General features: G+C 43.6%; 2 protein-coding genes across 2 annotated transcripts; one reads left to right on the top strand and one right to left on the bottom strand.

The window, feature by feature from the left end:
- Window positions 1-15,270: 15,270 nt before the first annotated feature.
- TFAM (transcription factor A, mitochondrial) lies at window positions 15,271-29,708 on the bottom strand. Its single transcript, XM_069753549.1, has 7 exons — window positions 29,569-29,708; window positions 26,209-26,366; window positions 24,941-25,011; window positions 23,446-23,595; window positions 22,173-22,268; window positions 17,017-17,073; window positions 15,271-15,872 (listed from the first exon to the last, which is right to left on the bottom strand). The coding sequence occupies exons 1-7, from the start codon at window positions 29,643-29,645 to the stop codon at window positions 15,624-15,626; spliced, it is 858 nt and encodes a 285-aa protein (XP_069609650.1). The 5' UTR covers window positions 29,646-29,708; the 3' UTR covers window positions 15,271-15,623.
- Window positions 29,709-29,949: 241 nt separating this feature from the next.
- DNTTIP2 (deoxynucleotidyltransferase terminal interacting protein 2) lies at window positions 29,950-46,921 on the top strand. Its single transcript, XM_069753548.1, has 7 exons — window positions 29,950-30,059; window positions 33,552-35,302; window positions 36,924-37,059; window positions 37,287-37,382; window positions 41,460-41,624; window positions 43,388-43,497; window positions 44,853-46,921. Exons 1-7 carry the CDS (start codon window positions 29,997-29,999, stop codon window positions 44,944-44,946), a joined length of 2,415 nt encoding a protein of 804 aa, XP_069609649.1. The 5' UTR covers window positions 29,950-29,996; the 3' UTR covers window positions 44,947-46,921.
- Window positions 46,922-72,089: the final 25,168 nt, after the last annotated feature.

Genomic DNA, 72,089 nt, shown 5'->3' with positions numbered 1-72,089 from the left:
AATTTGGTGAAGAAGAACCCGTTCACAACATCAACTGAAGTCCAGAACACTCTCAGTGAAGTAGGTGTATCTGTCTCTAAGTCAACAGTAAAGAGAAGACTCCATGACAGTAAATACAAAGGGTTCACATCTAGATGCAAACCATTCATCAATACCAAAAATAGACAGGCCAGAGTTAAATTTGCAGAAAAACACCTCAAGAAGCCAGCTCAGTTCTGGAAAAGTATTCTATGGACAGATGAGACAAAGATCAACCTGTACCAGAATGATGGGAAAAAAAAAGTTTGGAGAAGAAAGGGAACGGCACATGATCCAAGGCACACCACATCCTCTGTAAAACATGGTGGAGGCAACGTGATGGCATGGGCATGCATGGCTTTCAATGGCACTGGGTCACTTGTGTTTATTGATGACATAAGAGCAGACAAGAGTAGCCGGATGAATTCTGAAGTGTACCCGGATATACTTTCAGCCCAGATTCAGCCAAATGCTGCAAAGTTGATTGGACGGCGCTTCATAGTACAGATGGACAATGACCCCAAGCATACAGCCAAAGCTACCCAGGAGTTCATGAGTGCCAAAAAGTGGAACATTCTGCAATGGCCAAGTCAATCTCCAGATCTAAACCCAATTGAGCATGCATTTCACTTGCTCAAATCCAGACTTAAGACGGAAAGACCCACAAACAAGCAAGACCTGAAGGCTGCGGCTGTAAAGGCCTGGCAAAGCATTAAGAAGGAGGAAACCCAGTGTTTGGTGATGTCCATGGGTTCCAGGCTTAAGGCAGTGATTGCCTCCAAAGGATTTGCAACAAAATATTGAAAATAAAAATATTTTGTTTGGGTTATGTTTATTTGTCCAATTACTTTTGACCTCCTAAAATGTGGAGTCTTTGTAAAGAAATGTGTACAATTCCTACATTTTCTATCAGATATTTTTGTTCAACCCTTCAAATTAAACATTACAATCTGCACTTGAATTCTGTTGTAGAGGTTTCATTTCAAATCCAATGTGGTGGCATGCAGAGCCCAACTCGCGAAAATTGTGTCACTGTCCAAATATTTCTGGCCCTAACTGTATATAATGACTAGATGGATGGATCAATTTGCAGAACTTCGGTCCATCAGCCAGGTCAGCGCTCTGTGTCTGCTTTGCGAATCTCTTACCTTCTGGGATTCCAGTTTTTGATTATTAGTGCTGATGTGACATCATGTGTGTGTTACACCGCAATGATGACATGGTGGGATCCCAGAAAGTAAGAGAGATTTGTGTGCTTCCCACCCAGCGACTACTCACCTGGCCGATGGACTGGAGTCCCATGAATCGATCCACTCAACTATAATGACCACGGACAACATAAAGATGTCTAACTCAGATCTATGATTAAGAGTCATCCAAACTTGAAATGCGTCACATATTTTTTATGCCTATGCTACTATTTGAATGAAGTCTCAATAAAAGTATTTTTGCTCTAAAATTCGCTTTGCTGGATTGAAAAACCTTTTCTCATCACTGTAATTATATGTACCAAATCTATGACTGGTGGTCTATATGTAGGGAAACAGAAGAAAAGATTAGAATATGGATAGATTCTCTTCGCAACACAATAAATGATCAATTAATAGATCTGTCTGTGGCAAAACATTGCTCTAACCTTGACCACAGCATCGTGGACATGAAAATATTAAATCCAAGAGAGTGTTACAATAATTGAGCATGAGCAGGGACAGAAAGTGATAACAGATGTTCTTGGAGATAACAAAGGGTTGTAGGAAACAATCCGGAGATAATTGAGAACAGTCTGGATAAGAAAGTTCAGGAGCCGGAGACTGGAACAAGACTAACGTCACGAATCGTGCCGTCATAGCGATCAAAATTGCACTGTGTGACGGTACCCTAACAGCTAGACACAAATCTCAAGCAAGGAGTGAGGGATCCGTGTGGCTTCAAGTAGGTCCAAACAGGAAACAAGATGGATTCCACAGGTTCAGAATCTGCCATCTTAATAAAGGGCAACTGAAGAACACAACACCGGCCTCCAGTGGTAAGAAATGGAATTGCAGCACAGTAATTAAGGTGAACAATAGCAGCCACTAGTGGTCAAACTTGGGAAGGACAACAGGAATCCTGACAAACTGAAGAGTTTAGACTCAAGCTCATGACACCAACCTGTGACACATACAGAGCAGGAATGAATGTGTAGCATGGAATTATGTCATTCTACATAAGGAATGTGTCCTCCTGTCCAAGTGGGGGCATCACAAGCCTGGATCAGGCTTTGATCACTGGACAATAAGACTTTCACCATCCTTATGTATGAACTGCTCCAATATTTACAGCCACAAGTGTTTCTCCCATTCCCACATTGATAGTTCTGCTTCACGTCACTTGCCTCATTACTGCATTATTCTATGTCCTGTTGTGTATAAATATGTGATTCCTCAGATTTTGTGGTACACTGAGACTGATGAAGAGACCAGAGTAGTCCCGAAAGCTGCTACAGTATGTGTTATTGTCTTTTTAGTTACCCAATGAAACCACGGAGAACTCTCAGTTTGGAATCTTTTTCTAATTAATCCATGATCCTAGCATATTTTCCTGTCAGTAATCTCACCTGCCTATAGGATGGTCAAACTTTCTTCATGGTACATGACATCAGATCTCATGATTTTGATATTTCTACCAGTGTCCCAAAGAATGTCATCTGAGTCACTGTCCTTCACAATCACAGGCTTATGCTTCTTGCGTGTTAGTGGCAAAATCGCCTGGATTTTTTTTAAATTATTACATGCAGCTCTCACAATTTTCATGCAGCTCTCACAATAGAGCTGCAGAGAGAGAGGATCTGCCAGTGGATGATACCATGGCTCTGATTCTCCGTGATTCTCTCCCAGAGAGTGTACTTTGACTTAAGTAAGCATGATGCTAGACAGTACCCTAAACTAATGGGAGAAGCTCTTGGTCAGCTTAGGGTTACACTTATCATTTGTGCTCAGCAGGTGCACAAATGAAAATCCCAGCAGGATAAACCAGAAAGATCCCAGGTGTACAGTATTTTCCATCTAGCTAAAAAATGATGCAACTAGAGGTTTCGACTGCAGGCCAAGTGATGGAAGGAGTGGTCCTTGAATGATTTTTTCAAGCTCTATCCATTCATACACCACGCTGTGTGGAATAAGTGGACCCCAGGGACGTGGATAGGCTAGTTGCCCTGGCTGAGCAATATCTGAACACAGATGATGATTCTACAGGCTGGATAACTCTCCTACTGAGCTGAACCCAGGGAGCCAGAAGAACTGGTCTGTGTAAGACCCCCATTTTCATACAGCATGCTGGGGTGTGAAGCACGAGTATCTTGGCCATGGCTACCGCCCCACGCCATGCTACACTTGGCGTAGTCAGTAGGACCGAGTCAAGCAACGGGGAGAATGGAATAAGGGGAAGACTCGAGTTACATGAAAGATGGCAACCATGATGTGGTCTAAGATGGCACCGTGCACAAACTGTAAGATGACTGCTAGTGACAGTACAAGAAGGATCTGCCCATCGTGGGCATTGAAAACACGAAAGGGCGCAAAGAACCATCCCACCTTCCAGAGGTTTCACCTACGAATGGGAGTCGCTTACCATGAAATGCTAGCCCGCAATAGAAGGTGCCCGCCCAAAGACGGTGTAGTGGAAGAAGACCTGCCCATTGAAGTATGACAAAGGAAAATGTGGGAGATGTTAGAATAATAGGATGGTGTGCTGAAGGAAACCCCACCCAGTGTAAGGTGGAGCAGTGACGTAGAATGTACAGCGACACGAAGGTTGGCTCCATTAGTCTGAAGGAAGTCAAGGAGTAAGCAGTACTGCGTAGTGAAGGCAAGAGAAGAGAAATCCAGAGAGGTGAATTCTTGGGGAGGTCAGTTCCTTTGTGTCTAGCGCTATCTAGGCACAGCTTGGAAACACCATGCTTGCAGAAGAAGAGGAACGCTCCAGGGTAGAGACTGAGGCAGGCCTCTCGCTGGGTCAACTGTCGAATGGTGGAAGAGGATACGGTCGGCTGCAGTAGTCGATGGAGCTGGTGTAGCAGGAACTGGAGGACGACACGACGGAGGGGTGATCACTTACTTGACAGGCAGAATGTTGATGTTGAGATAGAAAACATCACCGTGGGTAGTATCAGCTTTAATCCCAGACTGTGGTGGGGGCAGAAGAGCCCGAGACTTGTACAATGAAGGAGAGGTAAGACCGGGTGGTCTAGCACAGAAAACCACCAGGTCTCTTGGAGGGCTACTTGCAGGACTGGAGTTGGAGGTCAACCTCTCACCCCGCCTTGGTTTGCTGCCCAAGGAAAGGCCAACCAGCTCATAGTCTTGCATGTCCAAGAACCAGTAGGTCCCCCAACCCTAACATGCCTACCCCTTCTCCTGCAAAGATGAGGAGTGGGTGAAAACCCATTCAGACAGTCCAGAGGGAGTATGCCTGGTCCAGCAGATGACGAGGGAATGGTATTTTTCTTTGACAGAGAGCGGGGATTTGGTTTTCTGGAGTAGGAACATACAAGATGCATTGTGTACATGAATTCTCTCTGTCCAGCGTGGTCCCTTTCTCTTTTGCCTGCAGAGCTTATAGTCAGGGGAGTGGGCAAGCACGGTCCTGGCTACTGCGAGGGGCAGCAGGAACACTAGTCCTACTAGCTCCTACTTCTGGCTCCATTTTATCACCTTGTTAATTTAATAAATAATATAAAACACCATGCAGATACTTGGCTCACTTTAAAAGGCTTCTACAAATGTGGTCACTCCAGGTGCATTTCATGTGAATGCAAGAAGCAATGGAACCCCTGAAGAGCCCCTGCGTGATGTGACAACAGTAAGGAAAGACTGCCATTCACTGGCTGGACGAAACCAGGTGTAACCAGCTGGTAGCAGAAAAATTGCAGGGGGAGCCAGTTCTTGCTTGAGACCTGGTCAGGTGCCTTGTAAGACAGAGTTACTGGAGATAAAAGCCGTGTGCCAAACCACAAAGGGTTTTGGCACCAAGAAAAGGAGCGGTGCAGATGTGGACCAGAGACGGCGCTGAAGCAAGTTTTACCAAGTTTATTAATTACTTATATGTCTCTTGCTATTGGCTGGTGATTAGCATGTTATTTGTAACCTACAATACTTAATGGTGGCTCATTAGCGTTTTTCTAGACTATGAGTAAAGGTACCTTCACACATAACGATATCGTTAACGATATCGTTGCTTTTTGTGACATAGCAACGATATCGTTAATGAAATCGTTGTGTGTGACAGCGACCAACGATCACACCCCTGCTGGGAGATCGTTGGTCGCTGAGGAAAGTCCAGAACTTTATTTCGTCGCTGGACTCCCTGCAGACATCGCTGGATCGGCGTGTGTGACACCGATCCAGCGATGTCTTCACTGGTAACCAGGGTAAATATCGGGTTACTAAGCGCAGGGCCGCGCTTAGTAACCCGATGTTTACCCTGGTTACCAGCGTAAAAGTAAAAAAAAAAAACAGTACATACTTACCTACCGCTGTCTGTCCCCGGCGCTCTGCTTCTCTGCACTCCTCCTGCACTGACCGAGCGTCGGTCAGCCGGAAAGCAGAGCGGTGACGTCAGCGCTTTCCGGCCGCTGTGCTCAGTCAGTGCAGGAGGAGTGCAGAGAAGCAGAGCGCCGGGGACAGACAGCGGTAGGTAAGTATGTAGTGTTTGTGTTTTTTTTTTACTTTTACGCTGGTAACCAGGGTAAACATCGGGTTACTAAGCGCGGCCCTGCGCTTAGTAACCCGATGTTTACCCTGGTTACCGGGGACCTCAGGATCGTTGGTCGCTGGAGAGCGGTCTGTGTGACAGCTCTCCAGCGACCAAACAGCGACGCTGCAGCGATCCGGGTCATTGTCGGTATCGCTGCAGCGTCGCTTAATGTGAAGGTACCTTAAGGCTTTATGCTGAAATGCGTTGGTTTAGTGAGTTACATAAGGTTTCCATGATCATTATTTTTAAATGTGCAAATAAAGTTGTATTACTTACAGTGCTTCATAGCTGGAAGATCCTTCTATTTCTTATTTAGTCTATTGAGCCTTCAGTAGTCTATCATTTTAGGGTGACCTATCAAAGAATGCCAACTCAGCTCTGATGACGTAATCCTAATTAAAGTTGCACCACCTACTTTTATAAATGCTCTCTGTGTAAGGTATATTGTTTTATGATTTCTCAGCTTAGTTTCTTAGCATATTAACATATTTTGTAAGTTTTTTTTCAGATATGTCTCGTTCTTGCATTAACAAAGCGGATAGTTTTTGCTACATATGTAAAAAAGTAACTTTTGCATCACAAAGGTGAAACTTGACTACCATGATAAGGAAAGCCTACAACCTGTATTTTGGCTGCAGAATAGGAGATCAGGACAGAAGTTGGGCTCCACACACATGCTGTAATAGATGTGAATCACATCTTACCCAATAATTACATGGTAACAAACAGATAAACACACACAGCTAAGGAAGTACCTCATAATGGATATGAATTATATATATATATATATATATATATATATGTATATATATATATATATATATATATATATATATGTATACACAAATATAGAGGCAATCCATAATCGAAATCTTAGGACCATCAGGACCCACTGAAATCGACAAGAAACACCACAGAAGGAACAGTGGAAAAATGTCCACACTAATTTACAAATATCCAAAATATTTTATTAATAATATGCAAAGGCAAAAGACAGGGATAGAACTAGGACAAGTGGTGAACCATATCACAGCATGAACGGTGGGAGACCGCACAAAGTACCCAGTTGTCACAGCAGTGAATGCTTAACACATGTTGTTAATATCAGTAAATGTAGAAACATCACGCTTACATAACATACCTAGTGGTGTGTGACAGGGACGCATGCAATCTACCGCCCTCCCCGACGCGCGTTTCGGAAGTAAAAACTTCCTTCCTCAGGGAGCGTTACATGGGAAGAGGCAAACTATGCCTTTTGCAGTCCCAATGATCAGGAGAGCGCCAACTGATCACACTAGCAAATTACATTTCTGCATGGTGCCCATTAGGAAAGGAATTTCAAAGACGTATAAGTGGACTTTACAGTATCCAAACATTCCCTCTGCAATATTCCCAGTACCTCATACACAAGAATTGACGGTCCAAAAGCACCAGAAACATTTTCAGTGGAGTCAAGTGAGAAAGAAGGCGGCGCTTGGTGTCATGAAGCATCTTCCTCTGAAGACCTCTCTTTCTGTCAGAAACCACAACTGAACCACATCTTATAACACAAAGTGAACTCAAAGATCTGGTTAGATATTTGGATCGGCCCAAGAGTAAGACTGAGCTCTTAGGTTCCAGGCCACAACCGTGGAACCTCCTAGCGGGCGATGTTCAGATTTCTTTGTTCTGCAACCATTATAAAGATCTTTGTCCAATAATTCTTCATGGAGGGCGATTTGGTGGCATGAAACAACATCAACAATTTATTCTCTGAAGTCATAATATACAGTAGAGGAATAGAGGTTCTTCATCGATTCGTCCAAAACAAGCATAAAAGCCGTCTTGCTGCATTAATGGCAATGTGCTACCTTCAATTGTGATACACCTGAATGGAGGTGCGAGGGGAATGCGTAAAGTCAGGTTTCAGGTCACCAGTATCCGCCAGTCAGTTTACCTGCCCTTATGGGGTGAGGGGTTCTCCTGTTCTGGCACATCAGTTTCTCCCAGTGGGTCATGGCACATGCAAACCTTAACAGTAAAATCTGCACTATACTATGGCGCTCTTTCCCGTCTGGACTTTGCCCTATGCCTGAAAAGTATTTCCCAATTACATGTAGGGTACTGGAGCACTCAGGAGAAACTGCACAACAAACTGTGAGGTCCATTTTTCCCTATTATTCCTTATAAAAATTTGGGGGTAAAACAACATTTCAATGGTAAAAATGTCATTTATTATTTCTTCACCGCCCAATGGTATACATTTTTGTGAGGCACATGTGGTGTTGACATGCTCACTGCACCCCCACCAAACCTCAGGGGCTCTGCCAATGTGACATGACACCAGCCAACCATTCCAGCAAAATCTGAACTCCAATATGGCGCTCCTTCCATTCTGAACTTTGCACTGTGCCTCATAGTAAAATGAGGGCTTGTTTTTTTCGAAACGAGTTGTACTTTTTAAGACAATTTATTTTATCATATGATGCACTGGAAAGAAGGAACAAAATTTGCAAGTATGCTAAAATTGCAAATAAGTGAAATTTCACAATTTTTGAGTTGGGGGTTTATTTACCATTTCAAGGGGGCATTCTTTGCGTCTGGAGGAGAGAAGGTTTTTCCACCAACATAGAAGAGGATTCTTTAATGTTAGGGCAGTGAGAATCTGGAATTGCTTGCCTGAGGTGGTGATGGCGAACTCAGTCGAGGGGTTCAAGAGAGGCCTGGATGTCTTCCTGGAGCAGAACAATATTGTATCATACAATTATTAGGTTCTGTAGAAGGACGTAGATCTGGGTATTTATTATGATGGAATATAGGCTGAACTGGATGGACAAATGTCTTTTTTCGGCCTTACTAACTATGTTACTATGTTACTATTATATGGTAACACTCACCTGGCAATGATTCTCCAGGTTTGTATGATTACACAGATACCAAACACATAGTTTAGCTTTTTTTTTTATTTAAGTGGTGAAAAAAATTCTCAAATTTGCAAACCAAAAAAAGAAAAAAAACATGGCTTGTGTCACCATTTTCCAAGACCCATAATGCTTTCAATTTTCTGGATATGGGACTTTATGAGGGCTTATTTTTTTCGACGACTTTTTACTGATGACATTTTAGGGTAGATATGATGTTTTGATTGCCTGGTACTGTATTTTATTTCAATGTTGCAGCGTTTTGTTTTTCTTTCTTGTTATGCCTTTTGCAGATCAGATTAATCTTTTTTATATTTTGATAGATTGGACTTTTACAAACACAGCGATACCAAATACCGTATTTTTCAGATTATAAGAACAACTTTTTTCCTCCAAATTGTGGAGGAAAATGGGGGGGGGGTCTTATAATCTGAATCGAGCTTACCGGGGGCCGGTGAAAGTGGAGCAGGGTCACTGCTTCAGGAGGCCGTCGGCAGAAGTGGGGTGATGCTGCAGTGCCTGGGATCAAATAAGGTGTCAGTGCTGGTGAGCGGAGTCCATTTTATCCATGATATCCTTGCGGTGGGCTTTGGGAAAATGGCTGCAGGAGGCAAGATCTCAGGAGACGAGATCGGCAAAACTCCTATAGCTGTCCGCTTTCTTTCCCTTAGAGCACTAAATTGCAGAATTCCAACTTTAAGCAAAAACAATTATATATATGTATATATATATATATATACATACACACACTGTAGCGTTTCATCCACTACGTGTTTTGGGGGACACTCGCTTGGCAGCAGAATAATCAGTCAGCCACGTTTTTCCAGATAAACAGTCCATGTGGTTTATTATATTCTCAGCATAAACCTCCACAGGTTGACTCCATGTCAGTCCAAGGTCCACAACAGGACCGTCCAGGTCGATGGTCTCACAGTGCTTCCAGGACGACTCCACTCCCAGGAGCCTCCAACACGGACTGTCCAGGACCTACAGCACACAGGGTACTCAGTGGCAAAGCCCAACCATGTGCTATTCAGGAATTCCCAGGATTTCCAACACAGGCTTCCAGGGCCTTGCACTTGGACCATTCAGATCCAAACACAAAAACCTTGTGACCCACACCCTGGTCACATTACATACCTGTAACCCAGGGGTCCCCAACTCCAGGCCTCGAGGGCCGCCAACAGTGCAGGTTTTCAGGATTTCTTTAGTATTGCATCGGTGGTAATGGGATCATCTGCACAGGTGATGATTCCAACCCCTGTGCAATACTAAGGAAATCCTGAAAACCTGCACTGTTGGCGGCCCTCGAGGCCTGGAGTTGGGGATCACTGCTGTAACCACTCCCTTGGGTGGGAGTGTGTGGCTAGTTTGTCCCGCCCAACTCACACAACTAGCCCTGCCAATCTCCCATTAGAACTTACACATTTACATGTGGGACTACAGGTCCCAGACCACAACATAACTTTAGATTGACAGCGCAAAGTGTCCTCCTCTGCGACACACATACCGGCCATCTACAATTCTGCCAGTCACTGTTTCATCACATTTATGCCTCCAAGCGCATCTTGAAGCACACACACAGCGCCCCCTGGCTGTAACACTGGTCACTGCACCAAAACACACATATATACATACAGTTAGGTCCATATATATTTGGACAAACATTTTTCTAATTTTGGTTATAGACATTACCACAATGAATTCTAAACAAAACAATTCAGATGCAGTTGAAGTTCAGACTTTCAGCTTTTATTTGAGGTTATCCACATTAAAATTAGAAGAAGGGTTTAGGAGTTTCAGCTCAACATGTGCCACCCTGTTTTTAAAGGGATCAAAAGTTATTGGACAATTGACTCCAAGGTTATTTCATGGACAGGTGTGGGCAATCCCTTCGTTATGTCATTCTCAATTAAGCAGATAAAAGGCCTGGAGTTGATTTGAGGTGTGGTGCTTGAAAAATCCCCAACAGTGTCACCAGCAAAACACCCCCACACCATCACACCTCCTCCTCCATGCTTCACGGTGGGAACCAGGCATGTAGAGTCCATCCATTCACCTTTTCTGCGTCCCACAAAGACACAGTGGTTGGAACCAAAGATCTCAAATTTGGACTCATCAGACTGAAGCACAGATTTCCACTGGTCTAATGTCCATTCCTTGTGTTCTTTAGCCCAAACAAGTCTCTTCTGCTTGTTGCCTGTCCTTAGCAGTGGTTTCCTAGCAGCTATTTTACCATGCAGGCCTGCTGCACAAAGTCTCCTCTTAACAGTTGCTGTAGAGATGTGTCTGCTGCTAGAACTCTGTGTGGCATTGACCTGGTCTCTAATCTGAGCTACTGTTAACCTGTGATTTCCGAGGCTGGTGACTCGGATAAACTTATCCTCAGAAGCAGAGGTGACTCTTGGTCTTCCTTTCCTGGGGCGGTCCTCATGTGAGCCAGTTTCTTTGTAGCGCTTGATGGTTTTTGCCACTGCACTTGGGGACACTTTAAAAGTTTTCCCAATTTTTCAGACTGACTGACCTTCATTTCTTAAAGTAATGATGGCCACTCGGTTTTCTTTACTTAGAATTTGTATTATGGCAAGAAAAAAGCAGCTAACAGTCTATTCAGTAGGACTATCAGCTGTGTATCCACCAGACTTCTGCACAACACAACTGATGGTCCCAACCCCATTTATAAGGCAAGAAATCCCACTTATTAAACCAGACAGGGCACACCTGTGAAGTGAAAACCAGTCCCGGTGACTACCTCTTGAAGCTCATCAAGAGAATGCCAAGAGTGTGCAAAGCAGTCATCAAAGCAAAAGGTGGCTACTTTGAAGAACCTAGAATATATGACATATTTTCAGTTGTTTCACACTTTTTGGTTAAGTATATAATTCCACATGTGTTAATTCATAGTTTTGATGCCTTCAGTGTGAATATATGTATATATTTGTGTGTGTATATATATATATATATATATATATATATATATACACACACACACAGCTCTGATTAGATGATCACCTGAACCAAATCTTATTTAACAAAGGAAAGTATAAAAAAAAACACTGCTATGGTGTTCACAATCCTCTTGCAATAGGACAAGCTCGATGGCAAAACAAGGGCTAGTAATATCCCAAAACTAATAGGAATGAAAAAATAACTTAAAGCCAAAAGAGTTGAAAAGAAAAGTCTTGAGTGAGGAAAAGAGCTTAATTCTGGCTTTACTAGCAGAGGGACACAGTGAGCGTCATTTTGCCTCCATTCATAAAATTGCTAAGATGGAAGTCCATTACAACAAGGTCAAGCTGCAGACATTGGGGACAACAACGCTACAGACTGGCAGAGGGCGAAAACGACTCTCCACTGACCGGGAAGACCGTCATCTTATTCGAATGTCACTCAGCAACCGCGGGATCAAGTGACCTACAAAAGTTATGGCAAATCGCAGCTGGGGTGAGGTGCACTGTGAGAACAGTTCATAACAGGCTCCTAGAGGCAGGACTCAAGTCATGTAAAGGTAGAAAGTCTTCCGTCAATGAAAAGCAAAGGAGAGCCAAGCTGAAGTTTGCCAAAGACCATAAGGATTGGACCATAGAGGACTGGAGGAAGGTAAACTTCTCTGATGAGTCTAATTATAAGCTTTGCCCAACACCTGGTCAACTAATGGTTAGACCAGAGGTCTCAAACTGCATTCCTCAAGGGCTGCAAACAGGTTATGTATTCAGGATTTCCTTGTACTGCACAGGTGATAATTTAATAACCTACTACACAATGCTAAGGAAATCTTGAAAACACATATGGTTTGCGGCCCTCGAGGAATGCAGTTTGAGACCCCTAGGTTAAACGGAGACCTGGAGAGGCGTACAAGCCACAGTGTCTTGCACCCACTGTGAAATTTGGTGGAGGATCGGTAATGATCTGGGATGCTTCAGCAAGGCTGGAATTGGGCAGGTAAGGCTACTTTCACACTAGCGTCGGTACGGGGCCGTCACCATGCGTCGGCCCGACGTACGCTGTGAAAAAAATGAACAACGGGGGCAGCGGATGCAGTTTTACAACGCATCCACTGCTTCATTGTAATGTCCGGGGAGGAGGGGGCGGAGTTCCGGCCGCGCATGCGCAGTCGGAAATGGCGGACTCGACGCAGAAAAAGTTACATGGAACGTTTTTTTGTGCCGACGGTCCGTGTACGGCCATACGTCGCAATGCGTCGGTAATACAAGTGTATGGAGAAAAAATGCATCCTACGGGCACATTTGCAGGATGCGTTTTTTCACCAAAACGACGCATTGCGACTTACGCCAGAAAACGCTAGTGTGAAAGTAGCCTTAATCTTTGCGAAGGACGTAAGAATCAAGCCGCATACAAGGTTATTCTGGAAAAACAGTTGCTTCCTTCTGCTCAGGCAATGGTTCCCCAACTCTGAGGACTGTTTCTCCAGCAGGACAATGCATCATGCCACACAGCTAGGTCAATCAAGGTGTGGATGAAGGACCACCACATCAAACCCCAGTCATGGCCAGTCCATTCTCCAGACCTGAACCCATTGAAAATCTCTGGAATGTAATCAAGAGGATGATGGATAGTCACAAGCCACCAAACAAAGAAGAACTGCTTACATTTTTGTACCAGGAGCAGCATAAGGTCACCCAAAAGCAGTGTGAAAGACTGGTGGAAAGCATGCCAAGATGCATGAAAGCTGTGACTAAAAATCATGGTTATTCCACAAAATATTGATTTCTGAACTCTTCCCGAGTTAAAACTTTAGTATTGTTGTTTCTAAATGATTATGAACTTCTTTTATTTGCATTTGAGGTCTGCAAGCAATGCATTTTTTTCTTGTTTTGATCATTTCTCATTTTCTGAAAATAAATACTTTATTTTTACTTTTTTTATTTTACTTTATTTTAAATTTATTGCTTTGAAATTCAGAGACATGTTGTCAGTAGTTTATAGAATAAAAGAACAATTTACATTTTACTAAAAAATATACCTATAAAGAGAAAAATCAGACAAACTGAAAAGCGGCAGTTCTGCAACATGTGCACTTAGCCTTACTGTGCAGAATTATTAGGCAACTTAATAAAACCAAATATATTTCCATCTCACATGTTTATTTTCACCAGGTAAACCAATATAACTGCACAAAATTTTGAAATCAACATTTCTAACATGCAAAAACAAAACCCCCAAAATTGGTGACCAATCTAGCCACCTTTCTTTATGATGACACTCAGCAGCCTTCCATCCATAGATTCTGTCAGTTGCTTGATCTGTTTACGACCAACTTTGCGTGCAGCAGCTACCACAGCCTCCCAGACACTGTTCCGAGAGGTGGACTGTTTTCCCTCCCTGTAGATCTCACATTTTATGAGGGACCACAGGTTCTCTATGGGGTTCAGATCAGGTGAACAAGGGGGCCATGTCATTATTTATTCTTCTTTTAGACCCTTACTGGCCAGCCATGCTGTGGAGTAGTTGGAGGCATGTGATGGAGCATTGTCCTGCACGAAAATCATGTTTTTCTTGAACGATACCGAATTCTTCCTGTACCACTGCTTGAAGAAGTTGTCTTCCAGAAACTGGCAGTAGGTCTGGGAGTTGAGCTTCACTCCATCCTCAACCCGAAAAGGTCCCACAAGTTCATCTTTGATGATACCAGCCCATCCCAGTACCCCACCTCCACCTTGCTGGTGTCTGAGTCAGAGTGGAGCTCTGCCCTTTACTGATCCTCTGGCCCATCCATCTGGTCCATCAAGAGTCACTCATTTCATCAGTCCATAAAACCTTTGAAAAGTCAGTCTTAAGATATTTCTTGGCCCAGTCTTGACGTTTTATCTTATGTTTCTTGTTCAAAGGTGGTCGTTTTTCAGCCTTCTTTACCTTGGCCATGTGCCTGAGTATCGCACACCGTGTGCTTTTTGTTACTCCAGTAACGTTGCAGCTCTGAAATATGGTAAAACTGGTGGCAAATGGCATCTTGGCAGCTTCACGCTTGATTTTCCTCAATTCATGGGCAGTTATTTTGCGCCTTTTTTGCCTAACACGCTTCTTGCGACCCTGTTGGCTATTTGCCATGAAACGCTTGATTGTTCAGTGATCATGCTAGGCAATTTCAAAACTGCTGCATCCCTCTGCAAGACATCTCAGAATTTTGTAATTTTCAGAGCCCGTCAAATCTCTCTTCTGACCCATTTTGCCAAGGGAAAGGAAGTTGCCTAATAATTAAGCGCACCTTATATAGGGTTTTAATGTCATTAGACAACACTGCTCCTCATTACAGAGATGCACATCACCTGATTTACTTACTTGGTAGTTGGCTCTCAAGCCTGAACAGCTTGGAGTAGGACAACATGTATAAAAAGTATCATGTGATCAAAATACAACTTGCCTAATAATTCTGCACACAGTGTATTTCCTGGTCCTCCTTTTTAGTAAAGAAACAAAATCGCACACAACATGAATGACCATTCTCCATTCAATGGTGTGAATGATTCAGAAAGTTCATACATCTCCCCTTCTGATTGAGACGCCCTCATTGTTAGGATGAATGTGAGTTCACCTACAGATATTCCCACCAGTCACACTGGTCAGACGGCTATAAATGTCTATAGGTGGAAAACATATGTTCAAAGATTTCCCATATATTTATTATTCTCTCCATATAAAAGAATGAAACATAAGAACTGAAACAAATCAGATTAATATTAGGATGGAGAAGAAAACATTGGACATTATTTAATGGACTGACAAAGTTGTTGAAATGGATGGAGTCAGTTATTTGGACAATGGGACAGTCCTCTGTGGTCTTGACTGAATCTGTATGAGCCTGAAAGCATCATTCATGGTAGAAATGTCTATACAGTTACTGGCCACTGCCTTGGTTGCTCAGAGGTCATGTCACTGCCATCATGATGAGGCAACCACAGGGCATAGAATGATATTTACTGCATGGCTACATATCTGGATCTATCCCCAGCTTTACTCTTCATTCTTCCATGTGTCTGCCTTTTTACCTTCTCTGGCAGGTTTCATGACCTTCCCGACACTTCTTTTGTGCGGCTCCTTTCTAGACTTTGCTTCCTGCATCTTTGCTGAATCTCTAATAAGCCTATTTCTAGACTTCCGTCGTATAAGATCTTCTCTACCAATTTCCAGCATCTGCTCCTCCCAAGCCTTAATTTCATTTTCATACCTGATCTTGTCATCTTGAGCCAACTGGACATACATCTGCAAGAACACACAGAAAAGAAAAAAAAAAAGCAATCTCACTGGACAATGCGCATGTGAAATAGAGACGAGTGAGGTGGTAGAACATTCCTCAACAGTCTAGTCATCAGTCCATGATGGTTTGTGTCGCACATCTCTTATAGCAGACATGAAGAGCCACAGCTGAACGTCTGCAAATATCATGCATATGGCCAATTAATATAGGCACACGCAGGATATGACTTTGTAGGAAAGCCGCCTCTACAAGTGGATCTCTACACCCTAAAGGTACCTTCACACATAACGATTTCGTTAATGATATCGTTGCAACGTCACGCTTTTTGTGACGTAGCAACGATCCCGCTAATGATCTCGTTATGTGTTACAGCGACCAACGATCAGGCCCCTGCCGGGAAGTCGTTGGGGAATGATCAGGACCTTTTTTTCACCCGCTGTCATCGCTGGATCGGCGTGTGTGACGCCTATCCAGTGATGTGTTCACTTGTAACCAGGGTAAATATCAGGGCCGCGCTTAGTAACCTGATATTTACCCTGGTTACCATTGTAAAAGTTAAAGACAAACAAACAAAAAAACACTACATACTCAAATTCCGATGTCTGTCACGTCCCCCACCGTCAGCTTCCCTGCACTGACTGTCAGCGCCGGCCGTAAAGCAGAGCACAGCGGTGACGTCACCACTGTGCTCTGCTTTACGGCCGGCGCTGACACAGTCAGTGCGGGAAGCTGACGGCGGGGGACGTGACAGACATCGGAATGTGAGTATGTAGTGTTTGTTTTTTTTTACTTTTACAATGGTAACCAGGGTAAATATCGGGTTACTAAGCGCGGCCCTGCACTTTGTAACCCAATGTTTACCCTGGTTACCCGGCTGCTGCAGGAGGACTCCGGCATCGTTGAAGACAGTTTCAATGATGCCGAAGTCTTTCCCCTGATCGTTGGTCGCTGGAGAGAGACGTCTGTGTGACAGCTCCCCAGCGACCACACAACGACTTTCACGGCCAGGTCATATCACTGGTCGTGATCGTTGGTAAGTCGTTTAGTGTAACGGTACCTTAAGTCAGTACAGGCTGAAAAGGGAGAGGTGCTTCGTAATCCCTTTATTGGAACAGGGTCCTTAACCAGTTAAAGGCATGCTATCATTACCTGTTTTTGTGAGTGAGGCAGTCTATTCCAGTCCTCATGGAGAGTCTTCATCTTTCCCTGTAAAGAAAAACAAAACAAAAAAACTTACGCTTAACTACAAAAGAATGGTATCTAACCAGCAACATGCCCCATAGAAGACTGCAGAAAAGGACTTAAAAAAGAAAAGGGATTGAGACCTAAAAGAGAACGATGTCAGCTATAGCCCTTCATGGCTCTTAAACCAAGGACATGGTAGCAAATCTAGTGACATTGAAGAGCCACCTGCTTCCCTAGTCTCCCAACCTGGGCACCTGTGCATACTGATAAAGTAAGGCTAAATGTCCGTGTCCTTAGCCGAAAGTGTACATCGGACATTTTCTAGATGAACCTTTTCTTTTTCCATAGGCATTCATGTACCAGAAGTAAAAAATGTGTTTTTTCGTTTATCGTCTAGCTGTTATGCCCCTGAATATCACTTACTTAACTATTTAGAAAGTTCTGCAAACCACAAATTCCTAAACAGTGTCCTGCTGAGACAATGTAATCCATCCAGACGCAGGCTGCCATCGGCTGTATACCTCCTGATCATATATACCTGATTGTAGCCACAAGCACAGTATCTAGCCTAGGTTGATGAGTGAGGATATAGGGATTTTTGTGTACTCACTGTAAAATCCTTTTTCTCCGAGCCATTCATTGGGGGACACAGATCGTGGGTGTATGCTGCTGCCAATAGGAGGCTGATACTAAGTGATACAAAAAAAGTTAGCTCCTCCCCTGCAGTATACACCCTCCTGCTGGCTCTCAGCTAACCAGTTCGGTGCAAAAGCAGTAGGAGATCAATAAAAATATATGAGCGTATAGCATGTCATATTATATATGAGAGTATAGCATGTCAGATTATAAAAAACAATCATAAGCTAATAACAGGGTGGGAGCTGTGTCCCCCAATGAATGGCTCGGAGAAAAGGATTTTACGGTGAGTACACAAAAATCCCTATTTCTCCTTCGCCTCATTGGGGGACACAGACCGTGGGACGTCCCAAAGCAGTCCCTAGGTGGGGACAACAACAGATCAGGCCCTGTGTAACCGCTACTTACAAGTGCGCCACCGCGGCCTCCAGAGTCCGCCTGCCCAGACTCACATCTGTGGAAGTGTGGGAATTATAGTGCTTCAAGAATGCATGCGGACTGGACGAATCCGCAAGCTTGCAGGCGTGCCTTGCTGACGCCTGGTGCCTAGAACCCTTGAAAGACTGGGAGATAGGCTGACATCTAGCACAGAAGGACTCCTGGATGGTGAAAAGAATTCACCATGTTATCATGGTCGATGAAACGGCTAAACCCTTCCTGAAAATGTCAGGAAGCCTTCCTCTACCGTCAGGAAGCCCAAATAAAACGTCCAACCTTCAGAAGGACGCCGTCCTCAAGACGTACCTACTCAGAACACTCACTTCGTCCAGAATATGGGGGATCTTATTCCATTTTGTGGACTGGAGCCAAAAGAGATGAGGGAAGAACTATGCCCTCATAACAGTGGTAATACAGTACCACCTTGGTAACAAGGGATGGAGATGGCCTGAGGACAACCTTACCTCGAAGGAAATAAGGGAAAAAAGTCTGAAAGAGCAGAGAAGCTAGCTCCGAAGACTCGTCAGAGTGAGAATATCGCAGAGGAGAACGGGACGACTTTCCCTGATAGTAAAGTCTGCCCGGATGAAAAAGGAGCCTACTGTAAGGCTCCTAGGAATAATAAGGTCCCAATGATCTAACGGTATGCGATAGGGAAGAACTACGTGTGAAAACTCCCTGTGAGAAAGTCCCTACTTGCGGTTGTGCTGCGATAAGGCGAGAAGATACTAGATCCGCAAACAAAAAAACGGACGTGGTCAGTGCGGATCTCTGAGGATCACTGGGGCCCCTTTCTGCTTCCGAAAGGCTTTCGGAAGCAGTGGAAGGAGAGTTATGGAAACTGGTACCACGGCAGAACCAGAGCATGGAGAGCGATGGCTCTTGCATCTCGAGGCCGAACCACGAACTCGAGTACATTGGCCTTCAGTCTGGATGTCATCCCACCTACAACTGGAGAGCTCCAGTAAGGACAGATCTGATGGAAGACTTCGGGGTGAAGTTCCCACTGACTTGAGGCGGAACCCTGACGGCTGAATTTGTTTGCCGTTCAGAGTTCTACTTCTGGGATATATACTGCCGAGATCACCGAATAATAGACTTCGGCCCATCAGAGAAAGTGAGGTACCTCGGTCATGGCGCCTGACCGTGGGTACCTGCTAGATGAGTGACGTAAGGCACCGCCGTGGCATTATCCAATTGAATTCGGATAGGGAGACCCGCCAGAAGGTAGTGGACCTGCTGTAAGACTACCGTTCGGATCTCCAGAACAATGATGGGGAGAAGAAGACTGGCATTGGAAGTTACTAATAACCATTGAACCGGGAGAAAGGCCCTGGATGAAGAAGGAGCTCAGAGACTATAGTCTGAAAGTCTGTTTGACTTGCTGAAAACGAGCGGAGCGAAGGAAACCGTTTCCATTGTCGTCACCATTTTTGCTCAGAACTCTCTTAGCAAATCGAATGAAATGAGGGGGTGAGTAATCAAGTCCTCAGAACTCTCCTTGCGCGAGCTCCCTGTTGAAGGGCCATGACCTTGTCTCGAGGAAGAATTACCATCCTTCTAGAAGTGTGCAGGATCAACCTCAAAAAGGATATCTGCTGGGCTGGAAATGAGGAGAACTTGACTAAGTGTAGCTGCCAGCCCAGGAGAGAAGGTATCGCAAGAGATATAGACGACTCAGCGTAGTCCTGGAAGGGCGGCTAGACAGACCAAACAGGGCAGGATGAGCACGCCTCTAGAGTGTAAGAGAAACATGACATCCGCCATGACCCGAGCGAACACTCTGGGTGCGGAAGCAAGGCCGAAGGACAAGGTTGTGACTTGAAAATGCTGTTGACGAATGGAAAGGCGAAGGAATTTTTGCAGAGGGCAAGCAACCCGAATGTCGATGGATGACGGAAACTGCACCTTTTTCTGTTGAAGTAATGGCTGAGCGGAGGGACTCCATCCAAAGAAGGAGGACCCTGTCAAAGGTTGTTAGAAGTTTGAGGTCCAGGGTCGATCTTACTTTTCGTTCCCCTGTTTGGAACCAAGATCCCTTAGATCTAGACTGTGCTGGACAATCCTTATACAATCCTTTGTCAGTCTCCCGCTCAAAAGATTTGATTGGCCAGTTGTTGCTGGTGTGAATCAAGGTAGTTAAGGTCTCCAGCCAGGAGACCATTGCTCTAGCAATCCATGCGGCCGCTAGGGAGGATAGAGCGCTGGACCCGAAGCCGCAAGACGGAACGAACCAGATTTGCTATCTGACAGTCCGTGGTATTTTTGATTGATGACCCATCAGGTAGGGATACTGGTAGGTATACCACAGGAGATTCTACCCGGTTAAACTGCCCCATGGCAGAATGTGCGGCTGCATCCAGCAGGTCATAGTCTCTTGCCATCTCCTCTTTTCACGGTGCAAAGATAAAAATTAGGAACCCTCGATCCATCAACCTCTTAACAGGGAAGTCGAGAGGAATTGTCCGCCCTCTTGCATCATCCACTAAATAGTGGTGATGCAGAGGGGGCAGCTCGTACGCCAAAAAGGGTGCCTCTATATGTCCACAGAGTTCAGGTCTCCAGGTTGACAGGACAGGTTGTCTGGCGTTAGGCCTGGATGCAGAAGAGGAAACATGGAGACAACACTCCGTGTGCTCGTCTGTTGATGGTGTGGGGAGATCGGTGCCCTTTAAAGGACCCATCGCCCTTAAAAAACAGGCCAGGCATGGCATCCCACGTAGAGGCTTCTGTCCAGTGAATCGCTTATCCGAATTGAATGGCAAATGCTCTCGAGGGAGTTTAGTCTCTGAAGCTCTGGCAAGCTCAGGCCTAAGCTGGGGCCTAAATTTCTGTAGCCGGCGGAAGTCACCAGTGGGTCGTTCCAGGCAAGACTTCAAGGATGCGGCCTACAAATCGGCCGAAGCCGGGGACTAAATTTTTGCAGCCATCCAGAGCGTTACCTCAGAGAGGTGGGCCACAGGGAAGTGGCTGAGGCTGCCTGTCAGCATGTGAATATCCCACTGAAGATGGATCCACTCACTATCGCTGCGCGTCCCGGCATGGAGCCGCCGCGGATGTGGGTTTCAGCGCTGTTCTGTGCAGCGTGGACGGTGCAGGGATAAGCCTCAATCCATCATCCGTTTGTTAGAGGGTGGAGAGGAACCGTCCGCCTCCTTGTGCCATCAGCTTTCACAGTGGTGGGACAGTGGGTGCTGCTCGGACGCCATAGAGAGGGACCTCTGTACAGCCACGGAGTTCAGTCCGGGTGGACAGGGCCAGTTGTCCGGCATTAGGCCTGGCTCCAGGAGAGGATACATGGAGGCGACACTCCATGTGATCGCCTGCTGCTGGTGTGGGGAGATCGGGACCATGAAAGGAACCGTCGCCCCTGAAGTGAGCTCAGGCATGGCTTCCCACGTCGCAGGAAAGGGTACGGGGAGGTATACTCGCCGTGCTCGCCTGTTGATGGTTCGGGGGAGATCGGAACCTTGAAAGGAACCGTCGCCCCCTTCACTCCGTTAATTAAAAAATAAAAATTTACAGAAAAGTAAACAATAAAATAAAAACGTTGGGGTCTGAAACAGACCCATGTGCCTCCTACAGACACTAAGCAAGAACTGGTTAGCTGAGAGCCAGCAGGAGGGTGTATGCTGCAGGGGAGGAGCCGAGAGCCAGCAGGAGGGTGTATACTGCAGGGGAGGAGCCGAGAGCCAGCAGGAGGGTGTATACTGCAGGGGAGGAGCTAACTTTTTTAGTATCACTTAGTGTCAGCCTCCTATTGGCAGCAGCATACACCCACGGTCTGTTTCCCCCAATGAGGCGAAGGAGAAAACGTGCACTTACATAAGAGTTTTATTCACTTTTGTTATGAAATGTTTTGGTTTGTTTTTATCCCAAGACAACGCACCTCTATAACCCATAAACTATAATCAGCCGAATCTGCAGCAACAAGCTTGCTGACCCGAACGTCAAGCAGAGAAGACTCAATATAGCAGAACAAAGCAATCATTTATGGTACTGCTACTATCACACATCAGCTGTTATAAAACATTGTAAGTACATACCATAAGGGAGTCGCCTCTAGTGTCATGAAAATGTTCAGACATAAAAATATTGAAAGAGTTTCGAGATCCTTTAGGTTTTCCAAGTAAAGTCAACTCCTGGAGAAGAAAAAAAAAGAAGTATAAACTGTAATTAAAAAATAAAAAAGGAAAACTGAACAAACAAACATCAATGATGAATCAATTACGGCTATGACTGATCACACTAAACGCTGAGGGGAGAAAGCTACAGGAGATGGACAGGGAAAAAAATCACAGGACACAAATGAGAAATTTAATCAGACTAAGGCAGCACTGTGTATTCAGTGTACTGATACAATGTAAACCATCACCGTGTGCCGATAATTGGTCAAAGTGACTTTTTGACGTTACATGACTACTGATGCACAAACAATGAGGTCTAACCCATAAGTGAGTGGCAGCGCAGGATCAGAGCAAACTTCTAAATACACACCTGTACTTTGTATCTCCCCCACCTCATTGTAGATTGTAAGCTCTCACGAGCAGGGTCGTCTGGTTTTGCTTTAATTATTGTATTGTTATCGTTGTTACTTATGACTGAGTTTGAAACTGTTTAACTGTAAAGCGCTGAGGAATATGTTGGCGCTATATAAAGATTATTACTATTATCTAGCTTCAAAGCAGCAAATATGGCTTCCTAATAGAACATTTGTTCTACCCAGAGGACATGTTTTATTCATGGGTGACTCTACCTTTAATAACACATGGCACGACTTGCCTATTCAAACTCTGCATCAACACAGCTTTCACCTGAAGAGAATAGTCCAGAGCGGACCGGATATTAGGGACTATAAGGGGCTGACAACCACATATAAAAGCTGTAATTGTCCAACCAGTCTTACTCAACGGTGTACTGCTCCAAGACTGACTAAAGCATTGATATGTAATAGTTGAAAGATCACCGAATTAGACGATTTCGGCAGGATGGGATGACCATCTGCAGTGTAAGGAGGTCTCCTGACTCTCCCCTGACAAAATGCCAGGGACAGGCTGTAATTTTATCTGCCCATCCTTTTGTTGTCAGAAGCCGCTGCCAGAGGAGTATGACGGAGCCTTTCTCCTCTCTTCCCATTTAAAACAAATGAACGTTCGTCTGACACTGATAATGATCTCATGTGTATGGGGCATCTTAACACCAGAGAAGGACTGCAACCTCCATGCCATGTGATCTGCCATATGTTACTAGTTCAGAAAAAAAGAACGTGAAAACGTTATGTTATTCTGCAAAATCCAGGAGCGTGTCTTACTGGCGTACCCTTCGATGTATCATGTGCTTCCTCTTTCCCAGTCTTTGCTTCTTTCTCTCTTTCAACAGCTCTAGCTCGAGGAGACTCAATTTCTCTTTATATTTCCGAACTTCATCTTTGTATTTCAATTGCTCTTCACGAGCTGCATCCACAAATGGCTAAAATAAAGCAGAAATCACAGATGAAGCAAAACGAATGCAGAGAATTATTCAGAAAATAATTTAAAAGTATAAATGGGATATCAGTGATGTTGACATTGACCTTGTACATTAAGGATAATATTAAAAATGATGCAATACATTTCACACATCAGTTTTTTTCTCATACATGAGGAACAGTTCGTTTTTCTGTCAGTGTGCTTGACCCAATTTCGGTCCAGGTGTGTCTCAAACAACAAAAAAACAATTCTTAGCTACTCCTACCCATTACATAGTAAACGACAGACAGAACATGGGTGACAGAGTGCTGTTTTTTTTTTTATTTTATTTATTTTTCGTGAAGACATTGACTTCATTAATGAGTTTGATCCACAACATAGATCAAAGTAGGACACCTGGTTTTCTTTTTTAGGGGACAATTAGTCCTCAAGAGGAAAAAAAAAATGTGAAAAGGTACACCATGACGTGGTTAAATGGCTTTTGCGCTCTTTGATCAAAAAACGCTAAGTACCTTTATGTTTTAGGACATTCGCTCACAATCAGGAACTGCTGGGGGTTTGATGCTGCGTATTTAGGCAGCATGAAACCCACAGCAGCCAGATTTTACAGCATAGTGAGTTTCAAGAAATCCCATGTCCACTATGTGTCCACAGATGCCTGCGGATCTCCCATGGATCTTAACATGCGGTGCGTCTTTCCAGACCGCAGCATGTTAATAATAAAAATAATAATAATTTTATGTATATAGCGCCAACATATTCCGCATATTTACAAATTATAGAGTGGACTTGTACAGACAATAGACATTACAGCATAACAGAAATCACAGTTCAAAATAGATACCAAGAGGAATGAGGGCCCTGCTCGCAAGCTTACAAACTATGAGGAAAAGGGGAGACACGAGAGGTGTTTATTTCTCTTGCAGATACATTAGTCTCAGCAAGAGACATTACATCAGTAGAATGTACTGGACCCAGTAAATCCGCACAGTTCAATGATCAAATGCGGATTCACCTGCGTTCAATAGACGGCAGCGCTTTGGACGCAGCGAACATACACTGCGTCCAAAGCGCTGCTACTTCCAACTCGTGTGCACCCGGCCTTAAAGTTTTTAGAAATATTGGAGTTCATGTATTCATTAATCACACTGTGCTGACGCTTCGTGTATGTATAAACTACAAGGATTAAAGTAATAAAAAAATCATATTGTGTAATCCATAATCACCGATATTCAATTGTGCAGTGTTGTGGAATGTTGGCGCTGTATGAATGAATTATTATTATTTTTACTGCTGAACATTAATAGAATATAATCAGCCTGTGTGTCACAACTTATCTGTATTACTTTTCTTGCGGATTCTGAGAGTCCTTTCCATTCCAGTGCAATCATTTTACAAATTTCTGTCACCTTTGCCTCTGTGGAAAAGATAACATTCATAAATAGAAAGATAAGACATGTATATAAAGAATAAACCATATTCATGTATCCAGACAGGTTACACACAGACTATTGCTACAACACACATGTAGTGCCATTCATGTGCACTGGTGACTTCTTTCCTGAAACCTCGTCTATTGGAGGTCTGTATACTCCTTTGCGTCCTCCCCTGCCCAGGAGCTGTGGTATGATCAGACCATGTCCCTGTACGGTCAGACACGGCCATTACACAGTAGGGGCACATCTATAAGATTATTTCAGCACAGGTACATTTTTTTTTTTTTAACACATCCAATTGCGGAAATTATTATTATTACAAGATCTTTAGATTAAAATGAACTTACTTTGTGGTAAAACTCCTTTAATCTGCCATTTATATGTTCCATTACAGAGCTAATAGTGACACCCCTCGATTAGCCATCAGTGTGCAGCAACTGCTGCAATTATCCATTCTCCCTGTGTATTACATGGGTCAATATAAGGGTGAACAAAAAACATCTATTCAGCCAGATTCCGACTGAAAAACTGCTACAAAGAATGAACATTATGCACAGCCATGTAAAAACGACACTGCTGTGCACATGTCCCAACTTTTGTCTCTTTTATCTGCTTCAGGCTTGAAACGCTGGGAAGACGGATGAAATAAGTAGCATGTTCAACCCATGAGTGGCTTCTGCTTAGAAGCCGCTACCTATTTTAAAAGGAGAGGTCCCAGAAATATACTAAAATAAACTATACACATTTAAAATATTAATATCTTTTAAATACCTGTATTTAGCAAAAAGGTATGCTTCATCTAGTGCACACTTCAGGATTCCAAGATGGCAGATACCATCAATCCCACCCCATCTGACTGTCCAGAGGACAAGCAGTAGAACGGCCTTCTTCACTAACCTTAAAGAGATTGTTCACTACTTGTTCACTGATGACCTGTCCGTAGGATAGGTAATCAATGTCCTAAGGCCGAGTTCACACACAGTGGCAACATCGTCCTGTAAGTGAAATAGCCGTTTCCCTGCAAACTTGAGTTATTTTGCACGGAAAAAGTGAAAAGACTGCAGCAATATAGGACTATTATAGTTTCCAGCCGCAACATGTCAACATAGCCAAAATGTCTGATAGTATAGGGTGGTCTGGAGGCCACTTCCCCAGCAGTTATATCACACCACACTCACGAGGATAGTCTTTCACCAATTTTGGTCGCTGCTGACCCACAAACCGAAAATAGGATGTGAGAGGACGCTTTGGTAAGTCATCGAGAGAGTGCTGCTTCGAGAACCATCTTGTTGTGGAGCACTGCAAGGCCGGCAGAGCCCCCGGGAGGCTGCTGCATCTGAAAATGAGAGAATCGGTAACTGTTAATGCCATTTTCCATCAGCAGCTAACTAACTTCAGAAACACAAAGGTTTGGAAAATCAATTTAAAAGAAAATGTTACTACTTAAAGAAAGGAAGAAAGACCCGGCGGCTTGGAGATTAAAATGAATAAATGTATTTTGTTGCGTAAAGACAGTGCAGAAATTCTCAATGAGAAGATGTGCAGCCACATTAGTCCTATTAAAAAAAAATGTGTTTGAAAACCGGGAAAACAACATTTTAAGGTTAAAAAAAAAAACTTTACAAAAGTAATATTGTGATAACCAGCCACTCATGTGACTGCTCTGGGCCTGGATAAACCATAAACAGCTGGATTAAAAGCAGTAAATAAGGGGTCAGACATCCTATGTAATAAAAACCAGGGCTGTGGAGTCGATTTCCACAATGGCTGATTGAGAGGTCTCCAGAATGGGCGGGGGGATCCATGGCCAATACTGTCCATATGTGCTAATAAGGAATACGAACAGAGGTTGCGTCACCCCCTGGATGCTTTCAAGCTATTACTATGGGCATACAGGTAATAGAATGGTTAAAATATTATTACCAGCATGCCTCAAAGCTGCGGTCTAGTTGTGGAGAAATAGAGTTTTAATGTTTTATCTTAATGATTTCTTCCAGGCTCCAGGACGAGTGGAGCCTGGAAGAAATCTCTGCCGCCTGAGGCTACTTTCACACTGGTGTTTTTTTCAATACGTCGCAATGCGTCATTTAGGGGGCAAAACGCATCCTGTAAAGTTGTCAGCAGGATGCGTTTTTGCCCCATAGAGTAACATTAGCGACGCATTGACACATGTTGCAACCATCGTGAGACGGTTGCGCCGTGTTGTGGCGGTCCGCTGGGAACAAAAAACGTTACATGTAACGTTTTTTTGCTGCCGACGGTCCGCTTTTTCCGACCGCGCATGCGCGCCCAGAACTCCACCCCCACCTCCCAATGGGGCAGCGGATGCGCTGGAAAAATGCATCCGCTGCCCCCGTTGTGCGGCGCATTCACTGCTAGCGTCGGTAACCTCGGTCCGACGCACTGCGACGGGCCGAGCCCGACGCAAGTGTGAAAGTAGCCTGACTTCATTATCATACCCACCCTCCCCCTCCCATGCACGTCACACTATCCTTTGTCGTGCAGATGTGGCGCTGTAATCCCGCAGCTGCGCTGTGCACTCACGCTATTCTTGGTATTTTATCTGCCGTTCTATGGGCAGTCTTCATCCTGCGTCTGCGCATGCAAGTCACTTATCGTGCGGATCGGCAATTACTTGTTTTCACCCAACAACCCCTTTAATGTTTTTGGCATGACTGAACGGCATCTAATGTCTAATCGACATGTACAGTGCTGCCGATATTATAGCGCTATATAAGAATAAATAAATCTAATGTGTGTGGACGCCTCAAGATTCTCACTCTATGAGCTCCTTCTCACTTGCGAGAAATACTTCCGAGTTGGGGAGGCTAAAACCCTGCTCTGGCACTCTGGAGCAGAGCGTGCGGCCGCACAGCAATACATGGAGCTGCACACTCTGCTCTGGAGTGCCGGTGCCGAGCAGGGTTTTAACCTGCGAGACTCGGACGTAATTCTCGCAAATGAGAAGGAGCCCTATGAGATGATTCCCAGTTGCGATGCAATTGGACGAGAGCAATCCGATTAAAAAAAAATCAGATTGCATTCTCCCCAATGTTTCTCTATGGTGCAGCTCACATCTGCAATTATAGTCTCATGCCGATTCAGAATGTGAAAACAATCACAGCATGCTGTGATGGCACTCAAGAATCAGATCGCACGCACCCATACAAGCCTATGGGTGCGTGTGAAACATCGCACTGCATTCGGATATCATCGGAGTGCAGTGTGATTCTCGCCGGCAGAAGACGAGATGGAGAAACCACTTTCTCCGTCTCCTCTGCAGCTGTGCTGCAATTCTGTCATGTGAGGGTATCAGAGCACAGAGCAAGAGCCGAGGGTCATTAGCATATCGCATTCAATGCTCTCGCATGAGAGGATCATCTGATGCCATACACTAATAGACCCCGGCTTATGGTAGATTCCAGGGAAGGGATTTGGATTTCAACATAAGGTACCTATGTGATTTTAATCGCAGATGAAATAAACTTGACATTTTTAAGCATTTTTCATTATACGTCCTTTGGAACTGGGTCTACCTTTGGTTCTTCTTTTTACAATTGTGGGACCTGACCTACTGATCTGTGCACCAGCATTATATCTTAGCGGCCGTCTACCAATTTACTAACCATTTGGAACAGTGAGTATGCGGACCTGGAATTATTGATGTCTGGATTCAATCTACAGCTGTATAACCCATTAGGTGACTCTTCTGATTACGAAGCTAATCTTAAGGTTTATTCCCAGAGTTGCATGTTATCACATAACAATATAGGCGAGAACGCGCTGATTGCTGCAGGTCCAACCACCAGGACAGGGTTCTGCAGAGCACCATATAAATAGAGCAGTGTTTGAGGTTCTGATATTCCCAAGAGCGGATCAGAGGTCGCTCCAATTAATGGCCATTGGAGCTGCTGGATACAGCGGAGCGCTCGGCTTTTATCTGCAGATCCATAGACAAGGAATGGCGCGGTGGCTGCACACGTATAATGGGGCAGTAGTGGTCAGCAGCCAATCAGCAAGTTGCAATGTTGGGGATAACCCTTTACTAGTATGGCGGTCCCGAGCAGAAGGTTCCCACTACTGAGGGGCTGACGACAGAGCTCAGGACCCCCACAGACCAGGCATTTATCTGACGCCCGCGGAGATTCATTATTAGTAGTGCAGAGAGTAACCAGCGCAGCTGTCCGGAGCAGCCAATCGGGCTCAGATTTTTATTTTCTAATGTCACCAACGTCAGATAATAAAGGAGTCATTGAGGATTAGGTCACACATGGCGGCTGTCAGGAACAGCGCCACCCCTGGCCATGGGCTGTGTGCAGTATCACAGCTCATTCACTTCAATGCGGTGGAGACGCAATGCAATACCAGACACAACCTACAGCCAGGGGTGGCGCTGTTTTGGCAGAGCGGGCATGTTTCCCAACCCAGGACGGCCCCACAAGGTGGCTGCCATACTTGTGGTGTGTCACCCAGTAACAGACACAGCGAGCTCTGCTGGAGCCATGAATACCGACACACACTTCCCCCCCCGCTGACACCTGGTAGCCTGTGTGCAGCTGAGCCCGGCCAAGCACTTGGCAAGGAGACCGACACCTCTGGACAGCACGGACACCATGGCTGTGGACAAACACGCTCCGGAGTCCCGCTCAGCCGCACTGCATGCCGGATCTCCTGGGCCGCGGACGTCACTTCCGCTTGCCGTATATGGGCAATACATAGACTATAAGCACAGTATAGACCGAGTTACAGGATGAGGCGGCGTTGCACGTGCAGCGATACTGGGGCTTTTGTGGCATTTGGCTTATTAGATTTCTTTTAGTAGATTTGTTTCGTATGGGCGAATACCTACGGAACGGTCTTGCAAAGGAAATGTTTCCGGTCGGGATGTTTTCAGATATGCACATGTTGTAGTACATTGCCGGATAAGAGTTGTGCGCATGCGTAGATTGAGTTCTAGCTAGGAAAGATGGTGGCGACCAGGCGAGGCACGCGTGTCCAGGACGAGGATGCAGGGAGCCCGGAGGAGCAGGTAACGTGGCGGGAGTGTGGCCAGGGGCAGCTGTGGTGAGAGTCCTGGCGTGGCCATGTGTCTCCGGTGGTGCGGCCATACCGCAGGATGCCAGTGGTGGTACAGTATGCGTAACTACGGCAGATCTAGTTGGACTTACAGTGGTTATTATTAATAACCTTGTTAATTTATTATTGGAAAGCTAAAATCAATGAAGGGGAGACCCCCAGCTAACCTCCGTAGGCTCCACAGAGGTCTCCCCCCAGTGTGATCCATGGTCCTGTCTCTGGCCCCAGAAATTATTACTGATCAAACATTCACCCTAAAGTGCACGGTTCTCCGGGGATCCTACTTCTTGCCATTACAGGGTGGAATCTGCCACAGACGACCTTTTACGTTTACAAGACTCAGTTCAGGGGGGAATGAAGCTGCAGATACTGCGGGCTCCCACGTATCCTGACAGTGTGCCAAGTACACTCAGTGCTGTTCCCTTCATTTTGTGATCGCCGAGTACAGCGCTCGGATCTTTCTGGCAGTCCCACAAGAAATGAACTGGTTGGTGGGCTCCGCTGTTCGGCCTCTCCTGTGGATCAGTATTATTATTTATTTATATAGCACCAATGATTCCATGGTGCTGTACATAAGAAGGGGTTACATACAAGTTACAGATATCACTTACAGTAAACAAACTAACAATGACGGACTGATACAGAGGGGCGAGGACCCTGCCCTTGCGGGCTTACATTCTACAGGATTATGGGGAAGGAGACAGTAGGTTGAGGGTTGCAGGAGCTCCGGTGTTGGTGAGGCGGTAGCTTCGGTAGTGATGAGGAGGCAGCGGGGTCAGTGCAGGCTGTAGGCTTTCCTGAAGAGATGGGTTTTCAGGTTCCGTCTGAAGGATCCAAATGTGTTTGATAGTTGGACGTGTTGAGGCAAAGAATTCCAGAGGATGGGGGATATACCGGAGAAGTCTTGGAGGCGATTGGATGAGGAGCGAATAAGTGTGGAGGAGAGAAGGAGGTCTTGGGAGGACGGGAGATTAGTTCAGAGATATATGGAGGAGACAGGTTGTGGATGGCTTTGTAGGTTAGTATTAGTAATTTTAACTGCATACGCTGAGGGAATGGGAGCCAACGAAGAGATTTGCAGAGTGGGAAGCAGAGGAGTATGACTTTCAATGTTGGGAATTACACTTATAAAGTACCACTCCAGCATGTGTTTTTTTCTTTTCTTTCAGTAACGGAATGGTGCTACTAATCTAAGTTGACTTAAGGTACCTTCACACTAAGCGACGCTGCAGCGATACCGACAACGATGTCGATCGCTGTTTGGTCGCTGGAGAGCTGTCACACAGACAGCTCTCCAGCGACCAACGATTCCGAGGTCCCCGGTAACCAGGATAAACATTGGGTTACTAAGCGCAGGGCCGCGCTTAGTAACCCGATGTTTACCCTGGTTACCAGCGTAAACGTTAAAAAAACAAACACTACATACTTACCTTCAGCTGTCTGTCCTCCAGCGCTCTGCTTTCCTCTGCTTTCCTCTGCACTGGTCAGCCGGAAAGCAAAGCGGTGACGTCACCGCTCTGCTTTCCGGCTGGCCGGCGCTGACACAGGATGCAGGAGGAGTGCAGAGAAGCACAGCGCCGGGGACAGACAGCTGAAGGTAAGTATGTAGTGTTTGTTTTTTTAACGTTTACGCTGGTAACCAGGGTAAACATCGGGTTACTAAGCGCGGCCCTGCGCTTAGTAACCCGATGTTTACCCTGGTTACCAGTGAAGACATCGCTGAATCGGCGTCACACAGGCCGATTCAGCGATGTCAGCGGGAGATCCAGCGACGAAAGAAAGTTTCAAACGATCTGCTACGACGTACGATTCTCAGCGGGGTCCCTGATCGCAGTAGCGTGTCAGACAGCGAGATCGTAACGATATCGCTGGAACATCACGGATCGTGCCGTCCTAGCGATCAAAGTGCCACTGTGTGACGGTACCCTTATTCTAGTCTTATCTTACCGGCCGCTCACTTCAGCTGTTCCCAGCAGTGCTCCAGTCCTGTGCTACCATTTTATGACTGCAACTTCTGACTGACCAGAAGTCAGTCGCAAACTCACAATGTAAGTCTATGAGAATCTGTCTTGCTCTCATAGACCAGAAGTTACATTGAGTTGTAACTAGTGACGAGCGAGTGTACTTGTTGCTCGGGTGGTCTCCGAGTATTTATGACTGCTCGGAGATTAGTTTTCATTGCCTCAGCAGCATGATTTACAGCCATTAGCCAGCTTGATTACATGTGGGGATTACGTAGCAACCTGGCAACCCCCACATGTAATCAGCCTGCCTAGTAGCCATAAATCATTCAGCTGCCGTGATGAAAACTAAATCACCGAACACTAAGAAATACTCGGAGGTCACCCAAGCATGGTCGGGGAAAACCCGAGCAACGAGTATACTCGCTCATCACTAGTTGTAACTTGTGGACCATGCAGTTAACACGGGAGCCATCCAGCAGATCACGAGCTGTTGGAGACCAACTGGAGCAGTACTAATAGAGGAAGACAGCGGCTCGTAAGTACAAGACTAGAGGCAGGGAACTTAATTAGTAGCGCCACTCAAGCACTGACATAAAAAAATCACTTGCAGTAGACAAACTAACAAAGGTAGACTGGTACAAAGGGAAGAGGACCCTGCCCTTCTAGGCTTACATCCTACAGGATGATGGGGAAGGGGGCAGTAGGTTGGGGGTTGCAGCAGCTCGGGTGGTGTTGAGGTGGCCGCGTGGTCTTTGCAGGTAATATTGATGAGCTATGTAATTTAATGTTGATTAACGTTTCTACAATATCTGCTATTGCTTTCGGTGTCCTTCATGACTTATTATAGGTTATTGTGACTTTGGTGGAACTTGATTTGGCTTTTTGAATCTGCTATAACCTGAAAATAACTCTGAAGTAGAAGTGTCGGTAAATGATAAGTTTGCTCAATGTGACTCCTTTTTTGTTGTTGTCCTTGTTAGAAGTGGTGGTATCTGCATATTGTGTTTTAATATTGGTAACTTTTTAAGCTATGGACCGTAAAGGACTGTCAAGAGATTTATTTTTTTATTTACAGCTATAATACATGCAGATTTTTCCATGAGTTCATTGCAAGCTTGTGGTATAAAATTCTGCCACACAATAATCTGGAACATATATGCGTCGATTGCAAAATTTGATACACCTTCACGCCAGTCTCCCCTTAGTGTTCTTTTAAGTAGGAATATTTTGGCAAAACGCTTGACGTTTAACTTTATCTTCCAAAAATTATTTTGTTAGAGTAGAAGACCATTTTTTGACTTTGCACCAAAGTCCTGAATCGCGTGGGCCACTTTGAAGACCTTGGTGCCAAAACCAGCAACTAATAACACAAGATTAAAAAGGAAAGTTATTCAACCCCCCAATAAATGATGAATTGGGGCCATAGTCTTTTACTGAATTATTTACTTGTTGGTAAGAATGGCTTCTTTTTTTATTTGCAGAAATTGGAAGTTAATTTACCGACTTCCCCAACTCGGACCCGAAGATCTGTTAGAAAAGATGGACAGACTGGTGAAAATAGCACAGATGAGAGTATATCTGGGAAGACCACTAGAAGCCCCTTAACATGTGAAACCATAAAACGCAGCACACAGATCACCACCAGAAGTAGACGCAGAAGTGGGCAGTCAGATGCAGAGGTTTCTGAAGCCGGGTCTACCGCCTCGAATGCTTCCACAACAAGATCTCGCAGTAGACAAAACCTTGGACAACTACCAGACTCCACCAGAAAGCTGAGAAGTCATCGGTCTGCATTGATCACTGAACCCATTATTGAATCCAAGGAAAACTCAGATTTATCTGAAGGAGAATCGAATTGTTCGTCTGTCTCTACCAAAGCCAGAAGAAGGCAACCCAAAACTGCCCCACGTACAGTCTCTACAAGAGGTCGTAAGTCACTTTTGCTTTCGTCACCCGATGTTTCTGATGCAGAATCAAATTCTTCTTCTGTATCAGAAGTGAAAATCATTGCAACCCGATATACAAGGAATTCAAGAGCAAGATATCCGTCTCAAAATGAGCAATCGTCTGATGCTGAATCCTGTAGTTCTGGATTTTCTCTCCGGCCTCTTGCTAGCCGCTCAAGCAGGAGGAATAAACCAAAAGTACAGACAGGTGAGATTGAGGCGATCAGTGAAAATAATGAAGATGATCCTCCAGATCAAGAAACTTTGATGAAACAGAGTACTAAGATAAATGCAGTAAGATCAGATGCCTGGTCTTCTGTGGAAGACCAAAATATTTTTCCCTCCCCTCGTAGGCGTTCACAATATCAGCCAACAATACATGAGGATGAGTTTGTTAGCGACGCTAATAAAGATGATGCTCAAGATCAAAGGACGTTAAAGAAACAGAGCCCCGAGACACATACTGTGCAATCAGATGCCCAGTCTTCTGTGGAAGACCACAATGTTTTATCATCCCTACGTAGGAGTTCACGAAATCAGCCTGCAGTGGTAGAAAATAAGGCTGCAATTGAGGCTGATCATTCTGAGAAACAAAGTCGAGATGCCGTAAATAGAGTTTTGGATCTAGACCAACCAGAAGTGGATGAAGCCTTCAAAATAGAAGTCGATTTGTGTGTGGAAACCAGTCCTGTGTCCTCAGTGCAAGCCAAAGAATCTCGTCCAGAAGAAGACATTTTTCCAGACCAAGTGCTTCGACTCTCAGAAACTTCAGTAGATGAAGAGCCGGCCATAGAAGAAAACCACTTCATGAATGAGAGCGATGTAACTGAAGAAGCAAATAAAACCTCTCCGGACTTGAAGGAAAGTGAAGATATGGCTGAAAGTATGAATATACACTTACCCATGGATAGTGAAGAAAGCGAGAAGTCAGAGCGCAGTGATGACGATCAGGGTGATGATGATGATGATAATGAGGATGATGAGCACAATATGGAGGAGGACATTGAGGAAGTTGTAGATTTACAGAAATCCAAAAAATCATCACAGCAGTTACACGATGTCGTGGGAGACGGGCTGTTTGTAATAGACACTGCTCCTGGAATGGACGCCGGTAAAAAGTATTACATGGAAGATGACGACAAAGAGGAGGATGAGCAAGGGCAAGTCCCTGGGTCGGAGGAAGAGGAGGAGGAGGAGGATGATGATGATGATGATTTTATTGACAAAGAGGAGGAAGAAGATGAGGATGAAGAGCAAACATTACTAAACAGACCGAAGAGTGGATTGTAAGTTTTAAAATTTTCTTTGTATCTTTGTTTAAAGTGAAGCTGAAGCTCATAAATGTAAAAATGTAATATAATGGCCATTTATTTCAGACTAGATGGCAGCCCGATTCTAACGCATCAGGTATTCTAGAATATGTATGTAGTTTATTTATGAAGATTTTAGAATAATACATTGGATACACAGGATTCGGCCGGTCGCGACCAATTAGCGAAGCGTGGTTCAAATCCTGCACCAATTCGCAGCTGGACTGCGCCTGTCACTGATTGTTCGTGGCCGGCCATGGAGTATATAGCCCAGCCCACGGAGTATATAGCCCAGCCCGCACCATATCCTTGTTAAAAAAAAAAAAATAGTGATATACTCACCCTCCGTTGGCCCCTGGATCGAAGCGGTTACCGACGCTCCTCGCGCGCTCCGGTCTGAAGAGTGCATTGCGGTCTCTCGAGATGATGACGTCGCGGTCTCGCGAGACCACTACGTCATCATCTCGTGAGACCGCAATACATGGAGCGGTCACCGGGGCGTTGCGAGGCGCAGGAAAGGCCGGTTCCTGATCCGGGGGGCCGACGGATAATTTATTATTATTATTTTTAACATTAGATCTTTTTGCTATTGATGCTGCATAGGCAGCATCAATAGTAAAAAGTTGGTCACATAGCGTTAATAGCAGCGTTAACCGAGTGCGTTACACTGCGGTCAACGCTGCCATTAACCCTGTGTGAGCACTGACTGGAGGGGAGTACAGAGCGGGCACTGACTGCAGGGAGGAAGGAGTGGCCATGTTGCCGCCGGACTGTGCTCGTCGCTGATTGGTCGTGGCAAAAATCAGCGACTTGGATTCCATGACAGACAAAGGCCGCGACCAATGAATATCAGTGACAGAAAGCAGGACAGACAGACAGAAAGACGGAAGTGACCCTTAGACAATTATATAGTAGATTTTGGGAAACCCTTTTTCCATAGCTGCAGTTTGTTTGAAATAAAAAAAAAAAAAAAGATAAAGGTCCTGAGTGTCCGCCACTGCTCCCGTTGTCTAATGTCTGCAGCGCTGAAGTCGATGAGCTCAATGGCTCTTGCCGTCCGCTCGGACAGAGCCGCTAAGCCCGGTTATTGGCTGCAGCGCTGCGGACGTTTCACAATACCAGATAATGGGAGCAGCAGCGGAGACTCTGTGATTTACTCAACATTTTTTTTGCATCCAGCACCTTATTTGTTTTTTAAGCAAACTACACTGAGGGAATAGGTGTTTTCTAAAACCCCCTTAAAGGGGCAATAACTGTTCGGCACCTCCCTGTATTGTAATTAGTGACGAAGTCGGCCTCACTGTATGCATCTCCTGTTTGCCCAAGCAACTGAGCAGCAAACAATATTTACATACAGAGCAAACATGAGTGACTTTTAGTTTTGTGATCTTCAGGAGACGGTGCTGACGACCCGGTCTCTTTCCAGATATGTCTTCACCGATCCCAAATACACTTTACATACGCTGCCAGTTTATGTAAAGTGACCATGGTTCATTGATTCACTTGGATAATATGCACAAAACTCCCATACTTATTTGCAGAATGTATTTGTTCCTTTTAGTGTTAGTAATTTGTTTTTTATTTGTTCTTTTTGTAGTGTGTTGTCAACCAGTATAGATCCTGGAATCAACATAAAAGAGATGGGAGGTCTCTATATCAACTTTGATGCAGAAAAGCCAAATCCCGGGCCAAGTTTACTCAGCAAAATGAAGAAAGGACATAAGACAGATGAGGTTTTTTTTTTTTTTTTAACATTTTTATGACTCTTTAGAAGAGACTCTACAATGCAAAAAATGTTTCTATTCTACTTTATCTGTATGATGGATTCTTAATTTGTCTATTTTATGCAGTGTTCACTTTTATGTCAACAATATCATTTATTGGGACTTGTATTTCATCTGAATTGGGTAGATCATAAATATATATTGAAAGCCAAAATTCAGTCTTTTTATCTGTTTAGCTCCTTCAGAAAAGTGTAATAACACCGGACTTTGAGAAGAAAGAATGTGTCCTGCCATATAAAGAATCTCGCTTCAAGCTGAAAAAAATGCGCAAGGTGAGTAATGCCCAAAGGCTGGAGCGTAAGGATTATTACGGTTATTTCAACGCTTTCACCCTCGCCCAGTGTCCACCCATGTTTGCCAGCACTTCAATTAATCCATGCTGTTCCAGGTTCAAAAGTGTTGTCGGTCTTCAACAAATCCTCAGGAAGACTCTGAAGCACTAGTCCATTTCTGAAAAATGCTGTCAGACCAATTGCCATATCTTTCCCAGTCTAGTTGTGTTTTTTTTTTTTTTTTTTTTTTAAATCAACAGGTTGATAAATTGGCAAGTCAATGCTGTCCAGTTAACCCTAGTCCTTATATCTCTTTCCAAAGGGTCAACTCACACAACTTATTTTACAATATATATACAGATGGGTGATTTTTTTTTTTCTATAACCAAGAAATGTATTTATAAAAATATAAGGACTAAATCCCTTAGTGACCAAGCCAATTTTTTTTTCTTTGACTTACTGTACTACATGATAGTAGTACATTCTTTTTTTCAATATGACTTGCATTTACTTATGAAAAAAACCTGAAATGTGGCAAAAGTTTTGAAAACGTTTAATTTTTGTGCCCTTAAATCTGACACCTGTATTGAAAAATAGGAGACAAAAAAAGCGCAAATAGGGTCTTATCCCCAGGATTGTTTCTGATCAATTGTGAGAGAACTGCTCACCTGGTAGTACACAGTACAAGCGTGTGGTTTGTCAGCTGCTGCAGATCCACAGGTCGGCGCTGCGACCTCTCAGAACCGTTATAATAGATGAAATGTGGATTACATCCGCGCTGCTGCGACAAATAATAGATCCAGATATACTGTTAGGGTGTTCGGGTGGTTTATTCAACGCGTTTCGAAGCTCATGGCTTCTTCTTCAGGAAGTTTCCACACAAAGATATGACACGTGGTACTGTTGCCCCGCTTATATACATTCTGAATTCAAATAACGGCGCCAAGCAGTCTTCTGGCATGTGACAGACAGTGTCAAAGTTCAAATAAAGCCGTATTACATAGAAACAAGCTATTTTTAACATATATGTAATAATAATAAATAATATAATAACTAATAAATCTGACACCTAGCACACAAAATAGTTCATTAGTAACATTTCCCACATTTTCAAAAGTGCTAGTATTCGAAAAACTGCACCCCTCAAGGTGTTCAAAACCATTCAAGAAGTTCATTAACCCTTCAGTTGCTTGACAGGAGTGTGGAATAAAAAATGTTTTACATTTTAACTTTTTTCACAAAAAAATTACTTTAAACCCAAATGTTTTATTTTCACAAGTGTAACGAGAAATAGACCACAAAGTTTGTTGTGCAATTTTTCCTGATTATGCCAATACCCCATTTGAGGGGGAAATGTACTCTTTGGGCGCATGAATTTAAAATTGGCTGGAATAATTAGCAGACGCCATGTTGTGTTTGGAGAGTACCTAATGTGCCTAAACAGTGGAAACCACCAACAAGTGACCCCATTTTGGAAATCACAGCTCTCATGGATTTTAGCCAGGGTTATAGTGAATATATAGTGACGATGTTGAATATGTCGTCATTAGTGTTAAGTGCAAGTGCTTGCTACTCCAGTTTGCATTGGGTGCTCAGGTATGAACCAACTATCGCGGGTGCTCGAGTTCCCGCCCCGCATGTTAGCGGCTGTTAGACACCCCCCAAAAAAATGTGAGTAGCGAGTACTTGCGCGTGACACAAGCCGTCCTATCATAATTAAAAAAAATAACTTTTGAAAAACTCCAATTCTAGCTCCAACCCTAACCCCCAAAGAATGGGGAAAAAAATGAACCAAAAAGGATTTAATTTACTTTTTTTTTTTTTTTTTTCTCTTGATCACTGTAATGGGGTCTATCACAGTGATCAAAATGAACAAATGGGAAAAATTCGCTATTGCTGCTCATGACCCCACTTCTTATTTTTTTTTTTTTTTTTTTTATTATTTTCCTCTCCCATGTAGATGACGTGGAAGGCCTGGGGACTGAGCAGGAGGAACCAGGGGATGACTTGGGTATTGGGAGGGCTCGGGGGACATAATTTCTAGAATTTCTGACTTGTATCAAGGAGTTGATAATAGCTGATCAGTGGAGTGTTAAGTAGCGATGATCAAGCATGCTCGGCACTGCGCTGTACTCAATCGAGCATCAGGGTGCTCGGCTTCCCGTAAGTGAACTATCTGAGCCGAGCACAGAGCGAAAACTTATCTGTCCTTTGTAAAAATGTTTGAGTCTGCCATTCGCTTCCATTATGCTCGCTATTAGGCTGCCGTCACACTAGCAGTATTTGGTCAGTATTTTACATTAGTATTTGTAAGCAAAACCTGGAGTGGGTGATAAATGCAGAAGTGGTGCATATGTTTCTATTATACTTTTCCTCTATTTGTTCCACACCTGGTTTTGGCTAAAAATACTGATGTAAAATACTGACCAAATACTGCTGGTGTGACGGCAGCCTTAGAGTTGAGCGCATCCGACGTTCTCAAATCGAGTACCGAGCACTCAAGCTGAAGCGCTCGATCAACACTACTGTTAAACAATAGTTTGCACTGCTTGGATGATCCCTTCTAAATCACTATTTCCCCCGTGTAAAATAATGACCGTTATACTCTTTCTGGGCGTGCGCTGTTCCAGTGATGACGGCACTGGCTCTCCCAGGGCTTGCGTGACATAACAATCAGCTGTTGATTTACCCTCCCTTCTTTGTGACCTAACTGAGTCCTGGAAGAAGTGATGGCCTTCTCCGGACGCCATTTACGTCCAAAGGAAGTGAGGGTGAACCGGCCACTGATTTATGTCACGAGAGCCAGTGCTGTCACCGCTGGAACAACGCACGCATCGAAGGCAAGTATAACGGTAGTTATTTTATCTTATTTTGGCCGAGCAGTGGACATCCCCTGTAACTGACAGGCATGAGGTTGGTGCAGCGCAATGTTCCGAAGTGCTCTTGTAAAAATTTGCCACATCAGAAGTCCTCATTTCAATAGCTGCCATAAAATCATTATGCAGTACTCGTTAAGGGGTAATCTGTTGTTGTTTTTTTTTTTTTTTGTTTTTTTTTTATCTATATACATAATTCTCTAAGGGGTACTTCCGTCTGTCTGTCCTTCTGTCACGGTTATTCGTTCGCTAATTGGTCTCGGCAGCTGCCTGTCATGGCTGCCGCGACCAATCAGCGACGGCCTCAGTCCGATTAGTCCCTCCCCTACTCCCCTGCACTCACTGCCCAGCGCCCGCTCCGTAATCCCCTCCACTCACACAGGGTTAATGGCTGCGGTAACAGCCTGCGGTGTAATGTACTCCGTTACCACTGCTATTAACCCTGTGTGTCCCCAACTATTTACTATTGATGCTGCCTATGCAGCATCAATAGTAAAAATGTCATGTTAAAAATAATTAAAAAAAAAAAATCCTGCTATACTCACCCTCCACCACCTTTCCCGCTTCTCTGGACGCTCCCGGGACCGCACTATTGCAAGCGGCAGCTTCTGGTGAGGTCCCGTCCCAGGGCTGGTGTGCGACAAGCACCTGCCGTGACGTCACGGTCATGTGACCGCAACCGCGACGTCATCATAGGTCCTGCTCACACCAGCCCTGGGAGCGGAAGCTGGCGCTTGCAATGGAGCGGTCCCGGGAGCGTCCAGAGGAGCGGAAAAGGCGGCGGAGGGTGAGTATAGCAGGACTTCCAACGGGCCTTCGGAAGGTGAGTATATGTTTTTGTTTTTTAAGTCTGTATACTACGTGGCTCTGTGCTGGGCAATATACTATGTGGCTCTGCTATATACTATGTGGCTGGGCAATATACTATGTGGCTGGGCATGCATATTCTAGACTACCCGATGCGTTAGAATCGGGCCACCATCTAGTATTATATAAATGTATAACTCCTACCTTTCACTTCACCTATATTAAGTGTTTAATAATGGCGGCTTTTTTTTTTTTCTCTTGTGATGGCTGCTCTTGTAAAAGTTTTCCCATCAGTGATATTCTTCTCCGTAGGGTAATATAATGGTGATAACAAATCGATAGTTTCCACATTTACTCACTAGTTATGAATACTTGCCTTCACTTGTACTTGTAGGAGGAACGGGATAAAACATCTGGAAGAGGATGGTTTGACATGAAAGCTCCAGAATTGACAGATGAGCTGAAGAACGATCTGAAGGCTCTGAAAATGAGGTCTGCGATGGACTCTAAACATTTCTACAAAAAGAACGATCGGGATGGATTTCCAAAGTATTTTGAGGTATGAAAAAGTAAATTCTCTGGACAGTCACATAAAATATGCTACAATTATCCCATCCCTTGCATCGTGTCCTCAGATACTTATATTACCGGTGATTAGCACACTGTTATTTTGATGGAAAACTCCTTACGTTAAATAAAATGATTGAAATCCTCATACACTAGAAACTACAAGTGCTTCTCCCAAATTAGAATATCATCAAAAAGTTAATTTATTTCAGTTCAATACAAAAAGTGAAAGTGATAGGTAGTCATTATAAAGAGTGATCTATTTCAAGTGTTTTTCTGTTAATGTTGATGATTATAGCTTACAGCCAATGAAAACACAAAACTCATTATGAGTAAATTAGAAAATTTAACAAATGCCTGCAAAGGCTTCCGAAGCATTTAAAAAGGTTACTTAGTCTGTTTCATTAGGCTCCACAATCATGGGGAAGACTGCTAACTTGACACATGTCCATAAGGCAGTCACTGACACACTCCACAGGGAAAGAAAATTTTGCATTTCATTTGGAAATCAAGGTCCCAGGGTCTGGAGGAAGAGTGGAGAGACCACAATCTAAGCTGTTGGAGGTCTAGTGTGAAGTTTCCACAATCATTGATGGTTTGGGGAGCCATGTCATCTGCTGGTGTAGGTACACTCTGTTTTATCAAGACCAAAGTCAGCACAGCCGTCTACCAGGAAATATTAGAGCACTTTATGCCTCCCTCTGCCGACTAGCTTTTTGGAGATGGAAATTTCATTCTCCAGCAGGACTTGGCACCTGTCCACACTTCTCAAAGTACAAGTACTGCCTGGTATAAAAACAGCAGTATCACTGTGCTTGATTGTCCAGCAAACTCGCCTGACCTTAACCCCATAGAGAATCTATGGGATATTGTCAAGAGGAAGATGAGACACCAGACCCAACAATGCAGAAGAGCTGAAGACTGCTATCAAAGCAACCTGGGCTTCCATAACACCTCAGCAGTGCCACAGGCTGATCGCCTCCATGCCACGCCGCATTGATGCAGTAATTAATGCCAAAGGAGGCCCGAACAAATATTGAGTGCATTTACTGAATAAACATTTCAGTAGGCCAACATTTCGGAATTTAAAATCATTTTTTCAAGCTGGTGTTATAAAGTATTCTAATTTACTGAGATAATGACTTGGGTTTTCATTGGCTGTAAGCCATAATCATCAACATTAACAGAAATAAACACCTTCAAATAGATCACTCTGTTTGTAATGACTCTATATAATGAGTTTCTCTTTTTGTATTAAAGAACTGAAATAAATGAACTTTTTCATCTTGGTGTAAGTATGCAGGTGGGCCCGCTGTCCCTCGTGTCTGATTACTACAAAATTCTGCTGTAGAATTATACAGTATCTGTCCCGTGGGTGGTCCCCTGTGATTGTGCAGCACACCCTTTATTTAGGCATTTTAGTTTGGGCAGAAAATGCTGAATTGTTAAAATATAAATAGTCCACTATTTCAGCACCCCCTTCTTAAATTGTTCCTGTGTAAACTGAAAAAAACTACCTTATACTCATCTCGCACCCCAAGGCGATGTTGGGTCACCCGGCACTTGCCTGATTTACGCTGAAGCTCTCGCGCAGCATAACAATAATGGGCTGCAGTTCTTACACTGCCCTAAGATGTCCGACATCGTTGGAACAATGCCGGAGCTGGTTGTGTTTTTTTTTTTTTTTGTTGTTTTTTTTTTTTATCTTGCATTGGGGCACTACAGCATTTTTTTTTTCTTTTCTTTTCTTGATAGGTTGGTACTGTGGTGGACAACCCAATAGATTTCTATCATTCCCGAGTTCCCAAGAAGAACAGGAAGAGGACCATTGTGGAAGAACTTCTTGCAGATTCTGAGTTTAGGAGGTAATCATTAATTGATAGATAGATAGATAGATAGAGATATATAGATATAGATATATAGATATATATAGATATATAGATATAGATATATAGATAGAGATATCTGAGAATGGACCTGTTCGACAAATGAGTCTCGGTGGTTGCATGTCTCACTGCTATTATACAGCCGCAACATTTGTTGCATTTGTTGTTGCGACTGTCAAACAGTCACGAGAAAGTGTCTAAGCACGCCGATGACACTCTGTTAGAGCCCGAGCATGATCTGATAACACCTTATCCGAGCACGTTCGCTCATCACTTGTAGGGAATAGTGTATAGCCAAAATGCGGACGGACACTCTTGGAAGCCACAAGAAGAGATCCAGATTAAATTAAGAATTAAAATAGTTTTTATTAAAGTATTTTTAAAATTTAGACAAACATATCTAAAATATATACAGGTACCCCAACTAGGAGGGATTCTAAGGCTAATTATAAGTACATACAAACACTAGTGTATGGTTAATAGAAAGCATAATAACACTTAGAAACCGGTAAGCACAATATCTAGTCCATAAGTATCCCTATTCAGACCACGGCAAAGGTGTTTACATACCAATAATATTATAGTCACGTGACCTAAATACATTCTAAACCATCCCAGCCAATCCTGAAGGGATAAATGCCAATTTACATGTAAAAAAATCTTAATTAACCGGTTATTCAAGTGCTGCTCTGGAAGAAGCAGAAGCGAAACGTGCGTCGGGGTGAGGAGGGATTCTGATCACCCACTGGGCATTGGAGCAGCACTTGAATAACTAAGTAATAATTAAGAATTTTTTTACAAAACGTTAATAGAGGAGAAACCTAAATGTCAGTGCAATGTAGAAACATCACATTTTATCCATCTTTGCCAGGAAAGAGCCACTTATTTGTCACTGTCTGAGACTTGGATAAATGTATTTATTTATTTTTTCTGCACGACTCTTAAAGGTGTCGGGTAAAAAAAAGTTGGTTATCTGGAACCTGCATATGTATCTTTAATAGTGATGAGTGAATATACTTGTTACTCGAGACTTCTCGAGCACGCTCGGGTGTCCAAGTATTTTTAGTGCTCGGATTTAGTTTTTCTTGCCGCAGCTGAATGATTTACATGTTAGCCAGCGTAAGTACATGTGGGGGTTGCCTGGTTGCTAGGGAACCCCCACATGTACTTATGCTGGCTGACATGCAAATCGTTCAGCTGCGGCAAAAAAAACTAAATCTCCGAGCACCAAAAAATACTCTGAGCACCCCCCGAGCCTGCTCAAAATATCTCGTAACGAGTATATTCGCTCATCACTAATTTTTAACACTTTTTTTTTTTTTCCATACTTTTAGAAACAACAAAAAGAAGTACAAGGAGATCATTGCAGAAAAGGCTGCCCGCGCAGAAGGCAAAAAGTTTCGCAAGAAGAAAAAGTTTCGGACATAATTTCCTTCCTTCTTTCTCTGTCCTGGCTTGTGTTTGTCCTGCTGTAGGCGGGTGGCAGTGTGTATACTGCGCTTGTAACCTAATCTGAGGACTGCGAGAAGAAATCTGTACTTTACACCCATTGTGGAAAAATATATTGAACCTAATTTTTGTTAGGTCTGCTATAAATGAGAAAATCCTATTTTTTTATACAAGATCGGCAAAAAAAAAAATCCTATATTTCCATTGATTTAAGAATCTGCTCCGTGTCCCTAACTTAAATAAACCGCTCATTTTCCGTATAGCTTTACAAAAAAACTGTTTTTAGTCTTTACAATAATTGAGACTCAGACAAACTTTTAATGATAAGGATCTGTGAGATGAGACCCTGTGATCTCAATGTTTTTCCTGGTACCAAGTTGTCAGGAATATATAAGCATAATCATGAATACTGAGGTCTTGAAAGACACAGGATCAAAACTCTATTTTAAATGATACCGGGAATTTGCCACTGATCAGATGCATGCACAGGTTGGATACAGAATCCAGCCCAGTGACTTTTGCTCTGCTGTTTTTGGATCTCCTATAATAAAGAGACCACAGCAGTCACATAACCAGGTAGGATGGAGGTCGTTGGACCAAAAAAAATATTTATTTTAAAGCACAGTCCTCTTAATACAGTTACTTAAAAAAAAAAAATAAATAAAAATAAAAAATAAAAAAATGGTGCAGTGACACCAGAAAAGCTGCCTATACTAGTCATGGGGATATCCAGTGGCCAAGTGGTTACTCAGTGTTATGCAGCTTAGAATCCTGGATATCCCTCAGAGACCGACTACAGAAGCATCTGAAAATAAGGCTTGTGATCGTGTTATGGTTGCCCTTGGATATGGATGAGGGGACCCTTATGAGGAAGCAGCCTCAAAAATAAGGATCAGCAAGGAAAGGGCTCAGCAACTTCGAGAAACAGGGTTTAAGGAAGCACTGCTTACTCCTGTCGTACCTGTGCTGTCTGCAGTGCATTTCAGGCACACCTATCGATGCCATCAAAACTGTATACTTGGCTTTTACTGGCTATTAAAATGGGGGACCCTAAAAAAAAAAAAAAAAACGTTGGTTCCCCCCCCTATTACTAAAAACCAGCAAAGGCTATGCAAATGGCTACGCTCTGATATTAATAGCCTAGGAAGGGGCCATGGATACACCCCTTTCCACTCCAGACTAAAAACATCAGCTCTCATGGGCCCCAGAAAATGCGCATCTCTAAGATGAGCCAATTCTGGCACTCTTAGCCTCGCACTTGCCTTGTAGCAGTGGCAAGTGGGGTGATAGCTGGGGGGGCTTGATGTCACCTTGTATTGTCAGTTGACATCAAGCCCCGGGGTTATTAATGGAGAGGTGTCATTTTATTGAAGACCCTAACGTGGAATCTCGTGCTGCACACGCACTTCCCGCACACTGCCCACCCAATATAGGCAACGTGAAATTAAAACTGAAAACACACAGTAGGTAGGTGGAGGGTCCAGAGCAGAAGATGATCTAACTTCCCCAGGTTCGCCCCGATGCAAAGAACGGCATCAGAATAAAACTTTTAAAACCATGATTAAAAAAAGTAACCATTGATGGGATTCCTTCAACAATTGTATCAATTGAATCAGTGTAATAGTGCCATTATGGCCATACCTATACTTTATAATGCTTCCTCCTGTTGAAAGGTTCTCTTTAGGGCACATGGTGAGAAGCATCCGGCTGCTTCATTCCCCCACACAATTGGGTCTGTGACAAATGTTAACAAGTTGTGGCCTCTGCTCCTATGGGATAAATATACAGCGGCCATCTGTGCACAGTACTTGATTAGATGATGGTTTGATTCCCCCACATGTGTATGCAATGACCTGTGCTGCTTCCATACTGTCACCATTACTCTTCATAAAACACATCACACAACTTATTGTTCAGTTATCATCTAAAATAAATAAAATCCTATTCTTAGAGATCCCAGACGTGTCCTTGTCTGTTGCGGGCTTTAGAAGATTATTAAAACCAATAAAAATATTTAAACAAGGTGATATTTTCTGAAATACTGCCTGTGCCATGCCAGAGAGGCAACGGGAGATTAGGGAGGTTAATAAGTGGCTCAAGAATTGATGTAGGAAGGAGGGATTTGGGTTGGGCCGACTTCTCAGTTGGATACAGGTTCTACGCTAGGGACGGGCTGCACCTCAATGGGGAAGGTGCAGCTGTGCTGGGGGAGAGAATGGCTAGAAGGTTGGAAGAGTGTTTAAACTAGGGACTAGGTGGGAGGGTATTCATTTTATAGGAGGGGAAGATAGTGCAGATAGAGACCTGGGCACAAATAAGGAAGTTGGAGGTGGCGGTAGCATGGGGGGTGGGGTTAGAACAATTAATCATTTAAGAAAGAATAGAGGTACAGAGTGATACATAAAGTGAATGTATACTAATGCCAGAAGCCTCGCCAACAAAATAGAGGAATTAGAATTAATGGTGTTGGAGCATAATTATGACATGGTGGGGATATCTGAGACGTGGCTGGATGAGAGGCATGACAGGGCTGTTAACTTGCAGGGCTATAGTCTGTTCAGAAATGACCCAACGGATAAGCGAGGGGGAGGGGTGTGTCTACATGTAAAATCATCCTTAACCCCTTTACCCCAAGGGTGGTTTGCACGTCAATGACCGGGCCAATTTTTACAATTCTGACCACTGTCCCTTTATGAGCTTACAACTCTGGAACGCTTCAACGGATCCTGGTGATTCTGACATTTTCTCGTGACATATTGTACTTCATGACAGTGGTAAAATTTCTTAGATAATACCTGTGTTTATTTGTGAAAAGGAAATTTGGCGAAAATTTTGAAAATTTCGCAATTTTCCAACTTTGAATTTTTATGCAATTAAATCACAGAGATATGTCACACAAAATACTTAATAAGTAACATTTCCCACATGTCTACTTTACATAAGCACAATTTTGGAACCAAATTTTTTGTTAGAGAGTTATAAGGGTTAAAAGTTGGCCAGCAATTTCTCATTTTTACAACACCATTTTTTTCTTAGGGACCACATCTCATTTGAAGTCATTTTGAGGGGTCTATATGATAGAAAATACCCAAGTGTGACACTAGTCTAAAAACTACAACCCTCAAGGTGCTCAAAACCACATTCAAGAAGTTTATTAACCCTTCAGGTATTTCACAGGAATTTTTGGAATGTTTAAATAAAATGAACATTTAACTTTTTTTCACAAAAAATTTACTTCAGCTCCAATTTGTTTTATTTTACCAAGGGTAACAGGAGAAAATGGACCCCAAAAGTTGTTGTACAATTTGTCCTGAGTACGCCGATACCCCATATGTGGGGGTAAACCACTGTTTGGGCGCATGATAGAGCTCGGACATCACAGATCACTGATCTGACAGTTTGCACAGCACTCTGTCAGATCAGTGATCTGACTTAGAGCACTGCAGGCTTACCAAGCGCCTGCTCTGAGCAGGCACTTGGTAAGCCACCTCCCTCCCTGCAGGACCCGGATGCCGTGGCCATCTTGGATCCGGGCCTGCTACAGGGAGGGAGGTAAGGAGACCCTCGCAGCAACGTGATCACATCGTGTTGCTGCGGGGGTCTCAGGGAAGCCCCTTCCCTGTACCGCTGGCACACCGCGATCATGTTTGATCGTGGTGTGCCGGGGGCGGTCCGTGACCGCTCCTGGCACAATGTGCCGGATGTCAGCTGCGATAGGCATCATCGCTATGACGTACTATCCTGTCGAGGGTCAGATATGCCCAGGGCACCTCAACGGCATAGTACGTCTAAGGTCAGAGAGGGGTTAAAACCCATCCTGCGTGATAATATAGGTGAATCTAATGTAAATGTAGAGTCCCTGTGGGTGGAGATGAGGGGAGGGGGAAAAAATAATAAATTACTGATAGGGGTTTGTTATAAGTCTCCAAAAATAATGGAAGCAACGGAGAATATCCTCATAAAGCAAATAGATGAAGCTACGACTCAAGGAGAAGTCATTATTATGGGGAACTTCAACTACCCTGAAATAGATTGGGGAACAGAAACCTGCAGTTCCAGCAAAAGTAATCGGTTTTTGACAACTGTGAGAGACAATTGCCTTTCACAACTGGTTCAGGACCCAACAAGAAGGGGGGCACTGCTAGACCTAATATTAACCAACAGGCCAGACCACATAGCAAATATAAAGGTTGGGGGTCACTTGGAGAATAGTGATCACAAGATAAGTTTTCATGTATCCTTTAACCCCTTCGCGCCACGCGCCGTACTAGTACTGCGCTGCCGGCACTGCATTTGTGCCAGCAGCAGTACTAGTACGGCGCACCGATCACCGCGGTCTCGCGCTGAGCGCCGCGGTGATCGGGTGCGGGTGTCAGCTGTATATAACAGCTGACACCCCGCAGCAATGCCCACGATCGGCGCTATCGCCGATCGCGGGCATTTAACCCCTCTGATGCCGCTGTCAGTAGTGACAGCGGCATAGAGGGGGATCGTGCAGGGACGGGGGCTCCCTGCTCTCTCCCACCGGAGCAACGCAATGAGATCGCGTTGCTCTGGTGACCCGGAAGGAGTCCCCCGGATCCAAGATGGCCGCCGGACTCCTTTCGGGTCATGAAATGACCTGGCTAGCCGGCGCCTGCTGAGAGCAGGTGCTGGAAAGCCAGCTAAACTGCCTGTCAGATCGTTGATCTGACAGTGTGCTATGCAGTGTCAGATCAACGATCTGATCTAATACAGAGATGTCCCACCCTGGGACAATGTTAGAAAGTTAAAAAAAAAAAATGTAAAAAAAAAAAAAAAAAATCCCCAAATAAAAAAAAAAAATAAAATAATTTCCCAATAAATCCATTTATTTATGTAAATAAAAAAAAAAAAACAATAAATGTACAAATATTTGGTATCGCCGCGTCCGTAACGACCCGCTCTATAAAACTAAACAAGGCAAAAAACATTGCTTTATTATCATACAGGCGTACAAAAAGTGGAATAACACGCGATCAAAACGACGGATATAAATAACCATGGTACCGCTGAAAACGTCATCTTGTCCTGCAAAAAAAAAGCCGCCATACAGCATCATCAGAAAAATAAAAGTTATAGCTCTCAGAATAAAGCGATGCAAAAACAATTATTTTTTTATATAAAATAGTTTTTATTGTGTAAAAGCGCCAAAACATAAAAAAAATTACATAAATGAGGTATCGCTGTAATCGTACTGACCTGAAGAATAAAACTGCTTTATTCATTTACCACACGTGGAACGGTATAAACGCCCCCCCTAAAACAAATTCAGGAATTGCTGGTTTTTGTTCATTCCGCCTCCCAAAAATCGGAATAAAAAGCAATCAACAAATGTCATCTGCCCGAAAATGTTACCAATAAAAACGTCAACTCGTCCCACAAAAAGCAAGATCTCACATGACTCTGTGGGCCAAAATATGGATAAATTATAGCTCTCAAAATGTGGTGATGCAAAAACTATTTTTTGCAATAAAAAGCATCTTTTAGTGTGTGACAGCTGCCAATCATAAAAATCCGCCAAAAAAACGCTGTAAAAGTAAATCAAACCCCCCTTCATCACCCCCTTACTTAGGGAAAAATAATAAAATGTAAAAAAATGTATTTATTTCCATTTTCCCATTAGGGTTAGGGTTGGGGTTAGGGTTTCAGTTATAGTTGGGGGTTTCCACTGTTTAGACACATCAGGGGCTCTCCAAACGCGACATGGCGTCCGATCTCAATTCCAGCCAATTCTGCTTTGAAAAAGTAAAACAGTGCTTCTTCCCTTCCGAGTTCTCCTGTGTGCCCAAACAGTGGTTCCCCCCAACATATGGGGTATCAGCGTTCTCAGGACAAGTTGGACAACAACTTTTGGGGTCCAATTTGTCCTGTTACCCTTGGGGAAAATAAAAACATAGGGGATAAAATATCATTTTCGTGGAAAAAAAAATATTTTTTATTTTCACGGCTCTGCGTTATAAACTGTAGTGAAACACCTGTTGGTTCAAAGCTCTCACAACACATCTAGATAAGTTCCTTGGGGGGTCTAGTTTCCAATATGGGGTCACTTGTGGGGGGTTTCTACTGTTTAGGTACATCAGGGGCTCTGCAAATGCAACATGACGCCTGCAGACCAATCCATCTAAGTCTGCATTTCAAATGGCGCTCCTTCCCTTCCGAGCTCTGCCGTGCACCCAAACAGTGGTTCCCCCCAACATATGGGGTATCGGCGTTCTCGGGACAAGTTGGACAACAACTTTTGGGGTCTAATTTGTCCTGTTACCCTTGGAAAAATAAAAACGGGGCTAAAATATCATTTTCGTGGGAAAAAAATATTTTTTATTTTCACGGCTCTGCGTTATAAACTGTAGTGAAACACTTGTTGGTTCAAAGCTCTCACAACACATCTAGATAAGTTCCTTGGGGGGTCTAGTTTCCAATATGGGGTCACTTGTGGGGGGTTTCTACTGTTTAGGTACATCAGGGACTCTGCAAATGCAACATGACACCTGCAGTCCATTCCATCTAAGTCTGCATTTCAAACGGCGCTCCTTCCCTTCCGAGCTCTGCCATGCACTCAAACGGTGGTTCCACCCCACATGTGGGGTATCAGCGTACTCGGGACAAATTGGACAATAACATTTGTGGTCCAATTTCTCCTGTTACCCTTGGGAAAAAAAAATTGCGGGCTAAAACGTCATTTTGTGGAAAGAAAAAATGATTTTTTAGTTTTCACAATGCTACATTCTAAACTTTAGTGAAACAATTGGGGGTTAAAAGTGCTCACCACACATCTAGATAAGTTCCTTAGGGGGTCTTCTTTCCAAAATGGGGTCACTTGTGGGGGGTTTCCACTGTTAAGGCACGTCAGGGGCTCTCCAAATGCGACATGGCGTCCGATCTCAATTCCAGCCAATTTTGCATTGAAAAGTCAAATGGCACTCCTTCCCTTCCGAGCTCTGCCATGCGCTCAAACAGTGGTTTATCCCCATATATGAAGTATCGGCGTACTCAGGACAAATTGCACAACAACTTTTGGGGTCCAATTTATCCTGTTACCCTTGGGAAAATAAAAAATTTGGGGCAAAAAGATCATTTTTTTGTGAAAATTAATATAAATTTTTTTTTACGGCTCTACATAATAAACTTCTGTGAAGCACTTGGAGGTTCAAAGTGCTCACCACACATCTAGATTAGTTCCTTAGGGGGTCTACTTTCCAAAATGGTGTCACTTGTGGGGGTTTCCACTGTTTAGGCACATCAGGGGCTCTCCAATCGTGACATGGGCTCCGATCTCAATTCCAGCAAATCTTGCATTGAAAAGTCAAATGGCGCTCCTTCCCTTCCGAGCTCTGCCATGTGCCCAAACAGTGGTTTACCCCCACATATGGGGTATCGGCGTACTCAGGACAAATTGTACAACGACTTTTGTGGTCCAATTTCTCCTGTTACCCTTGGTAAAATGAAACAAATTGGACCTGAAGTAAAAATTTTGTGAAAAAAAAGTTAAATGTTCAATTTTTTTAAACATTCAAAAAATTCCTGTGAAGCACCTGAAGGGTTAATAAACTTTTTGAATGTGGTTTTGAGTACCTTGAGGGGTGCAGTTTTTAGAATGGTGTCACTTTTGGGCATTTTCTGTCATATAGACCCCTCAAAGTCACTTCAAGTGTGAGGTGGTCCGTAAAAAAATGGTTTTGCAAATTGTGTTGCAAAAATGAGAAATCGCTGGTCAACTTTTAACCCTTATAACGTCCTAACAAAAAAAAATTATGTTTCCAAAATTGTGCTGATGTAAAGCAGACATGTGGGAAATGTTGTTTATTAACTATATTATGTGATATAACTCTCTAAGGGCATAAAAACTAAGAGTTTGAAAATTGCTAAATTTTCATAATTTCCGACAAATTTTTGTTTTTTTCACAAATAAATGCAAGTCATATCGAAGAAGTTTTACCACTATCATGAAGTACAATATGTCACGAGAAAAGAGTGTCACAATCACCAGGATCCGTTGAAGCGTTTCAGAGTTATGACCTCCTAAAGTGACAGTGGTCAGAATTGTAAAAATTGGCCCTGTCACTTAGGTGAAAACAGGCTTTGGGGTGAAGGGGTTAATAAGATGTGTAGTAGAGGTGTGACAAGGACACTAAACTTCAGGAGGGCAAATTTCCAATGAATGTGAGATAATCTTGGTGCAATTAACTGGGACAATATCCTGAGGCATAAAAATACACAAAGAAAAATGGGAGACGTTTATTAGCATCCTGGATAGGACCTGTGCACAGTATATACCGTATGGGAATAAACATACTAGAAATAGGAGGAAACCAATATGGTTAAATAGAGCTGTAAGGGGCGCAATAAGTGACAAAAAAAGCATATAGAGAATTAACCCGTTCCCAACATGCGCCGTACTAGTACTGCTCTGCGGGAGCTGAGTTCCCGCTAACTGCAGTACTAGTACGTCGGCGCCGGGTCACAGTGAGCATAGCAGCGATCGCGTGAGGGTGTCAGCTGTATGTGATAGCTGACACCCCGCAGCAATGCCCACGATCGGCGCTAACGCCAATCGTGGGCATTTAACCCCTCTGATGCTGCTGTCAGTAGTGACAGCGACATAGAAGGGGCATCGCGCAGGGACGGGGCTCCCTGCGCTTTCCCATCGAAACAATGCGATGCGATCACGTTGTTCCGGTGTTCTGGAAGGAGTCCCTGGATTCAAAATGGCCATGGGGCTCCTTCCTGGTCCTTCACTGCTCAGAGCAGGCGCCGGAAAGCCTCCTGCACTGCCTGTCAGATCGCTGATCTGACACAGTGCTATGCAAAGTGTCAGATCAGCGATCTGATGAAATATAGTGATGTCCCACCCTGGGACAATGTTATAAAGCAAAAAAAAAAAAATCCCCATATAAAGAAAAAAATAAATATTTTCCCCAAAATCCATTTATTTACGTAAATAAAAAAAAAAGGAATAAAAGTACACATTTGGTATCGCCGTGTCTGTAATGACCCGCTCTATAAAACTATCCCACTAGTTAACCCCTTCAGTGAACACCACAAAAAATAAAAGACGAGGCAAAAAACAATGCTTTATCATCATACTGCCGAACAAAAAGTGCAATAAAATGTGATCAAAAAGATGGATATAAATAACCATGGAACCGCTGAAAACGTCATCTTGTCCCGCAAAAAAAAAGCCGCCATACAGCATCATCAGCAGAAAAATAAAAAAGTTATAGCTCTCAGAATAAAGCGATGCAAAAACAGTAATTTTTTTATATAAAAGTTTTTTGTGTAAAAGCACCAAAACATTAAAAAAGATATAAATGGGGTATCGCTGTAATCATACTAACCCAAAGAATAAAACTGCTTTATCAATTTTACCACACGTGGAACGGTATAAACGCCCCCCTCCCTCCCCTAAAAGAAATTCAGGAATTGTTGGTTTTTGTTCATTCTGCCTCCCAAAAATCAGAATAAAAAGCGATAAAAAAATATCATGTGCTTGAAAATTGTACCAATAAAAACGTCAACTCGTCCCGCAAAAAACAAGACCTCACATGACTCTGTGGGCCAAAATATGGATAAATTATAGCTCTCAAAATGTGGTGATGCAAAAACTATTTTTTGCAATAAAAAGCATCTTTTAGTGTGTGACAGCTGCCAATCATAAAAATCGGCCAAAAAAAACGCTATAAAAGTAAATCAAACCCCCCTTCATTACCCCCTTAGTTAGGGAAAAATAATAAAATTTAAAAAAATGTATTTATTTCCATTTTCCCGTTAGGCTTGGGGCTAAGGTTAGAGTTGGGGCTAAAGTTAGGGTTTGGATTACATTCAAGGTTGGGGTTAGGGGTGTGTTAGGGTTATGGTTGGGATTAGGGTTTCAAGAATTGGGGGGATTCCACTGTTTAGGCACATCAGGGGCTCTCCAAATGCGACATGGCGTCCGATCTCAATTCCAGCCAATTCTGCGTTGAAAAAGTAAAACAGTGCTCCTTCCCTTCCCACCTCTCCTGTGCGCCCAAACAGGTTTACCCCCACATATGGGGTATCAACGTACTCAGGACAAATTTCTCCTGTTACCCTTGAAAAAATACAAAACCGGGGGCTAAAAAATAATTTACGTGGAAAAAAATATTTTTTATTTTCACGGCTCTGCATTATAAACTGTAGTGAAATATTTGGGGGTTCAAAGTTGTCACAACACATCTAGATAAGTTCCTTGGGGGGCTCTAGTTTCCAATATGGGGTCACTTGTGGGAATTTATACTGTTTAGGTACATCAGGGGCTCTCCAAACGCAATGTGACGCCCGCAGACCATTTAATCTAAGTCTGCATTCCAAAACAGCGCTTCTTCCCTTCTGAGCTCTGCCATGCGCCCAAATGGTGGTTCCCCTCACAAATGTGTTATCAGCGTACTCAGGACAAATTCGACAACAACTTTTGGGGTCCAATTTCTCCTGTTACCCTTGGGAAAATTAAAAATTGTGGGCTAAAAGATCATTTTGTGGGGGGAAAAAATGATTTTTTAATTTTCATCGCTCTACATTCTAAACTTTAGTGAAACAATTGGGGGTTCAAAGTGCTCACCACACATCTAGATGAGTTCCTTAGGGGGTCTTCCTTCCAGAATGGTGTCACTTGTGGGGGGTTTCCACTGTTTAGGCACATCAGGGGCTCTCCAAATGCGCCATGGCGTCTCATCTCAATTCTAGCCAATTTTGCATTGAAAAGTCAAATGGCGCTCCTTCCCTTCCAAGCTCTGCCATACGCCCAAACAGTGGTTTACCCCCACACACAGGGTATCAGCGTACTCAGGACAAATTGCACAAAAACTTTTGGGGTCCAAAGTGTTCTGTTACCCTTGGGAAAATAAAAAATTTGGGGCGAAAAGATCATTTTTTGTGAAAAAAAAAATTTTTTTTTTTTTTTTTTTTACGGCTCTACATTATAAACTTCTGTGAAGCACTTGGAGGTTCAAAGTGCTCACCACACATCTAGATTAGTTCCTAAGGGGGTCTACTTTCCAAAATGGTGTCACTTGTGGGGGGGTTTCCACTGTTTAGGCACGTCAGAGGCTTTCCAAACGCGACATGGTGTCTGATCTCAATTCCAGGAAATTTGGCATTGGAAAGTCAAATGGTGCTCCTTCCCTTCCGAGCTCTGCCATGCGCCCAAACAGTGGTTTACCCCCACATATGGGGTATCGGCGTACTCAGGACAAATTGTACAATGACTTTTGTGGTCCAATTTCTCCTGTTACCCTTGGTAAAATAAAACAAATTCGATCTGCAGTAAAAATTTTGTGAAAAAAAGGTTGTTCAATTTTTTTTAAACATTCCAAAAATTCCCGTGAAGCACCTGAAGGGTTAATAAACTTTTTGAATATGGTTTTGAGTGCCTTGAGGGTTGCCGTTTTTAGAATGGTGTAACTTTTTAGTATTTTCTGTCATATAGACCCCTCCAAAGTGACTTCAAGTGTGAGGTGGTCCCTAAAAAAAAAAATGGTTCTGCAAATTTTGTTGTAAAAATGAGAAATCGCTGGTCAACTTTTAACCCTTATAACTTCCTAACAAAAAAAATGTTTCCAAAATTGTGCTAATGTAAAGGAGATATGTGAGTAATGTTATTTATTAACTATTTTGTTTGATATGACTCTCTAATTTAAGGGCATAAAAACTAAAAATTTTAAAATTGCAAAATTTTCAAAATCTTTGCCAAATTTCCTTTTTCACAAATAAACGCAAGTCAAATCGAAGAAATTTTACCACTGTCATAAAGTACAATATGTCTCGAGAAAACAGTCTCAGAATCACCAGGATCTGTTGAAGCGTTTCAGAGTTATGACCTCATAAAGTGACAGCGGTCAGAAATGAAAAAAAAAATGGCCTGGTCAGGAGCTGAAAACAGGCTTCGGGGTGAAGGGTTAAAGCAAGTAGGCAATTACACAAATATGGAAAATTAACTAAATTCTGTAAAAAGCAAATCAAGGCAGCAAAGATTGAGACAGAGACTCATTGCCAGAGAGAGTAAAAATAATCCCAAAATATTCTTTAACTAAAAAATGATAGTGTTGGCCACCTTAAAAATAGTCTGGGTGGATGAGGAAAAAGCCAATATGCTAAATGACTTTTTTTCCATCAGTACTTACACAAGAAAATTCCATGGCGGACAATATGATCAGTGATAACAAAAATTCCCCATTAAAAGTCACCTGCTTAACCATTTATTCCATGGCGCTTTACATGTAAGGATGGGTATACATAATAAAAATAAGTACAATAATCTTGAACAATACAAGTCACAACTGGTAGAGGAGGAGAGAGGACCCTGCCCACGAGGGCTCACAATCTACAATGGATGGGTGAGGATACAGTAGGTAAAGATAGAGCTGGTCGTGCAGTGGTTTGGTCGGTCGATGGTTACTGCAGGTTGTAGACTTGTCGGAAGAAGTTGGTCTTCAGGTTCTTTTTGAAGGTTTCGATGGTAGGCGAGAGTCTGATATGTTGTGGTAGAGAGTTCCAGAGTAGGGGTGATGTACGAGAGAAATCTTGTATGCGATTGTGGGAAGAGGACTTAAGAGGGTAGTAGAGATTCGAAAGAGATCTTGTGATGATCGGAGGTTGCGTGCAGGAAAGTTCCGGGAGATGAGGTCACAGATGTATGGAGGAAGACAGGTTGTGGATGGCTTTGTATGTCATGGTTAGGCTTTTGTACTGGAGTCTCTGGGTAATGGGGAGCTACTGAAGGGATTGACCGAGGGGAGAGGCCGGGGAATAGCAGGGGGACAGGTGGATTATTCGGGCAGCAGAGTTTAGAATAGATTGGAGGGGTGCGAGAGTTTTCGAGGGGAGGCCACAGAGCAGGAGGTTACAGTAGTCAAGGCGGGAGATGATTAGGGCATGGACTAGGGTTTTTGCTGATTCTTGGTTTAGGATTGTACGGATCCTTGAAATATTTTTAAGTTGAAGGCGGCAGGAAGTGGAAAGGGCTTGGATATGTGGTTTGAAGGAGAGATCAGTGTCAAGGATTACCCCAAGACAGCGAGCTTGTGGGACTGGGGAGAGTGGGCAGCCATTTACTGTAATGGATAGGTTTGTTGGTAGGGTCGCGTGAGATGTGGGAAAGATGATGAATTCTGTTTTGTCCATGTTAAGTTTTAGAAATCTAGCGGAGAAGAAGGATGAAATAGCGAACAGACATAGAGGAGGAATTCTGGTTAGCAGGGAGGTTATATATGGTCCAGAGATGTAGATCTGTGTGTCGTCAGCATAGAGATGACACTGAAAACCGTGAGATTCTATGAGCTGTCCCACGTCAAAGGTCTAGATGGAGAAGAGCAGGGGCCCTAGAACTGAACCTTGCGGGACTCCGCCAGATAGGAGGCGAGGTGAGGAGGAAGTGTGTGAGTGGGAGATGCTGAATGTCCAGTCAGTTAGGTATGATGAGATCCAGGATAGGGCCAAGTCTGTGACGCCAAGGGCTGAGAGGGTCCGCAGCAACAGGGAATGGTCCACTGTGTCAAAGGCAGAGGACAGGTCCAGGACGAGGAGGATAGAGTAGTGTTGCTTGCTCTTGGCGGTTAATAGGTCATTGGTGACCTTAGTTAAGGCAGTTTCAGTGGAGTGGTGTGACCGGAAGCCTGATTGTAAGCGGTCGAAGAGGGAGCAAAAAGAGAGGTGTGAGGAAAGTTCAAGATGGATGTATTGTTCCAGTAGTTTTGAGGCATAGGGGAGAAGTGATTTAGGGCGATAGCTAGATACAGAGGATGGATCAAGAGTGGGCTTTTTGAGAATAGGTGTGATTGAGGCATGTTTAAAGCTTGAGGGGAAAACTGTTATGATCAGGTGACCTTGGAGCAGCATGAAAACTTTCACTGGAGTAGGTGGTAACTATACTGACCGCAAACCCTGATCTTAACACCGCAACTAGAAGTAGCCGTGGGGTGTGCCTAACAAAACCTAGACACCTCGACACAGCCGGAGGACTAAATACCCCTATAGATGGAAATAGGAATTCTACCTTGCCTCAGAGCAGAACCCCAAAGAATAGGCAGCCTGTTATCACCTGGTGGTTAAGAGGCCACACTGATATGACCTGGTGGCTAAAACGCAACATGGAACGAGCTCTGAGAAGGTGGTATCTCTACTGACCGCAGTCCCTAATCCTAACAACACAACTAGAAATAGCCATGGGATGTTCCTGACACTCCCTAGACACCTCGTCACAGCCTCAGATATAACTACCCCTAAAGAAGGAAACAGAAAGCTATCTTGCCTCAGAGAAACCCCCAAAAGGAAAGACAGCCCCCACAAATATTGACTGTGAAAGGAGAGGGAAATGACGTACATAGAAATGAAGTCAGAATTCAGCAAAGGGAGGCCAAAACTAAACTAGATAGACAGAAAGCAAAGGATACTGTGCGGTCAGTATTAAAAACTACAAAATCCACGCAGAGTTTACAAAAATGAACTCCACATCGACTCACGGTGTGGAGGGGCAAATCTGCTTTCCCAGAGCTTCCAGCTAGCCTGAATAAGACATAGTGACAAGCTGGACAAAAAGAGACAAAAATGCAGAGCAATAGAGTCCAAACAAATGGACAAACAAATACAAGCAAAAACTTATCTTTTGCAGACAAGGACTGGCCATATGAGAAATCCAAGGAAAGAATCAAGTCCAACCAAGAACATTGACAGCAGGCAAGAACTAAAGCCCAGAGCAGGTTTAAATAGCAAACCCAGGCTAGGCGATTAGTGAAGGCAGCTGCTACAGCCACCTAACAGAGCAGCAGTACCACTCGAAACCACCAGAGGGAGCCCAAGGGCAAAACCCACAAAAATACCATTAGCAACCACAGGAGGGAACTCCAGAACGGAACTCAGAACAGCAGCCCCCCATAAATAATGACTGTGAGTAGTAGCGGAAAAGACACGCAGGCAGGAAACAGGATTTAGCAAAAGAGGCCACACTAGCTAAAATAGGAAAGGATAGGACAGGATACTAAGCGGTCAGTATTAAAATCCTTCCAAAAAATATCCACAACAGAAAATACAAAAACTCCACCATCTAACTAATGATGTGGAGCGTATATCTGCAACTCCAGAGAATCCAACAAGACTGAGAAAACACTGACACAGTCTAAGCTGGACAAGAGAAAACAAATGAATAGCACAGAATATAAGCACACTGCATGTGTGCCACAGAAAAAGAAACAGACACTTATCTTTGCTGAATTGGCAGCTAAGCAGGAGAAGCCAGACAAAGATCCAACACTTCCCAAGAAACATTGACAACTGGCAAGGACTAATGAATTCTGCACACCTAAATATCCCAGTCAGAACTGCAATCAGCAGATACACCTGGCCAGGACTGCGACTCAGAGACAACTGCATTCCCACCTACAACCACTGGAGGGAACCCAAAAGCAGAATTCACAACAGAAAACACCAGTTGTTAGTGATAGGTTGAAGAGATAGGTTAGGGTTGGGATGACGACTGTAGCAAGGTTTGGGATGAAGTGGGATGGGATCAGGTCAAGTGCACAGGTGGTGAGATGCGATCTTGAGAGTAGAGTGGAGAGTCGATCTTCTGTAATGGTGGAGAAGTTGGTTTTGGAGGTGAAGGGCTGGGTAGCTGGGAGGAAGGGCTCTGGGGGTTGTTCACTAAAACTCTCTGATGTTCTCAATCTTCTTGAAACATGAGGCAAAGTCTTCAGCTGAGATGAGTGGGGAGGGAGGAGGTGTTGGGGGTATGGAGTAGAAAATTTAGGGTGTTGAATATCTGTTTAGGGTTGTGAGACAGGTAGGATATGAGAGATGAGAAACAGGTTTGTTTTGCTGAGGCGAGTGTGGTCTTCAAAGTAATGAGGGACTGTTTGAATGCGATGAAGTGCTCGTTGAAGTGGGATCTTTTCCATCTGCGCTCAGCAACCCTGGAAGCTCGCCTCAGTTCTTTGGTCAGGCTGGTGTGCCAGGGCTGTCTGTTGATTTTGCGAGCTTTGGTATGTGTGAGAGGGGCAAGAGATTCCAAAGCTACAGCTATTGTGGTGTTATATAGAGCGGCAGCGTCATCCGCATTGTGTAGGGAACTTATATCTGTGAGAGGGAGGAGGGATTCAGAGAGTGAGTGTAGATCGAGGTGTTTAAGATTTCTGCGAAGGTGTGCAAGTTTGTGGGGTGGGGATTGTAGACAAGGAGTGGAGAGGGAAGAGAATGTGAGTAGATTGTGGTCAGGAAGAGGTGAGTTAGAGAGGTTAGATATGGAGCAGAGGCGGGTGAAGATGAGGTCCAGTGTGTGACCATCTTTGTGGGTGGCTGCAGAAGACCATTGAGTGAGGCCGAAGGAGGAAGTGAGAGATAGAAGTTTAGTGGCAGCTGAGAGGGAAGTGTCAATGGGAATGTTGAAGTCGCCCATGATGATAGTGGGGATATGCGCAGAAAGGAAATGAAGTAGCCAGGTGGTGAAGTGGTCAAAGAAGGTGATGGCTGGCCCTGAGGGGTGGTAAATGACAGACAGTTGGAGGGGGAGTAGATGCGCACGGAGTGCACCTCAAAGGAAGGGAGGGTAACAGAGGGTGGAAGGGGACTGGGGTGAAGGAGCAGTTATCTGACAGGAAAAAACCAACTCCTCCGCCATGCTTGCTGCTGGGGCGGGGTGTGTGAGAAAGGTGGAAGCCACCATACGAAAGTGCAACAGGAGAGGCTGTGTCAGAAGGGGTGAGCCAGGTTTCGGTGATGGCGACGAAGGAAAGTTTGTGAATAATAAAAAGATCATGGATGTAGGAAAGTCTGTTGCAGACGAGCGTTCCACAGAGCTCCTGTTAGTGGGACTGGGGAAGTGGGGGCCGGGCAAATGGGTACAAGGTTAGAGAGGTTGTGGAAATTTGTGATAGAGCGTGGCTGGGAGGAAGAACTGACTGTGGGGATGTGGTGAGGAGGACCAGGATTTGGAGAGGTATCACCAGCAGTGAGAAGGAGCAGAGAAAGTGTTAGCAGGTGGGAGCAGGAGAGGGCATAAGGTAGCTGTCTGTGCTTGGAGATGGAGGATTGTATTTTGAGGAACAGTTCTGAGGAGGAGGTGAGATGGATGGGGAGGATTGAGGAAGAGATGAACAGTTCCTTACTAGGTGTACACACTTAGGTAGGAGAAAAAAGGATCATCCCCGCGCTGCTGCAAGAAGAATTCCAAAAATTGTAGAGGTTTCCAGGTGGTTTATTCTACGCGTTTCAGGGTTCAGGTGACCCCTTCATCAGGACGTACCACAAATATTGTACAAGAGTCATAGGTATACAGGGTTTAAGTACACGTCCGCATTTGGAAGCGACGCCCAATGGATCAGATAACACCCAGTGTCAGAGTTCAGGCTCCTCAGGAAGTTCACATGACAAGATTAAAAATCATCAGAGAAATACAAATTGATATTTTACACATTTAGCCTTATTTTTGTTTATAGGATAACAAAAATTGAAAAGAGAGAAGGGGGCGTGGCCTATGCCTTGAACCATGAGGACATAGGAACCGGGTGCTCCTGTGAAACCCATACAATCCGACTTAATCCGCTACGGATTTGAACCACCAAACCATAGATCCTACCTAATCTGCATCCCAAGAAGCTACTGGATCACCTGGGAGTAATTTTGACCAGATTTGGACCTTTCTGTGGCCATTGATGCCTACATCTCCTTCTGGGCCTGAAGCCAGGGGCTAAATTTCACCGGCCCCTCCCATACCCTCCTCGGAGGCCTGAGTCAACCTGAGACACCTATATAATCCTCAGGACTTTCAAGCACTTTCCCTGAGGTAAGAGGCGAAGGGGAGCCCCCCCTCAAAGAAGCAGCCACAGATGTACTATAGTAGGGCACAGTCCAGGGCCTGTAACACGGCAGCTCCCCCACCAATATTTACACAGACTGGACTGGGGATCTGTGGACCAGCTGGCCCCCTGCATAATTGCAAAGGCACACAGCAAGGGAGAAACGGGTCCCCCGGTAACGGCACCTCAGTTGTGAGCAGACCAGCAGCCCAACAGCAACTATGCCGCAGAGTCTCCGGGACTTCCGGCCCCAGCCTCCTTCATGGGAGCAAGCCCTGCACACCACCGCACCACCGGACTATCACCGGCAGGACGGAGATCTCTCCCCCCCTCGCCTCACTAGCTGAAGCCGCGAGGGACCCCGCTGGAAGGAGGAACTCCGTGCGAAGCAGGTATCCACTCTGCAGAACGGAGCAGGGAGGGCACTCCATCGCTGCAGCTGCTGCCGCTGGGAGATCCACCTGCACGCCGGACGTGTAGCTCCACCCCACCGCTGGACTCCGACAGTCACCGCAGCTCAGGAGAAGAAGCCCGGGAGGAGCAGACACCGCAGCTGAATCCCCATCACACAGCGAGGACACAGCCGCGCCAGCCTGAACTCGCAGCCCCAGAGGTGAGTCCCCTGCCGTGACCCGGGAATCTCCCTAGACCAGACGAGCATAGCTGAGTGGAGAGCGGGCGCCTTGGAAGCTCAATCAGCAAGAGCAGTCAGGGATCCTCACTCTCCAAGATACAGGGAGCAAAGCTGTGGAACCATCAGTGTCTCTAAACATTAATAGACACTGCGACAGTGACTGTGACTCTCACTAAACAGGAGACGGGAGCCTACGCTGTGGAACTTTACAAACAATAACAGGAGGGAGCCGCTGTGGTATATCTTGCAGCGACCATTAAATGAGCCCACATCCCCCCAGCACCAAGAGCGCTGTAGTCTGACAAGGGGACGGTCATACTGTTTGAGCGGGAGCTCTGCTGTGGAACCTTATAGGCAAGGGTTAATACTACTCCCTTCACTTTGTTGGGGAAGGGGAGCTAAGTTGCGGTTTTAAGGTGCATAGTGCCTATAAGAGAGACTGAAGTTTAATCAAACCGCCACCTAGGGATATACATCTTAAAGGAGAAATTCACTTTCCTATATTCACTGAGATTCTACATATGCCTTAATAATTCAAGTAAAAAGGGGTAAAACAAAAAATAAATAAGGGGGGTGAGCCAGATATCGCCTACATACTTACAAAATCTCACCTTACACTCAAAATGAGTTCCACCAGAAATAAAGGGTCTTCACCTGCCTCAAAACTCCCTAACCCACCAAAAAGCAGTAAAACTCATCCACAAAGTCAAACCAACAGAGATAGAGTTCGCAACACAAATAGAGATAGATCATGTTCGCTACGCAGACTTAATTCTCCTATAAAACAAACGTCTTACTACCAAAGTACACCTGACAATAAGGGTAAAAATAATCAGGACACAGCTGAGATGGACACATCCCAGAGCCATAAAAGAAGCGCCCCAGGAACATGGGGAAACATTTGCACCTCCTCACATGAACAATCCGATTCCGACGCAGAATCGGAAGATTTTTCCCCGAACTCCTCCCCTGCAAAATCCAAAGTTAAGAAAAAACCCTCAAACCACAACTACGAAAAAGACTTTCCACCTCTTGCGGGATCTAAGGCAGGTCTAGAATCGTTGCAGGGAGACGTACTATCCCACTTGGTTAACTTATCTGAGAATATGGAAAAATGAGAAGAGATATAGACAAAAATTTCAGAGATCAAAGACAACAGTTCAATCGCAAATATGACAGTATGTTCGAAAAGTTTTCTGAAAAAAATTATTAACCATGAGGAGAGGCTACAAAAACTCGAACGTAAATCAACCGACTCATCCTTTGACTTACAGGAACTTTCTGCAGAGGTTCACAAACTCAAACTCTCAGACATGGAGGACAGAAGTCGCCGTAACAATTTAAAGATACGTGGCATCCCGGAAAGCATCCCCCCAGAGCATCTCTCCGATCATATAAAGGATATCTTTAAAACCGCTATCCCAAATCTTTCCTCCTCTGATCTCGAGATAGACAGGGCTCACAGACTTCCACGGCCCCCAAAAGTAGCAGTTGACGTTCCCAGGGACACAATCCTGAGGGTACACTTCTTCCAGACGAAGGAAAAAATCCTAAAGTACCTAAAAGATCAAAAAGTGTTCCCTGACCCGTACAGTGACTTGAAGGTCTTCCCAGATTTGTCAAAATTTACATTGGACGCTAGACGCTCTTTTTCCAGCGTCACCTCCGCCCTCAGAGATAGAGAAATCCAGTATAATTGGGGTTTCCCTCTCAAGCTCCTAATCCGCTACCAGAGCAAAGTTATCCCAGTCTTCAACCCAGAGGAAGGCGACAATTTTCTAAGGTCCATTTCAAGACCAAGGCAAAATAATGGAAAATGATATCTTCACTGATTACCAGGTTCTTTTCATGTTTACATTGGGTTTCACTATTACCCGTCCACGAGTAATACCCCGAGTGTTTAGTAGCAGTTCATTATTTAGTGATCTGCCTATGTTTATTGTTCACAACTCGTTTTTCTCTTCCCAGGTTGTTTCTTTGCTGATACATACCGACCATATTCAAGTATCTGATTGTTTTCTATATTCTATATTTGCAACTGTCTGTTCCAAGTTCTAGGTTACACAACTTCCTACTAATCATTCTTGCACCTTTTCTAAGCGACCTACTATGAGTTTCAAACTCACTTCTTACAATGTGAAAGGCTTAAACAGCCCACGGAAGAGGTTCTCCCTTTGGAGGGAATTAGAAAGGTCACACACTGATATCGCATGCATTCAGGAGTCCAAATTTATGATTAATAACTACCCACACCTCAAGCACAAAAAGTTCCCCCACATTTTTTTATCTTGTGGCCACCAGAAAAAAGCAGGTGTCATCACTATGGTAAGCTCCTTAACTCCCTTTGAAATTATAGATGAATATAAAGACACCAACGGTAGATACCTCATATTGATCTGCAAAATTAACAAACAACTTTGTACCCTAGTAAACTTATATGCTCCTAATCGTCACCAGATTCGCTTTCTAAACAAGCTCCTGAAAACCATCTCCAAGGTCAAAAAAGGAGAACTAATTCTTGTTGGAGATTTCAACATGACACCAGATAGCACTGTAGATTTTTCCTCACACACTCGCAGCCCCTCGGAAAACTTAAATCAGTGGATTTTTAAAAACAAACTTTTCGATGCTTTCCGGTGCTTTAACACGTCATCAAGAGAGTACACTTTCTTTTCGGACGCACACCAGTCCGCATCTCGGATTGATTGAATCCTTACTGACATGTTCACTCTCCCCAGACTTCTGGATGTTACTATAGGCAAAAAGTCTTTATCTGATCATTCGCCAGTACACAGCCTAATTCAACTAGGTCCCCCTCTTAAGAAAGCCAACATGTGGAGATGTAACTCCAATACTTTCCACGATACTTTTCACAAGCAAAATATAGAACAGGCCATCTCCCAATTTTTTCTAGACAACAAATCCTCTTCAACCAACCCTTTTAACAATTGGTGCACCCACAAAGCCGTACTCAGAGGCATTCTCATCGATATTTCTCCAAAAATTAAAAAAGAGAATAGAAGGAAAATCTTAGAAATCTAAACCCAAATCCATAATAAAGAATCTGAATTATTAGCTCACCATCCCCAATCTTCCTTTCTCCAATCTGAACTCTTAAACTTGAGACAAAAACTCAAAACACTCATCAGCATTCCCTATGATGCTGAAGTTAAATCCTCAAAATACAAGTACTATTCCGCACTAAATAAACCGACTTCTTTTATGTCAAATAGGGTAAAGAACAAAAGAATTCACAATAGAATCAACAGAATAGTAGCTACCTCCAAAAACGATACTTTAACACACCCCCAAGATATAGTTAACGAATTCGCACAATTTTACCAAAAATTATACAACCTTAAACAAACCTCCCCCCTTCCACAACCCAATCTTCCAGCTACTAAGGAATACCTCAGTTCAATTAATCTCCCCTCTCTTTCAACCGACGATCTAGCTTATATATCTGCCCCTTTCTCCCCTATGGAAATAGAAGATACTATTAACAAGTTACCCCTCCACAAATCCCCAGGCCCAGATGGATTTAATAACTCATACTATAAAACCTTCAGTAAACTTTTATCTCCTCACCTTGCAGAAGTATTTAACTTCGCCGCAGACTGGGGACTATTCCCAAAGGAAATGCTCGAGGCCTCGATTGTCCTGATCCCGAAACCTAAAGGTAACCCTGAACTTATGACCAACTATTGCCCCATCTCCCTCATCAACACAGACATAAAACTGTTCTCCAAAATAATAGCTAATAGATTGAGTAACTTTCTCCCGTATTTACTGGCCAACGATCAAACAGGATTCACCCGTGGGAGACAACCCTCAGACGCCACAAGGAGATTAATAAACGCTATCAGGTATGCTAACTCAACAAAAACTCCAACAGCTCTAATTTCACTAGATGCCGAGAAGGCCTTCGATCGCATAGATTGGGACTTCCTTAGACTCACTCTTTTCAAATTTGGTTTCAATCAAAAACTTGTGACCATCATTATGGCACTTTATTCAAACCCAAGCCCGAAAATAATCTCCAACAATCCTACCTCGAACCCCTTGTCTATCACAAATGGCACCAGGCAGGGGTGCCCTCTGTCACCCCTACTTTTCAACCTAGCCCTCGAACCCCTAGCCGAACACATCCGCATCAACGACCAAATCAAAGGTATCCACACGCAACACAAGGAACACAAAATCAGCTTACTTGCAGATGACATAATATTGACTCTAACTGACCCTCAAAAATCTTCATTTGAGGTCTTCAGCGAACTGGACAAATTCTCAGATTTATCTAACTACAAAATAAACCAGCAAAAATCGAACATCCTCCCCCTTAATTTTGATACTAAACATATAAATGCAATAAAGGAAAAAACATCTCTTAACTGGTGTGACAGAGAGATTCCTTATCTAGGCATTACTCTCTGTAATAATCTCCATCATATGGTGAAGATAAATCTGAGAAACTTGACAGACTCAATAAGTAAGGATTGCTTAATCTTTAAAGAGAAAAATCTTTCTTGGTGGGGAAAAACTATATTCTTAAAACACATATCCTTCCAAAAATTTTATACGTTCTCCGATGCCTGCCCTTGCCCATTCCAGTCAAACTTCTGACAAATATCCAAATCGTGTTTAACACCTTCTTGTGGGGAGGAAAAAAAAGCTAGGACTTCTTCCTCATCATTACACAGGAAAAAAGGGAATGGTGGGATGGGCCTTCCCAACATTATCGCCCACTACCAAACTCTGCTGATTAAACAAAGTGCTCACTGGATTTCTCAATGTGATCCTCCGGCCTGGTTCGACTTAGAATTATTTTTAAATAATGGTAAACAGCTAAGTAACATCATCACTAAAGCAATCTCAAATCACCTCCCTAACCTTAATGCCCACCCTTTATTCCTTGCCATTGCCCAAGCCTGGCGTAAATTCTCCAAACCAAGTAGACGGGTACATAAATTCTGTATTATAAAAAACATACCCCTCACTCTTATTTTTAGTCTCACTAACGTAACTCTCCCTGCTATTTGGCCAGATTTAAAAATCACAAAATTGGGAGATATCTACAACGGCTCCAATTTTTTAGACTTTGCATCGCTGAGGAAAAACTTTAACGTTCCCCATTCCTTATTTACAGAGTTCATTCTGTTAAAAGACAATGTCCTCGCATTTCTCTATTCAAAAATGAATTTCACTCACGCTTCCATAAAAGTCTAATTCAACCCGCACCATAAAATTTTCTGGAGTCATGGCTTTCTTTACGACTCCTTCAACAACGACGATAGGTTGTCAAAAAGCCCTAATATGATTACCTGGGAAAAAACCCTGAAATCCACCTTTTCCCCAGAACAATGGGAAGAGGCTCTGTCCAAAACGTACAACTCCACAATCTCATTTCCACTCCAAGAGACATACTTTAAAACCATCAGCAGATGGTATTATACTCCGGCAAAATTAGCACACTTCGGTTCATCAAACTCAACTTCACCACTTTGCTGGAGAGAATGTGGCTTTAAGGGAGACCTACTGCATATGTTTTGGGAATGTCCCAGAATCAAAACAGTCTGGTCTTGGGTCTCTACCACTTTCAACAAAATCTCCAACAAAACCTTAACCTTCACTTCTCAAATGGCCCTTCTGTCCCTAAAGGTACCGTCACATTTAGCGACGCTGCAGCGATCTAGACAACGATGCCGATCGCTGCAGCGTCGTTGTTAGGTCGCTGGAGAGCTGTCACACAGACAGCTCTCCAGCGACCAACGATCCCGAAGTCCCCGGGTAACCAGGGTAAACATCGGGTTACTAAGCGCAGGGCCGCGCTTAGTAACCCGATGTTTACCCTGGTTCCCATTGTAAATGTAAAAAAAACACTGACTGAGCGCTGACGTCACCGCTGTGCTCTGCTTTACGGCTGGCCGGCACTCACAGTCAGTGCGGGAAGCTGAAGGCGAGGGACGTGACCAGACACCGGAATGTAAGTATGTAGTGTTTGTTTTTTTACATTTACAATGGTAACCAGGGTAAACATCGAGTTACTAAGCGGGGCCCTGCGCTTAGTAACCCGATGTTTACCCTGGTTATCAGTGAAGACATCGCTGAATCGGCGTCACACATGCCGATTCAGCTATGTCTGCGGGAGATCCACCGACAAAATAAAGTCCTGGACTTTCCCCAGCGACCAACGATCCCCCTGCAGGGGCCTGATCGTTGGTCGCTGTCACACATAACGATTTCGTTAACGATATCGTTGCTACGTCACAAAAAGCAACGATATCGTTAACGATATCGTTATGTGTGACGGTACCTTTAACCTGGACGAATTAGACTTGGCACTTCAACCTATATTTATTCACCTATGCCTTGTAGCTAAAAATATCATCACTTTCCACGGGAAAAACAAAACACTTCCAAATCGAGATCTTATCTTCCATCTATCCCAGCAACATAGATCACATGAATTGAATTTTGCTCTGATCAATAATCTGTTTGGAAAATTCTACAAAAAATGGAACAAATGGGACAAGGCCTTTCCATCCCACATAACTTAATTTCTTTCACCACTAAAGGTACCTTCACACTGAGCAACTTTACAACGAGAACGACAACGATCCGTTACGTTGCAGTGTCCTGGATAGCGATCTCATTGTGTTTGACACGCGGCAGCGATCAGGATCCCGCTGTGACATCGCTGGTCGGAGCTAGAAGTCCAGAACTTTATTTGGTCGTCAGGTCGGCGTGATTCGTCATGATTGACAGCAAAAGCAACGATGCCAGCAATGTTTTTACATGGAGCTAACAACCAGCGAGAACGATAAGTGCGTCACTGGATCGCTCCTGCATCGTTCTGATGTTGCCGTGTTTGACGTCTCTATAGCGACCTAAACAGCGACGCTGCAGCGCTCGGCTCGTTGTCTATATCGCTGCAGCGTCGCTTAATGTGACGGTACCTTAACTTCTAGGTGCAATACCATTTATTTGTATACCTTGACTACTAGTTAACTGTTTAATCCTGTTAAATCCTTGTTCACATATGATTGGCCATAATTGGCTTGCAATCTTTTGTGCCTTGTGTGTTTGTTTGTTCGTTAACTCATCACATTTCCCCAGAGTACTGGGCACTATGTATTCTTACTTACTCCATAATGTAAATTACTATGCTTGTTACATTGTTGATATATTTCCTTATGCCCCCCCCCTTCCCCTCCCGCCTCCATTCCCTATTCCCTTTTTATCTCAAAATAAAATCTTTGGAAAAAAAAAGAGAGAAGCACGGTCTCACTGAGAGTGGAACCGAACTCACATCGGAAAAAATGAAACATTCAGAGGTGAAGGCATTTACTTTGAGCTACTGAGCTGGAAGGATAGACTCTTGGAGAACACAGGTTGCCAGTGTTGAACCATAGTTAAAATACTTTTTTATTAATAAATATTAATATATATATATATATATATATATATATATATATATATATATATATATACATATATATATAATATTATATTAAAAGTGGAAATGTGTTTCTCAAATCATTTGGGAGTATGTCATACCACAAAAAGAAATAATTAAGAAACGGGGAGTTAAAATGCTGGATCATACACCAAATGAAGATCACTTCACTAGGAGTGAGCGAAAATGGGAACATCTGATCAATTCATGGAGAGTCCAGAGGACAAATGCTCCCCCAGTCATATGGAATAGGAATAAAGCTGATGGGTTCAAGCGCCAGCTTGTATCTGCGTCTGACAACAGCCAAAAGAATATAAAATAGCAGATCACATTTTTGGTAAAAAGAAGTTCCCCAATGGCCGCCACTTTCAAGTTTCAAAATGATGGGAAGCTAAATTGGGCAATATCTTACCTTGGGCTACAATGTGCCAATGAGCAATTTCCAAGTCCTATCATTTTTAGTTGCATTTGTTTAGTTTTTTTTTCTGATAACGTTAATATTTTTCCATCACTATAACCAAGGGTTTGTTTTTTTTATGGGACGAGTTTTCCAGTATACTATATGGTAAGATCAATGGTGTAATTCAAAAGTACAACTCCTAAAACTGAACTGTTGTTCTAGAACACTGCCAATATTATCCTTTGTTTCTGCATGCTAGATATATAAAATGGATGATAACATTTTATATAATGGTTGTTGCCCAGCTTTTGCAGCCTGCAGAATGCCCAGCTAAGATCGTGGTTGTCCTGATGAAGTAGCTATATACTTCGAAGCGCGTTGACGAATAAACCCCTTATTACTTATATTGGTATCCGTCATTCTTCATCCTATGGTAACCCATTTGTTTTTTAGCTTTTGGAAGCTCTTGATATCTGGGTAATTGTCACAAGATTTGTTCACAAGAATATTTTCTTAGCCCTTCCGCAGTAGAATTTTGTGTTTTAAGTAAAATTAACAGAAATATTTTTTATACTTATATTTAATATACTTTTTTTTTTACAGTTTTACATTAAAGAACTGATAATGTGTATAATCACTGCCCTATGCAAAATAACCTAACAAAAAATAAATTAAAACAAATTTAAAACTTCTGTTGCTTATTCCTGGTGTCATTTATCCCACGAAGCGTCACCGATTTCCAGCTTCAGGTCATTAAATATCACCCACTCAACAGACTCCATTATAGTCAATGGTAACTAAGCCCCGCCC

The sequence above is a fragment of the Ranitomeya imitator genome, chromosome 2 (assembly GCF_032444005.1).
Source record: "Ranitomeya imitator isolate aRanImi1 chromosome 2, aRanImi1.pri, whole genome shotgun sequence".
NCBI lineage: Eukaryota > Metazoa > Chordata > Amphibia > Anura > Dendrobatidae > Ranitomeya > Ranitomeya imitator.
This window is presented reverse-complemented; position numbering and strand designations above follow the sequence as displayed.

What these genes read in the sequence shown, in the direction of transcription:
- TFAM (XM_069753549.1), bottom strand. Translation starts at nt 29,645, where the DNA reads ATGGTGTCCGTGCTGTCCAGAGGTGTCGGTCTCCTTGCCAAGTGCTTG. An exon ending in AGCTGCACACAGGCTACCAG is followed by an intron (nt 26,367 to 29,568) that starts GTGTCAGCGGGG and finishes TCTCATTTTCAG; the next exon opens with ATGCAGCAGCCTCCCGGGGG. An exon ending in CTAGAGGCGACTCCCTTATG is followed by an intron (nt 17,074 to 22,172) that starts GTATGTACTTAC and finishes TTTTCTTTACAG; the next exon opens with GGAAAGATGAAGACTCTCCA.
- DNTTIP2 (XM_069753548.1), top strand. Translation starts at nt 29,997, where the DNA reads ATGGTGGCGACCAGGCGAGGCACGCGTGTCCAGGACGAGGATGCAGGG. An exon ending in CAGGGAGCCCGGAGGAGCAG is followed by an intron (nt 30,060 to 33,551) that starts GTAACGTGGCGG and finishes TTTTATTTGCAG; the next exon opens with AAATTGGAAGTTAATTTACC. An exon ending in AGCTGAAAAAAATGCGCAAG is followed by an intron (nt 37,383 to 41,459) that starts GTGAGTAATGCC and finishes TTGTACTTGTAG; the next exon opens with GAGGAACGGGATAAAACATC.